This window comes from Dendrobates tinctorius, unplaced genomic scaffold (genome assembly GCF_039654945.1).
Source record: "Dendrobates tinctorius isolate UK_male_01 unplaced genomic scaffold, ASM3965494v1 ptg000551l, whole genome shotgun sequence".
Lineage (NCBI taxonomy): Eukaryota > Metazoa > Chordata > Amphibia > Anura > Dendrobatidae > Dendrobates > Dendrobates tinctorius.
Genome location: NW_027362209.1, coordinates 91,464 through 163,552, shown reverse-complemented (window position 1 = coordinate 163,552; position 72,089 = coordinate 91,464). Strand labels below are relative to the sequence as shown.

The 72,089-nt window shown below is 46.2% G+C and overlaps 1 protein-coding gene across 1 annotated transcript; it reads left to right on the top strand.

Annotated features, from left to right (window-relative positions):
• The first annotated feature begins 20,570 nt into the window (after window positions 1-20,570).
• Window positions 20,571-39,473, top strand: LOC141078393 (oocyte zinc finger protein XlCOF29-like). The gene is made up of 3 exons (XM_073565133.1): window positions 20,571-20,600; window positions 38,970-39,119; window positions 39,249-39,473. Exons 1-3 carry the CDS (start codon window positions 20,571-20,573, stop codon window positions 39,471-39,473), a joined length of 405 nt encoding a protein of 134 aa, XP_073421234.1.
• Window positions 39,474-72,089: the final 32,616 nt, after the last annotated feature.

Here is a 72,089-nt window from a genome sequence, read left to right as displayed (position 1 = left end):
GACAGCGACATCCTGACACCTTATAGGAACCTGACACATACAATGATACTGTCATCCCCCCCGATCCCTTCATAGTGTTACTGTATAATGTCCCAGCATTCCCAGCAGTGTCACCTCTCCAGTCAGCAGCTCAATCATCTTGTAGATGAGTTCTAGGATCTTCTGGTCATTGATGTCCTCATGGATCAGGGGGTGAGGCGGAGGCCCCGTGATTGGGCTCAGGGGTCTTCCCCATCCCTCAGACACAGGGTCCTGACAGCGATCACTAGAGGTCTTCTTCACCACTGTGTAATCCTGGTAATGGAGAGACACATTAATAAATCTCACTCCAGACATTTCCAGAGTCCTCACCTCTCCAGTTCTGTCCATCTGTTATTCCCATAGATAACAATGATGTAATGTGACGTCAAAACATTCTTTAACTACATAAATAGTAAGAAGCTAAAAAATGATAGTGTTGGCCCCCTTAAAAATAGTCTGGGTGAAATGGTGGATGAGGAGGAGGAAAAAGCCAATATGCTAAATGACTTTTTTTCAACAGTATTTACACAAGAAAATTCCATGACGGATAACATGACCAGGGATAAAAATTGTCCATTAAATGTCACCTGCTTAACCCAGCAAGAAGTACAGCGGCATCTAAAAATCACTAAAATTGACAAATCCCCGTGCCCGGATGGGATACACCCCCGAGTACTGCAGGAATAAAGCACAGTCATAGATAGACCATCATTTTTAATCTTTAAAGATTCCATAATAACAGGGTCTGTACCACAGGACTGGGGTATAGCAAATGTGGTGCCAATATTCAAAAAGGGGACAAAAACTGAACTTGGAAATTATAGGCCAGTAAGTTTAACCTCAACTGTGGGTAAAATCCTGGAGGGTTTTCTAAGAGATACTATACTGGAGTATCTGGAGAAGAATAACCTCATGACCCAATATCAACATGGGTTTACAAGGGACCATTCCTGTCAGACTAATCTGATAAGTTCTTATGAAGAGGTAAGTTCCGGACTGGACCAAGGGAATGCAGTTTACGTGGTGTACATGGACTTTTCAAAAGCTTTTGATACGGTGCCACACAAAAGGTTGATACATAAAATGAGAACAATGGGGATAGGGGAAAAGATGTGTAGGTGGGTTAAGAGCTGGCTCAGGGATAGGAAACAAAGGGTGGTTATTAATGGAGCACACTCGGACTGGGTCACGGTTAGCGGTGGGGTACCACAAGGGTCAGTTTTGGGCCCGCTTCTTTTTAACATATTTATTAATGACCTTGTAGGGGGCATAGAGAGTAGAATTTCAATATTTGCAGATGACACTAAACTCTGCAGGGTAATCAATACAGAGGAGGACAATTTTATATTACAGGAGGATTTATGTAAACTAGAAGCTTGGGCTGATAAATGGCAAATGAGCTTTAATGGGGATAAATGTAAGGTCATGCACTTGGGTAGAACGAACAAGATGTATAATTATGTGCTTAATTGTAAAACACTGGGCAAAACTGTCACTGAAAAAGACCTGGGTGTATGGGTGGGAGACAAACTCACATTTAGCGGCCAGTGTCAGGCAGCTGCTGCAAAGGCAAATAAAATAATGGGATGCATTAAAAGAGGCATAGATGCTCATGAGGAGAACATAATTTTACCTCTATATAAGTCACTAGTGTGACCACACTTAGAATACTGTGTACAGTTCTGGTCTCCGGTGTATAAGAAAGACATAGCTGAACTGGAATGGGTGCAGAGAAGAGCGACCAAGGTTATTAGGGAACTGGGGGTCTGCAATACCAAGACAGGTTATTACACTTGGGGTTATTTAGTTTGGAGAATCGAAGGCTTACGGGTGATCTTATTACAATGTATAAATATATGCGGGGACAATACAAAGACCTTTCTAATGATCTTTTTACTCTTAGACCTGTGACGGGGACAAGGGGCTTCCTCTACGTCTGGAGGAAAGAAGGTTTAAGCATACTCACAGACGCGGATTCTTTACTGTAAGAGCAGTGAGACTATGGAACTCTCTGCCATATGATGTTGTAATGATCGATTCCCTACTAAAATTTAAGAAGGGACTGAATGCCTTTCTTGAAAAGTATAATATTACAGGGTATATACACTAGTTTCCTTAATATTGCGTTGATCCAGGGAGCTAGTCTGATTGCCGTATGTGGAGTCGGGAAGGAATTTTTTTCCCCAATGTGGAGCTTACTGTTTGCCACATGGGTTTTTTTTTGCCTTCCTCTGTATCAACATGTTAGGGCAAGTTAGGATAGGATATGGGTTGAACTAGATGGACTTAAAGTCTCCCTTCAACCTTAATAACTATGTTACTATGTCATCAGAATCTCTCACCTCTCCAGTGAGACGGAAGAGGATCTCTAGGGTGAGGTGTAACATCCTCTCCGCCATCTTGTCTCTGTCCATATCCATCCTTGATGGGTAAATCAGGAAAATTCTCTTTTGTAGAAGATCTTCACTGAGAGGATCCGATATTGTAGAGACCTGAATGAGAAGAAGATGATCCGATGTAACATCATAAGAATCCTGTGTAATAATACACTTACTGGAGATAATACGGGAAACATATGAGGAGATTTATTATCTTACAGGGTTTAGTTTTCTCCCCTGACATCTACTAATAAAACCTATATATTTAGGCCACAGACAACAAGCAGTTTCCTCCTCGGAGTCGGCAGCTGAACACGTTCCTCATAGACTCATCTTCCATAACGCTAATTCTCGTCTCATTACCGACACTGGAATCGGCATTAGCAATACTGCAGGAGAGATTCATTACACGCGACATGAGAAATAACTCCTTCATGATGAGGACGACATCTTCATCTTCTACTGCGGCTCTAGAGACAGATGTGGCCAGAGTCGGTCACTGCCTCCATCCCCACCGGCCGTCTATATGAAGGTTTCCCGTCTTCCCCGCACTGGAATCTTCTCTCCCGTTAGATCTCAGCTCTGAGTCACACACAGAAGTTTGAGGCTTTTCTGGAAGAACAGGACAGGAGAGATCTGAGGCCGATGTCTCCATGTACAGGGTTTCCCCTCGGGATAAGAGGCTTTTCTATCCCTTTCCCCCAATTAGAGGGGACATCTGTGGATATCGGGGTCTTTACCGGCTGCAGTCCTGGGGGGATTTACTCGGTAACGTGGACGTTGGAGAAACGTCACCATCAATTCCCATCAGAGTGAAGGAACATCGCTCCTCTATTCAGCTCTATGGATCCAGGATGAAATCCACTGCGGCCCCTGCAAGAAAAGAGCGAAGTCTGGTGAGACCCCCGAGGCCGGAGATTTCTACAGCTGCTCTGTGCGCACAGGACCTGTGATCAGGGCCGGTTTTAGGCAAAGTGGGGCCCTAGGCAAAGTTTAAAATGGGGCCCCAAATGCTAACACACTGCACATCACACAGAAGCATTTCGATTGTATTTACATGCACTGAGTTCGGGCCGCTAAATGATCGTCAAAATTGAAGTTGTTCAATGCTTGTTTCCCGGCCTCTTTCCACCATCTGAGAAAGAATGATGGGAACAGAACGATCACTAAGGGTGTGTGCACACGTTGCGGTTTTTGCTGCGGTTACGCCGCAGTTTCCATGCAGTTTACAGTACAATGTAAACCTATGGAAAACCAAATCCGCCGTGCACATGCTGCGGAAAATTCCGCGCCGATTTGCTGCGGTTTATATTCCGCAGCATGTTACATCTTTTTTGCGGGACCGCAGCTGCAGTGTATGTTCCGGGACATACAAATCAATCTCTCTCTCTCTCATCCGCACTGCCAAACCGCACTAGAACCTGCATCAAATCCGCTGTACACATGCTAGGAATCCGCAGAAAAAATGCATATGTTTTACCCTGCAGTTTCTGCCAAGAGATATGGATTCTCTGCAGAAAAAGCCGCAGACTAATCCGCAACGTGTGCACACACCCTAAGGGTGGTTTCACATTAGCGTTTCAGGCCGCAGCATCGGCCTGCACACGGCCGCCGCTAAGCCCCGCCACCTGCCGCGCCTCCTCCGGTAGCTCCGCCTACGGGCGCATGACGCTGCATGCGTCCTGCGTCCCCTATCTTTAGCACTGGGGACGCAGGCCGTGCGCAGATATGCGTTTGGCGGCGCATGCGTCCTTTTGACGGTGCGCCGACCAGCGCCAAACGCAACCTGTTGCAATTTGGTGCGCTCGGCGCACCGTCAAAAGGACGCATGCACCGCCAAACACATACCTGCGCACAGCCTGCGTCCCCAGTGCTAAAGATAGGGGATGCCGGACGCATGCAGCATCATGCGCACATAGGCGGAGCTACCAGAGGAGGCGCGGCAGGTGGCGGGGCTTAGCGGCGGCCGTGTGCGTCCCCAGTGCTAAAGCGTCATGCGCCCGTAGGCGGAGCTACCGAAGGAGGTGCGGCAGAGAGCGGGGGGCTTAGCGGCCTGCAACGTTAATGTGAAACCACCCTAACAGATCACCATACAGTATCATGCTATCAGCAGGACATCTACAGTTTACACCCCATAGTCCTCCATATAATATAATCTGCCCCAAAGTCCTCCATATAGTATAATACACTCCTTATAGCTCTCCATATATTAAAATACACTGCTCAGTCCTCCATATAGTATACTACACTCCTCATAGCCCTCCATATATTAAAATACACTGCTCAGTCCTCCGTATAATACACTCCATATAGTATAATGCACCGCCATAGTCACCCATGTAGTACAAATCACTTCCCATAGCATAATGCACCCCATAGTTCTTCATATAATGTATTCCCCATAGTCCTCGATACAGCATAATGCAGCCCACATATAGTATAATGCAGCCACCCCACAGAGTATAATGCAGCCCCGCCATACAATATAATGTAACCCCCATAGAATATAATGCAGCCACTCCACAGAATATAATGTAACTCCCCATAGTATATAATGCAGTCCCACCCCCCATAAAGTATAATGCAGCCCCTCCATAGAATATATGGCAACCCCCTCATGGGATATAATGAAGCCCCTTATATAGTATAATGTAGCCCCTCCATAGAATACAATGTAGCCCTCCTCATATAATAACTATAATACAGCGTCCCCCATAGAATATAATACAGCCCACCTCCCCATAGAATATAATGTAGCCCTTCATATTATTTAACACAGCCGCATAGTATACAGCCCAGCCCACCATGGTATACAGCCCACCATGGTATACAGGCTGTATACCATGCTGGGCTGTATAATACAGCCCAGCATTGTATAATATAGCCCGCCCAGCATGGTATAATACAGCACAGCATGGTATAATACAGCCCAGCATGGTATATAGCACCCCAGAATGGAATAATACAGCTCAGTATGGTATAATACAGCCCAGCATGGTACTGTATATAGCCCCCCCCCCAGAATGGTGTAATACAGGCCAGCATGGTATAATACAGCCCAGCATGGTATATAGCACCCCAGAATGGAATAATACAGCCCAGTATGGTATAATACAGCCCAGCATGGCATATAGCCCCCCAGCATGGTATGATACAGCCCAGCACGGTATATAGCACCCCCCAGAATGGTGTAATACAGGCCAGCATGGTATAATACAGCCTAGCATGGTATATATCCCCCCACAGAATGGTATAATACAGCCCAGCATGGTATATAGCCCCCCCAAAATGGTATAATACAGCCCAGGACGGTATAATACCGCCCAGCATGGTATATAGCCCCCCCAGCATAGTATAATACAGCCCTGCATGGTATATAGCCCCCCCAGAATGGTATAATACAGCCCTGCATGGTATATAGCCCCCCAGAATGGTATAATACAGCCCAGCATGGTATAATATAGCCCAGCATTGTATATAGCCCCCCCAGCCTGGTATAATACAGCCCAGTATGGTATATAGCCCCCCCAGCATGGTATAATACAGCCGAGCATGGTATGATACAGCCGAGCATGGTATATAGTCCCCCCAGAATGGTGTAATACAGCCCAGCATGGTATATAGCCCCCCCCCAGCATGGTATGATACAGCCGAGCATGGTATATAGTCCCCCCAGAATGGTGTAATACAGCCCAGCATGGTATATAGCCCCCCCAAAATGGTATAATACAGCCCAGCACGGTATAATACAGCAAAGCATGGTATATAGCCCCCCCCAGAATGGTATAATACAGCCCAGCATGGTATATAGCCCCCAGCACGGTATAATACAGCCCAGCATTGTATATAGCCCCCCCCAGCCTGGTATAATACAGCCCAGCATGGTATATAGCCCCCCCAGCATGGTATAATACAGCCCAGCATGGTATATAGCCCCCCCAGCATGGTATAACACAGCTGAGCATGGTATATAGCCCCCCAGCATGGTATGATACAGCCGAGCATGGTATACATATAGTCCCCCCAGCATGGTATAATACAGCCCAGCATGGTATATGGCCCTCCCAGCATGGTATATAGCCCCCCAGCATGGTATATAGCGCCCCCCCAGCATGGTATATAGTCCCCCCAAAGTGGCCCCACAGTCTAGTACTCGCACTGATTTAAAAAAAACAAACAAAAAAAAACAACACTCCTCACCTTCTCCTCATGCCCGCGCTGCTGGCTGCTCCTGTCTCCTCCTGCACACAGTGAGAGCGCGATGACGTCATTGCGCCCCGGCTGTGTCAGAGGCAGAGCGGGGAATGATGGGAGAGGGAGCGTCAGCTGACGCTCTCTCCCCCATCACTGCCTCCTTCAGTGCGGCGGCGGGAGTCGGCGCTGAGGGCAGGCGGGCCCTCCTGCCTCACAGGGGCCCCATAGTGGCTGTGTGATGTGCCGCTGGCTGGGGGCCCCTGGAGGAGCGGGGGCCCTAGGCAGCTGCCTGGTCTGCCTGCCCATAACGCCGGCCCTGCCTGTGATGAGGTCACAGGAGGGGAGGAGTCAGGGATCACATGATCAGGGCCTCAGTGTCTGCAGGACTCTGCTGTGCTGGTTGTCATGGTGCTGGATGAGGGGAAGTTTCTGTGTGGGGTCAGGAGGGGTTTACAGGGTGGATGTAGCAGAGCTGTGTGTACGAGGTGTACGGAGCGGAGCCGTGTGTGTACGAGGTGTACGGAGCGGAGCCGTGTGTGTACGAGGTGTACGGAGCGGAGCCATGTGTGTACGAGGTGTACGGAGCGGAGCCCTGTGTGTACGAGGTGTACGGAGCGGAGCCGCGTGTGTACGAGTTGTACGGAGCGGAGCCGCGTGTGTACGAGGTGTACGGAGCGGAGCCGCGTGTGTACGAGGTGTACGGAGCGGAGCCGTGTGTGTACGAGGTGTACGGAGCGGAGCCGTGTGTGTGCGAGGTGTAAGGAGCGGAGCCGCGTGTGTACGAGGTGTACGGAGCGGAGCCCTGTGTGTACGAGGTGTACGGAGTGGAGCCCTGTGTGTAAGAGGTGTACGGAGCGGAGCCGTGTGTGCACGAGGTGTACGGAGTGGAGCCGTGTGTGCACGAGGTGTGCGGAGCGGAGCCGTGTGTGTACGAGGTGTACGGAGTGGAGCCGTGTGTGTACGAGGTGTACGGAGCGGAGCCGTGTGTGCACGAGGTGTACGGAGTGGAGCCGTGCGTGTATGAGGTGTACGGAGCGGAGCCGTGTGTGCACGAGGTGTACGGAGCGGAGCCGTGTGTGTACGAGGAGTACTGAGCAGAGCCATGTGTACGGAGCGGAGCCGCGTGTATACGAGGTGTACGGAGCAGAGCCGTGTGTGTACGAGGTGTTCGGAGCGGAGCCGTGTGTGTACGAGGTGTACGTAGCGGTGCCCTGTGTGTACGAGGTGTACGGAGCGGAGCCGGGTGTGTACGAGGTGTACGGAGCGGAGCCGCGTGTGTACGAGGTGTACGGAGCGGAGCCGCGTGTGTACGAGGTGTACGGAGCGGAGCCGCGTGTGTACGAGGTGTACGGAGCGGAGCCGCGTGTGTACGAGGTGTACGGAGCGGAGCCGTGTGTGTACGAGGTGTACGGAGCGGAGCCGCGTGCGTACGAGGTGCACGTAGCGGAGCCATGTGTGTACGAGGTGTACGTAGCGGTGCCCTGTGTGTACGAGGTGTACGGAGCGGAGCCGGGTGTGTACGAGGTATACGGAGCGGAGACGTGTGTGCACGAGGTGTACGGAGAGGAACCGTGTGTGTATGAGGTGTACGGAGCGGAGCCGTGTGTGCACGAGGTGTACGGAGCGGAGCCGTGTGTGTACGAGGTGTACTGAGCAGAGCCATGTGTACGAGGTGTACGGAGCGGAGCCGCGTGTGTACGAGGTGTACGGAGCGGAGCCGTGTGTGTACGAGGTGTACGGAGCGGAGCCGTGTGTGTACGAGGTGTACGTAGCGGTGCCCTGTGTGTACGAGGTGTACGGAGCGGAGCCGGGTGTGTACGAGGTGTACGGAGCCGCGTGTGTACGAGGTGTACGGAGCGGAGCCGTGTGTGTACGAGGTGTACGGAGCGGAGCCGCGTGTGTACGAGGTGTACTGACCAGAGCCGTGTGTACGAGGTGTACATAGCGGAGCCGCGTGTGTATGAGGTGTACGGAGCGGAGCCGTGTGTGTACGAGGTGTACGGAGCGGAGCCGTGTGTGTACGAGGTGTACGAAGCGGAGCCGTGTGTGCACGAGGTGTACGGAGCGGAGCCGTGTGTGTACGAGGTGTACTGAGCAGAGCCGTGTTTACGAGGTGTAAGGAGCGGAGCCGCGTGTGTACGAGGTGTACGGAGCGGAGCCGTGTGTGTACGAGGTGTATGGAGCGGTGCCCTGTGTGTACGAGGTGTACTGAGCGGAGCCGGGTGTGTACGAGGTGTACGGAGCGGAGCCGCGTGTGTACGAGGTGTACGGAGCGGAGCCGTGTGTGTACGAGGTGTACGGAGCGGAGCCGTGTGTGTACGAGGTGTACGGAGCGGAGCCGTGTGTGTACGAGGTGTACGGAGCGGAGCCGTGTGTGTACGAGGTGTACGGAGCGGAGCCGTGTGTGTACGAGGTGTACGGAGCGGAGCCGCGTGTGTACGGAGCGGAGCCGTGCGTGTACGAGGTGTACGGAGCGGTGCCGTGCGTGTACGAGGTGTACGGAGCGGTGCCGTGTGTGTACGAGGTGTACGGAGCGGAGCCGTGTGTATACGAGGTGTACGGAGCGGAGTCGTGTGTGTACGAGGTGTACGGAGCGGAGCCGTGTGTGTACGAGGTGTACGGAGCGGAGGCGTGTCTGTACGAGGTGTACGGAGCGGAGCCGTGTGTGTACGAGGTGTACGGAGCGGAGCCGTGTGTACGAGGTGTACGGAGCGGAGCCGTGTGTATACGAGGTGTACGTAGCGGTGCCCTGTGTGTACGAGGTGTACGGAGCGGAGCCGGGTGTGTACGAGGTATACGGAGCGGAGCCATGTGTGCACGAGGTGTACGGAGTGGAGCCGTGTGTGTATGAGGTGTACGGAGCAGAGCCGTGTGTGCACGAGGTGTACGGAGCGGAGCCGTGTGTGTATGAGGAGTACTGAGCAGAGCCATGTGTACGAGGTGTACGGAGCGGAGCCGCGTGTGTACGAGGTGTACGGAGCTGAGCCGTGTGTGTACGAGGTGTACGGAGCGGAGCCGTGTGTGTACGAGGTGTACGGAGCGGAGCCGCGTGTGTACGAGGTGTACGTAGCGGAGCCGCGTGTGTACGAGGTGTACGGAGCGGAGCCGTGTGTGTATGATGAGTACTGAGCAGAGCCATGTGTACGAGGTGTACGGAGCGGAGCCGCGTGTGTACGAGGTGTACGGAGCGGAGCCGCGTGTGTACGAGGTGTACGGAGCGGAGCCGTGTGTGTACGAGGTGTATGGAGCGGAGCCGCGTGTGTACGAGGTGTACGTAGCGGAGCCGCGTGTGTATGAGGTGTACGGAGCGGAGCCGTGTGTGTACGAGGTGTACGGAGCGGAGCCGTGTGTGTACGAGGTGTACGGAGCGGAGCAGTGTGTGCACGAGGTGTACGGAGCGGAGCCGTGTGTGTACGAGGTGTGCGGAGCGGAGCCGTGTGTGTCCGAGGTGTACGGAGTGGAGCCGTGTGTGTACGAGGTGTACGGAGCGGAGTCGCGTGTGTACGAGGTGTACAGAGCGGTGCCCTGTGTGTACGAGGTGTACGGAGCGGAGCCGGGTGTGTACGAGGTGTACGGAGCAGAGCCGTGTGTGTACGAGGTGTACAGAGCGGAGCCGTGTGAGTACGAGGTGTACGGAGCGGAGCCGTGTGTGTACGAGGTGTACGGAGCGGAGCCGCGTGTGTACGGAGCGGAGCCGTGCGTGTACGAGGTGTACGGAGCGGTGCCGTGCGTGTACGAGGTGTACGGAGCAGTGCCGTGTGTGTACGAGGTGTACGGAGCGGAGCCGTGTGTGTACGAGGTGTACGGAGCGGAGCCGTGTGTATACGAGGTGTACGGAGCGGAGCCGTGTGTGTACGAAGTATACGGAGCGGAGCGGTGTGTGTACGAGGTGTACAGAGCAGAGGCGTGTCTTTATGAGGTGTACGGAGTGGAGCCGTGTGTGTACGAGGTGTGCGGAGCGGAGCCGCGTGTGTGCGAGGTGTAAGGAGCGGAGCCGCGTGTGTACGAGGTGTACGGATCGGAGCCGCGTGTGTACGAGGTGTACGGAGCGGAGCCGTGTGTGTACGAAGTATACGGAGCGGAGCCGTGTGTGTACGAGGTGTACGGAGCGGAGGCGTGTCTTTATGAGGTGTACGGAGCGGAGCCGTGTGTGTACGAGGTGTACGGAGCGGAGCCGTGTGTGTACGAGGTGTACGGAGCGGAGCCGTGTGTGTACGAGGTGTACGGAGCGGAGCCATGTGTATACGAGGTGTACAGAGCGGAGCCGTGTGTACGAGGTGTACGGAGCGGAGCCGTGTGTGTACAAGGTGTACGGAGTGGAGCCGCGTGTGTACGAGGTGTACGGAGCGGAGCCGGGTGTGTACGAGGTGTACGGAGCGGAGCCCTGTGTGTACGAGGTGTACGGAGCGGATCCGCGTGTGTACGAGGTGTACGGAGCAGAGCCGCGTGTGTACGAGGTGTGCGGAGCGGAGCCGCGTGTGTGCGAGGTGTAAGGAGCGGAGCCGCGTGTGTACGAGGTGTACGGATCGGAGCCGCGTGTGTACAAGGTGTGCGGAGCGGAGCTGCGTGTGTACAAGGTGTGCGGAGTGGAGCCGCGTGTGTACGAGGTGTACGGAGCGGAGCCAGGTGTGTACGAGGTGTACGGAGCTGAGCCCTGTGTGTACGAGGTGTACGGAGCGGAGCCGCGTGTGTACGAGGTGTACGGAGTGGAGCCGTGTGTGTACGAGGTGTACGTAGCGGTGCCCTGTGTGTACGAGGTGTACGGAGCGGAGCCGGGTGTGTACGAGGTGTACGGAGCAGAGCCGTGTGTGTACAAGGTGTACGGAGCGGAGCTGTGTGTACGAGGTGTATGGAGCGGAGCCGCGTGTGTACGAGGTGTACAGAGCGGAGCCCTGTGTGTACGAGGTGTACGGAGCGGAGCCGGGTGTGTACGAGGTGTACGGAGCAGAGCCGTGTGTGTACAAGGTGTACGGAGCGGAGCTGTGTGTACGAGGTGTATGGAGCGGAGCCGCGTGTGTACGAGGTGTACGGAGCGGTGCCCTGTGTGTACGAGGTGTACGGAGCGGAGCCGGGTGTGTACGAGGTGTACGGAGCAGAGCCGTGTGTGTACGAGGTGTACGGAGCAGAGCCGTGTGAGTACGAGGTGTACGGAGCGGAGCCGCGTGTGTACGAGGTGTACGGAGCGGTGCCCTGTGTGTACGAGGTGTACGGAGCGGAGCCGGGTGTGTACGAGGTGTACGGAGCAGAGCCGTGTGTGTACGAGGTGTACAGAGCGGAGCCGTGTGAGTACGAGGTGTACAGAGCGGAGCCGTGTGTGTACGAGGTGTACGGAGCGGAGCCGCGTGTGTACGGAGCGGAGCCGTGCGTGTACGAGGTGTACGGAGCGGTGCCGTGCGTGTACGAGGTGTACGGAGCGGTGCCGTGTGTGTACGAGGTGTACGGAGCGGAGCCGTGTGTGTACGAGGTGTACGGAGCGGAGCCGTGTGTATACGAGGTGTACGGAGCGCAGCCGTGTGTGTACGAAGTATACGGAGCGGAGCGGTGTGTGTACGAGGTGTACAGAGTGGAGGCGTGTCTTTATGAGGTGTACGGAGTGGAGCCGTGTGTGTACGAGGTGTGTGGAGCGGAGCCGCGTGTGTGCGAGGTGTAAGGAGCGGAGCCGCGTGTGTACGAGGTGTACGGATCGGAGCCGCGTGTGTACGAGGTGTACGGAGCGGAGCCGTGTGTGTACGAAGTATACGGAGCGGAGCCGTGTGTGTACGAGGTGTACGGAGCGGAGGCGTGTCTTTATGAGGTGTACGGAGCGGAGCCGTGTGTGTACGAGGTGTACGGAGCGGAGCCGTGTGTGTACGAGGTGTACGGAGCGGAGCCGTGTGTGTACGAGGTGTACGGAGCGGAGCCATGTGTATACGAGGTGTACAGAGCGGAGCCGTGTGTACGAGGTGTACGGAGCGGAGCCGTGTGTGTACAAGGTGTACGGAGTGGAGCCGCGTGTGTACGAGGTGTACGGAGCGGAGCCGGGTGTGTACGAGGTGTACGGAGCGGAGCCCTGTGTGTACGAGACCTGCGGATTATCTGCGGTTTTGCCTGCGGATTCACCATCTCCACAATGGTGGAGTAGGAACCCGCTGCGGATTCCGCAGAAAGAATTGACATGTCAATTCTTTCTGCGGTTTCAAAACCGCAGCAAATCCGCGCTGATTTTTCCGCAACGTCAGCACAGCAGTTTTTTTTTACCATTCATTTGAATGGTACTGTACACTGCAGCTAAAACTGCTGCGGGTCCGCAGCGGCCAAAACCGCTGCGGAAACGCAGCAGAATCCGCAGCGTGTGCACTTAGCCTTATACTGATAACACGAGAAGTGGTGAGTTCTCCTTCAATGGAAGTCTTCAAACAGAGGCTGGACAGACATCTGACTGGGATGATTTAGCGAATCCTGCTTTGAGCAGGGGGTTGGACCAGATGGCCCAGGAGGTCCCTTCCAACTCTACGATTCTATGATTCTATGAACATAAGATGGAGTCAGACGAACCCTCCTACAAACCGTGAGAACAAAGTCATTACTACAGGACTGTGTGAGAAAGGGATTTATTCTACAAGAAATGCTGGGGCCACAAATGAGAGACTCCGGGCCTCGTGGCTGGATACTCCGGGCCCCCAGCGTGTTAGGACCAGACGGGGTCTTTGTCCCTGGAGCTTCTCTACTCGGGATAATGAGACTCTGATCTTGGTCATCTGTATGGATAATGGAAATGGAATTACAAAGCTTCTCATAGACTTTCCATGTTACACACGGACGGCTCATGTACGGCACACAGACGGCACATGTACAGCACACGGATGGCACATGAACAGCACACGGACGGCTCATGTACAGCACACGGATGGCACATGTACAGCACACGGACGGCACATGTACAGCACATGGACGGCACATGTAAAGCACACGGACGGCACATGTACAGCACACGGATGGCACATGTAAAGCACACGGACGGCACATGTACAGCACACGGATGGCACATGTACAGCACACGGACGGCACATGTACAGCACACGGATGGCACATGTACAGCACACGGACAGCACATGTAAAGCACACGGACGGCACATGTACAGCACACGGACGGCTCATGTACAGCACACGGACGGCTCATGTACAGCACACGGACGGCTCATGTACAGCACACGGACGGCTCATGTACAGCACACGGACGGCACATGTACAGCACACGGACGGCACAGGTACAGCACACGGATGGCACATGTACAGCACACGGATGGCTCATGTACAGCACACGGATGGCTCATGTACATCACACAGACGGATCATGTACAGCACACAGACGGCACATGTACAGCACACGGATGGCTCATGTACAGCACATGGACGGCTCATGTACAGCACACGGATGGCACATGTACATCACACAGACGGCACATGTACAGCACACGGACGGCTCATGTACAGCACACGGACGGCACATGTACAGCACACGGACGGCACATGTACAGCACACGGACGGCACATGTACAGCACACAGACGGCTCATGCACAGCACACGGACGGCTCATGCACGGCACACGGATGGCTCATGTACAGCACACGGACGGCCCATGTACAGCACACGGACGGCACATGTACAGCACACGGATGGCTCATGTACAGCACACGGACGGCTCATGCACGGCACACGGATGGCACATGTACATCACACAGACGGATCATGTACAGCACACAGATGGCACATGTACAGCACACGGATGGCTCATGTACAGCACACGGACGGCACATGTACTGCACACGGATGGCTCATGTACAGCACACGGACGGCACATGTACTGCACACGGATGGCTCATGTACAGCACATGGACGGCTCATGTACAGCACACGGACGGCACATGTACAGCACACAGACGGCTCATGCACAGCACACGGATGGCTCATGCACGGCACACGGATGGCACATGTACATCACACAGACGGATCATGTACAGCACACAGACGGCACATGTACAGCACACGGATGGCTCATGTACAGCACACGGACGGCTCATGCACGGCACACGGATGGCACATGTACATCACACAGACGGATCATGTACAGCACACAGACGGCACATGTACAGCACACGGATGGCTCATGTACAGCACACGGACGGCACATGTACTGCACACGGATGGCTCATGTACAGCACACGGACGGCACATGTACTGCACACGGATGGCTCATGTACAGCACATGGACGGCTCATGTACAGCACACGGACGGCACATGTACATCACACAGACGGATCATGTACAGCACACAGACGGCACATGTACAGCACACGGATGGCTCATGTACAGCACACGGACGGCTCATGCACGGCACACGGATGGCACATGTACATGTCTTGAGGAGATCATTTGCATATTCCCAGTGCCTTCTGGGATAAGTGAAGAGTCTCCGCGAGCTCAACGATCACTGGGTTTTGGCCGTTGCAGCTGAAAAGAGGAAATCGGAGAAACCAGGGGAAGAGTCTTGAGGAGATCATTTGCATATTCCCAGTGCCTTCTGGGATAAGTGAAGAGTCTCCGCGAGCTCAACGATCACTGGGTTTTGGCCGTTGCAGCTGAAAAGAGGAAATCGGAGAAACCAGGGGAAGAGTCTTGAGGAGATCATTTGCATATTCCCAGTGCCTTCTGGGATAAGTGAAGAGTCTCCGCGAGCTCAACGATCACTGGGTTTTGGCCATTGCAGCTGAAAAGAGGAAATCGGAGAAACCAGGGGAAGAGTCTTGAGGAGATCATTTGCATATTCCCAGTGCCTTCTGGGATAAGTGAAGAGTCTCCGCGAGCTCAACGATCACTGGGTTTTGACCGTTGCAGCTGAAAAGAGGAAATCGGAGAAACCAGGGGAAGAGTCTTGAGGAGATCATTTGCCTATCGGCGCGCGAATTTTGGCTCATCTTTTTAAGAAATCTCAAGATGGAAGAGGCCAGGAGCCATTTGGTGAGCTGCATTTCTTGCTACATGTTCACAGATTTACCAGTGGAAAAGCCAAACTTCACATGCCACAAATGCAAGCTTGTGACCCTGTTGGAGGAAAAGTTGCAAAATCTCGAAGAGAGGTTAGCTACGTTGAAGATCATTAAGGAAGGTGAAGAGTTCTTGGACAGAGCAGAATTATCTCTTCATGTTACAGAAAGAGAAGAAATTCGAAGTGCACCTGAAGAAACAGAGGAATGGAGACATGTGACCCAGAGAAGCAGGAGGATCAGGAGGCAGTCAGCACCCATACTGCTCAGAAACCAGTACCAGGCTCTCACGCAGGAAAACGATGAAGAAATACATCAGGATAAGACTTTGCCAACAAACAGCAACCTTGTACGCCTTCAGAGTCCTCCTGGATGGAGAAAGAAAAATGTTGTGAAGAAGAAACGGAGAGTGGTGGTCATGGGGGATTCCCTGTTGAGAGGAACAGAGGCCGCTATCTGCAGACCGGATATAACTTCAAGAGAAATGTGCTGTCTTCCAGGTGCAAAAATTAAAGATGTGTCTGACAGGATATCAGGACTCTTCAGACCTACAGATGACTACCCATTCCTGCTACTACATGTGGGGACAAATGACACCGCAAGAAACGACCTGGAAACCATCTGCAGAGACTTTGAAGACTTAGGCAAGAAAGTGAAAGAACTGGGAGCGCAGGTGGTCTTCTCTTCCATCCTCCCAGTGGATGGCCATGGAACAAGGAGGTGGAATAAGATTCTGCAGGTGAACAACTGGCTACGTCGATGGTGCCGTCAGCAACGATTTGGATTTCTGGATCACGGAGTGAACTACTTATACGATGGACTACTTGCTAGAGATGGGGTGCACCTTACGAAGACTGGAAAGCAGGTATTTGGAAGTCGCCTTGCTACACTTGTAAGGAGAGCTTTAAACTAGAACAACATGGGAAGGGAAGCAAAAGACCAGAAAAAGCCATACACCTGACAAATGCTACTGAGAACTCTGCTATTAGAAGTGGAAAGGAAGAACAAAGACGAAAGAATCTAATTAAAAAAAATATTGGAGAAAGAGAAACCAATCACAAACTAAAATGTTTCTATACTAATGCACAAAGCATGGGCAACAAACAAGGAGAATTGGAACTACTAACACAGGAAAAGAAATATGATGTCATTGGAATCACTGAAACTTGGTGGGACAATACACATGATTGGAATACAAAACTAGAAGGATACAACTTATTTTCAAGAAACAGACTTGATAAACGAGGAGGGGGTGTCGCATTGTATGTTAGAAATGCGTATATCTGCACAGAGATTGAAGCTTCAGAGACTGGGAGTTCTGTGGAAACTGTTTGGGTAAGAATACAAGGACAGAACAATGGAAAGGACACCATTGTAGGCATTTACTACAGGCCGCCTGTGCAAGCTGAAGATATGGATGAACTCTTTATGCATCAAATGGCCAAGTTCTCCAAAAAATATGACATAGTTGTCATGGGAGATTTCAACTCTCCAGACATTTGTTGGGAATCTCTCTCAGGCAAAACTAACAGGTCAAGGAAATTCTTATCCTCTCTTGCTGACAACTTTATCTTCCAAAAGGTAAAGGAGAAAACAAGGGGAACTGCTACCTTGGATCTAATCCTTATAAACAGGGAGGAAATGGTTGAGGAGGTAAAAGTGGCTGGGACCCTAGGAGGTAGCGACCATGCTATTTTAGAATTTTGGATAACTAGAGGCGGAAGACCTGTGAAGACTCAGACGTCAAGGTTAGATTTCAGAAAGGCAGATTTTAAGGGATTCAGAAAGAGAATTGGAGGGATCCAATGGCTGGATATCCTTAAAGACAAAAATGTCCAGGAAGGATGGGAAATCTTGAAAAATGAAATTCTCAAAGCACAGTTGTTAACAATTCCGAAAAGAGGGAAGAATAGGAAGCATTTAAGGAAACCAGGATGGATGAACACAGAACTTAAGCACATGCTAAAAAGGAAGCAAAAAATGTTTATAAAATGGAAAGAAGGAGGCATATCTAAAGAAGAATATAATGCTGTCTGCAGAACCTGCAAGGCACAAATCAGATTATCTAAAGCTGAAAATGAATTGAGGCTTGCAAGAGATGTCAAAAGCAATAATAAAGGATTTTGGGGATATGTCAAAAGTAAAAGAAAAGTCAAAGATGCTATAGGATTTTTACAGGATGAAAATAATGAAATGGTAAGACAGGATGTTGAGAAGGCTGAACTTTTAAATTCCTATTTTGCATCTGTTTTCTCTCAGAAAGGAAATGTAACATCAACTGTTATTCACTGTCCTATTAAGGGAATAGAAGAATCCAGGATATCTATAAACAGAAAGATAGTGAGGAAACACTTAGCTAACCTAAATGTATTCAAGTCTCCAGGTCCAGATGAATTACACCCCAGAGTACTGAAGGAGATAGCAGAAGAAATTTTTGAACCCCTCTCCATAATCTTTGAAAATTCTTGGAGAACAGGAGAAGTGCCAGAAGACTGGAGAAGAGCAAATGTTGTTCCTATCTTCAAAAAGGGGAAGAAGGTGGACCCAGGCAACTATAGGCCGGTGAGTCTGACTTCTATACCAGGAAAGATCTTTGAACAAATTATTAAACAACATGTATGTCAATACCTGGATAAGAATGAAGTGATTAAACAGAGTCAGCATGGGTTTGTAACTAATAAGTCATGTCAGACTAATTTAATTTCCTTCTATGATGGTATTACTGATTGGGTGGATCAAGGAAATGCTGTAGATATAGTATATCTTGACTTCAGCAAAGCATTTGACAAAGTCTCTCATACAATCCTTATTGAAAAAATGACCAAGTATGGAATGGACAAGGCAACTGTTAGGTGGATTCATAACTGGCTTAGTGATCGGACCCAAAGAGTGGTCGTAAATGGCTGCACATCCAGTTGGAAGAATGTCTCAAGTGGGGTACCACAGGGCTCTGTCCTGGGCCCTGTATTGTTCAACATCTTTATCAACGATTTAGATGAAGGAATTGAGGGTAAACTGATTAAATTTGCTGATGACACAAAGCTAGGAGGGATAGCTAATACTAGAGAAGAGAGAGAGAGGATTCAAAAAGATTTAAATAAACTGGAGAAGTGGGCAGCAACTAACAGAATGGTTTTTAACAGGGAGAAATGCAAAGTACTACATCTGGGCAATAAAAATGAAAAAAGCATATATAGAATGGGAGGAATAGGGCTAAGTGACAGCACATGTGAAAAAGACTTGGGTATACTAATAGATCACAGACTGAATATGAGTCAACAGTGTGATGCAGCAGCAAAAAAGGCAAATGCAATTCTAGGATGTATTAACAGAAGCATACAGTCTAGATCACGTGAAGTAATTATTTCCCTCTACTCCTCTTTGGTCAGACCTCATCTGGAATATTGTGTCCAATTTTGGGCACCACATTTTAAAAAAGACATCAACAAACTGGAGCAAGTTCAGAAAAGAGCGACCAGAATGGTGACCGGTCTGCAAACCCTGTCTTATGAGGAAAGGTTGCAGGATTTGGGAATGTTTAGTTTGCAAAAGAGAAGACTGAGAGGAGACTTAATAGCTGTCTACAAATATCTAAAGGGCTGTCACATTGTAGAAGGATCAACTTTATTCTCATTTGCACAAGGAAAGACTAGAAGCAATGGGATGAAGCTGAATGGGAGGAAACACAGATTAGATATTAGAAAAAACTTTTTGACAGTTAGAGTGATCAATGAGTGGAACAGGTTGCCACGAGAAGTGGTGAGTTCTCCTTCAATGGAAGTCTTCAAACAGAGGCTGGACAGACATCTAACTGGGATGATTTAGCGAATCCTGCTTTGAGCAGGGGGTTGGACCAGATGGCCCAGGAGGTCCCTTCCAACTCTACGATTCTATGATTCTATGATTCTATGATTCACATGATTCACACAGACGGATCATGTACAGCACACAGACGGCACATGTACAGCACACGGATGGCTCATGTACAGCACACGGACGACACATGTACAGCACATGGACGGCTCATGTACAGCACACGGACGGCACATGTACAGCACACAGACGGCTCATGCACAGCACACAGACGGCTCATGCACGGCACACGGATGGCACATGTACATCACACAGACGGATCATGTACAGCACACAGACGGCACATGTACAGCACACGGATGGCTCATGTACAGCACACGGACGGCACATGTACTGCACACGGATGGCTCATGTACAGCACACGGACGGCACATGGACGGCTCATGTACAGAACACGGATAGCTCATGTACAGCACATGGACGGCTCATGTACAGCACACGGACGGCACATGTACAGCACACGGACGGCTCATGCACGGCACACGGATGGCACATGTACATCACACAGACGGATCATGTACAGCACACAGACGGCACATGTACAGCACACGGATGGCTCATGTACAGCACACGGACGGCTCATGCACGGCACACGGATGGCACATGTACATCACACAGACGGATCATGTACAGCACACAGACGGCACATGTACAGCACACGGATGGCTCATGTACAGCACACGGACGGCACATGTACTGCACACGGATGGCTCATGTACAGCACACGGACGGCACATGTACTGCACACGGATGGCTCATGTACAGCACATGGACGGCTCATGTACAGCACACGGACGGCACATGTACAGCACACAGACGGCTCATGCACAGCACACGGACGGCTCATGCACAGCACATGTACAGCACATGGACGGCACACGGACGGCTCATGCACGGCACATGTACAGCACACGGACGGCACATGTACAGCACACGGACGGCACACGGACGGCACATGGACAGCACATGTACAGCACACGGACGGCACATGTACAGCACACAGACAGCACATGTACAGCACACGGACGGCACGTTTACATGGACTCATAGACTTGTATTGGCGCTTTGTCATCTGTGCCGATGGGGAAACACGGACATGAGAGCAGTACCGTAGGTCAAATAGGGGACACGTGGCATCTGTGAAAAACATGACAGGTCGTGTGAAGGGGCCGTACAGTCACATAATAGAAAACAGCAGAATAAAAAGTGATTAATAACAAGTCCTACATGTCCCCCAAGCTACTCTGCTAAATCCCCTCTGGCTCCGTGGCCGATGGTTCGGGGGCCCTGATGGTTATTATTCACTTTGCAGCTATAATATAAGGTGAAGCCACAAGACCCCTGCAGACCAGTGCTGAGGCTGACGGAGACCCCCGGAGCCACAAGACCACTGCATCCCAGTGCTGAGGCTTACAGAGAACCCCGGAGCCACAAGACCACTGCAGACCAGTGCTGAGACTAGCAGAGACCTCCCGCAGCCACAAGACCCCTGCAGCCCAGTGCTGAGACTGACAGAGACCCCCGGTGCCACAAGACCACTGCAGCCCAGTGCTGAGACTGACCCCCGGTGCCACAAGACACCTGCAGCCTAGTATTAATACTCCCGGAGACCCCCGGAGTCACAAGACCACTGCAGCCCAGTGTTGAGACTGGCGGACACCCCCGGTGCCACAAGACCCCTGCAGCCTAGTGCTAAGACTCACAGAGACCCCCTGGAGCCACAAGACCACTGGAGCCCATTGCTGAGACTAGCAGAGACCCCCAGAACCAAGACTCCTGCAGCCCAGTGCTGAGACTGATGGAGACTCCTGGAGCCACAAGACTACTGCAGCCCAGTGCTAAGACTGTCAGAGACCTCCAGAGCCACAAGACCCCTGCAGCCCAGTGCTGAGACTCGCAGAGAACCCCGGAGCCACAAGACCACTGAAGCCAAGTGCTGAAACTGATGGAGACCCCTGGAGACCCAAGAACATTGCAGCCCAGTGCTAAGAATGACGGAGACCCACGGAGCCATAGAACACTGTAGCCCAATGCTGAGACTGGCGGAGACCCCCGAAGTCCCAAGACCACTGGAGACCAGTGCTGAGACTGATGGAGAACCCTGGAGCCACAAGACCATTGCAGCTCAGTGCTAAACTGAAGGAGACCCCCGGAGCCACAAGACTATTGCAGCCCAGTGCTAAGTCTGGCAGAGACCCCCAGAGTCACAAGACCACTGGAGCCCAGTGTTGAGACTGACAGAGACCCCCAGAGCCACAAGACCCCTACAGCTCACTGTTGAGACTGGCGGAGAAGCCCGGAGCTTCACAACCACTGCAGCCCAATGCTAAGACTGACAGAGACACCTAAAGCCACAAGACCATTGCAGCCCAGTGCTAAGATTGACGGAGACCCCTGGAGCCACAAGACTATTGCAGCCCAGTGCTGAGACTGGCAGAGACCCCCCCGGAGCCACAAGAACACTGCAGCCCAATGCTAAGACTGACAGAGACCCCCGGAGCATCGGTGCTTGAGCAATGGGGGATTTATCAGTTCATGCTAATTATTTTTACATTCTCAGAAATCCCCTGTAGTGTCTGTTCACACTCACAATTTTTGCTGTGGATTGATCTACAGTGTTGGCAGGAAATATTCTGCTTTTTTGCAGCCTTTTCACTTACATTTTTGTGTCCCATTCATTTGAACAGGGAAAAAAACACTGCAGAAACTCTGAAAGACGACAGCAACAGATTTATACTGGCTGGTGTCCGTGTCTGGTCAGTGTCCGTGTTTGGCTGCTGTCCGTGTCTGGCTGGTGTCCGTGTTTGACTGCTGTCTGTGTCTGGCTGGTGTTTGTTTCTGGCCGGTGTACATGTCTGGCTGCTGTCCGTGTCTGGCTGCTGTCCGTGTCTGGCCACTGTCCGTGTCTGCCTGGTGTCCATGTCTGCCTGGTGTCCGTGTCTGGCCGCTCTCCGTGTCTGGCCGGTGTCCGTGTCTGCCCGGTGTCCATGTCTGGTCAGCGTCCGTGTCTGCCCAGTGTCCATGTCTGCCCAGTGTCTGTGTCTGGTTGGTGTCCGTGTCTGGATGCTGTCCATGTCTGGATGCTGTCCGTGTCTGGCCGGTGTCCGTGTCTGGCCGGCGTCCGTGTCTGGCCGGTGTCCGTGTCTGGCCGCTGCACTGGGACAGGCCGGAATAGTATAGTAGACGGCATTATTCCACACAATAGGATATTAAGCCCTGTTCACACTGCGCTTCTGCAGTGCGTCCGGGGGCTCTGCCTGAATCCCTCTAAAATAGGAATCACATAAATCCCCGTTGGGGTCACAGACGGCACTGACACCAGCAGAGGTCAAAGGAATTTGCTTTTTTTCTGTAATTGACTGATTTATTTCCTTAGGCCGGGTGCACACGATCAGGAATTGGCAGCGCTTTGGACGCAGCACATGTCCGCTGCCGGCTATTGAACGCAGGTGACTCCACATGTGATTACTGAGCCGTGTGGATTCACTGCATACAATAGATTGTAGGGTGAGATTTATCGCATCTCCACAAGATAAATAGACATGTTGTGATCTGGAAAGACGCCGCCGCATGTCCGTCTCTAAAGAAGGGAATGTAGATTGTGAGCCTCATTGGGGACAATGCCACTAATGTCTGTAAAGCGCTGTGGAATTAATAGCGCTATATAAATGAGTAAAAATATATAAACTGCGGGGGTTCTGGCCTTTCACAAAATGTCAGCAGAGCCCCGGCAGCACCGTACACCCGCAGCGGCGTGCCACACATCCGAACGACCCCTCATCCCAGCCTGCAGCAACGCTCCACTCTTGCTTCCTCTAGCAGCGACCCTGGGACCTCGCATCACCGCAGTCACCACCCCCGGTAAGTAACTTATTAAAAAAAGTTATTTTCCTTTTCCTCTCTTCAAAATTTGGGGTGCGTCTTATAATCCGGAGCGTTTTATAATCAGTAAAATACGGTAAACTACTGATCCCTATTATGGCGACACTACAATTACAGGACTATATATACAGCACATATACACAGATACACACTATACATGGACACACATTATATATACTTTATAAATATAGAAACATACACTATATGCTGTACATACAGTACACACACATACTGTGTATATAAAGTATATACACACAGAAACAGTCAGTTTATATATAGTATATACAGTATGCTCACATACAAATACACTTTAGATATTTACAGAATACAGTGCACACAAGCAGTATACAAGTATAACATACATACACATACCATATACTGTATGTACATGTATATATATTATATATAAACTCACATGCACCACAGATATGCACACACATACTAATACACATATACAGGCACACACACTATATACTGCACATGTACACGCACAGATACACATATACATGTATACTTACCAGGTTCCACTCCTGTGTCTCCATTCAATGTCAGCAAGCAGTTAATCCTGAATGCTATCTGTGTGTTTTCAACTCTGCAAGCTTCTATATGGTAACCAGCTTTTCCAGTCTCTGCTCTGAATCCACTCCTGTGTCTCCATTCAATGTCAGCAAGCAGTTAATCCTGAATGCTATCTCTGTGTTTTCAACTCTGCAAGCTTATATATGGTATATAGTTTTTTTCAACTTACTCTGCTTGTCCCCTTATGTTGTGAGGTCAAGAAACTTTTCAAAGTGCTTTATGATCCATGTAGTGCTGGACATGTGTTTATTTGACCACAACATTTTATTGGGTCCTGGTGTCTCAATTTAGTGTGATTGATTAACGAGAAGAGAGAGAGGCCAAAAAAAAAAAAAGTTCTAAGTCTTATCCTCCTATATATTCAGACATAGCTTGGGGATAGCATTTATGCACACTTTATCCAAGTACAGTTTATCAAAGTACTGGCAGTTATAACATGGCAGTTAGACAGGGCAGGAGATAGGTAAGACATTTATATACATCTACTCCCTGTACATTAGGAGTGCAACAAATATATACCATATGCATTTGTGTAATTTTAATCCTGGCCACTGCATTCACACACATCCACCGCCCTGGCATTAACTCTCTACACTCCATCCACATTGGCCCCTCGCTTCTTTCCTCTCCTATGTATAGCACTCATGCTCTTTTCACATTGTTAAATTGCACAGATCCAGTCAGTCCCATCATTCAACATCAGAGACGCTCTCACAAATCAATTAACCATCTGCTCACTCTTTCTATCCTCCTTCTCCTAGTCGCAGGAGACATTGCTCCCAACCCTGGTCCCCCATGTTATAGAGAGTCAAACCCCCCGACTGCTACACTCAGAAACCCCTCTAATCTTATTAATATTCCCTGCATGCCATCTGTCTCTCTTAATTGTGCACTTTGGAATTCTCGCTCAGTGTGTAACAAACTCTCCTTCATTCATGACTTTTTCCTTTCTAATTCTCTTAACCTCCTGGCTCTTACTGAAACCTGGATCCAGCAGTCAGACACTACCGCTGCTGCTGCTCTTTCATACGGGGGGCTTCACTTCTCTCATACCCCAAGATCAGACAGTAGAGCTGGTGGAGGCGTTGGTCTGCTCCTATCACCAAAATGTACCTTTCAGGTTATCCCTCAAGTACCCTCACTTGTCTTCCCTTCTTTTGAGGTCCATGCCGTCAGACTCTACACCCCCTTCTCCATGCGAGTGGCGGTGGTGTATCGTCCTCCCGGCCCCTCCCATCAGTTCCTGGATCATTTTGCCACTTGGCTTCCACATTTTCTCTCCTGTGACATCCCTACCCTCATCATGGGAGATTTCAACATCCCCATTGCTCTTCCCCTCTCACCATCTGCTACTCACCTTTTATCTCTAACCTCCTCGTTTGGCCTTTCGCAGCTTACTAATTCTCCAACGCATGAAGACGGAAACTCCCTCGACTTGGTCTTCTCTCGGCTTTGTGCAGTGGATGATTTTGCAAACTCCCCTCTCCCGCTCTCTGACCACAATCTTCTTTCATTCTCTATCAAGAACTGCCAGGCTGCTCAGGTCACCCCCACTGTCCAGACTTATAGAAACATACAGGCCATTAACACCCAGAAACTTATGAAGAACTTGCAGTCTTCATTGGCCCCTATCTCCTCCCTCTCATGTCCTGATTCTGCATTGAAGCATTACAATGAAACACTTCAAACTGCCCTGGATGAATTTGCACCCCCTATAAATAGAACACCACAACGCAGACGGCGACAACCCTGGCACACGGTGCAAACACGTTTCCTGCAGCGGTGCTCCAGGTGCGCCGAACGTCTGTGGAGAAAATCCAATCTACACGAAGATTTCATCCATTTTAAGTTTATGCTTAGAACATACAACACTGCCCTTCACCTCTCCAAACAAACCTATTTCAACACCCTCATCACCTCACTGTCCAATAACCCGAAACGTCTCTTTGACACTTTTCATTCTCTACTCAATCCAAGAGTACAGGCCCCAACCACGGAGCTCCGAGCTGACGATCTGGCCAATTACTTCAAAGAAAAAATTGACCAGATCCGACAGGAAATTATCTCCCAATCACCTCATACCATGCACTGTCCTCCCTCCCCCACTGCATCTAACTCACTCTCTGATTTTGAACCAGTCACAGAAGAAGAAGTAAGCAGGCTCCTTACATCTTCTCGCCCAACTACTTGCACCAGTGACCCATTTCTGTCACAGCTCCTCCAGTCCCTTTCCCCTGCTGTCACCCCTCACCTAACTAAAATATTTAACCTCTCTCTCTCTTCTGGTATTTTTCCCTCCTCATTTAAGCATGCCATCATACATCCACTACTTAAAAAACCATCCCTCGACCAAAACTGTGCCGCTAACTATAGACCTGTCTCTAATCTTCCCTTCATCTCTAAACTCCTGGAACGCCTGGTCCACTCCCGTCTTATCCGCTATCTCTCAGAAAACTCTCTTCTCGACCCTCTCCAATCCGGTTTCCGCTCTTTACACTCCACTGAAACTGCCCTCACTAAAGTCTCCAATGATCTGCTAACAGCTAAATCAAATGGTCACTACTCCATGCTAATTCTCTTGGATCTCTCTGCAGCATTCGACACTGTGGATCATCAGCTCCTCCTCACTATGCTCCGTTCCATTGGCCTCAAGGATACCGTTCTCTCCTGGTTCTCCTCCTATCTCTCCGACCGCTCCTTTACTGTATCTTTTGCCAGTTCCTCCTCCTCTCATCTTCCCCTTACTGTTGGGGTCCCCCAAGGATCGGTTCTAGGCCCCCTCCTCTTCTCCTTGTACACTGCCCCTATTGGTCAAACAATCAGTAGATTTGGTTTCCAGTACCATCTCTATGCTGATGACACCCAATTATACGCTTCTTCTCCTGACATCACGCCAGCCTTTCTAGAAAACACCGGCGATTGTCTAAACGCTGTGTCTAATATCATGTCCTCACTATATCTGAAACTGAACCTGTCAAAGACTGAACTCCTGGTGTTTCCTCCCTCTACTAATGTACCTATACCCGACATTGCCATTTCTGTGTGTGGTTCCACTATTACTCCCCAGCAACAGGACCGCTGTCTTGGGGTCATACTTGATTCCGAGCTTTCCTTTGCCCCCCACATTCGATCACTGGCTCGCTCTTGTTATCTGCACCTCAAAAACATTTCTAGAATTCGACCTTTTCTTACCTTTGACTCTGCAAAAACTCTTACTGTTTCTCTTATTCATTCTTGTCTCGACTATTGTAACTCTCTTCTAATTGGTCTCCCTCTTACCAAACTCTCCCCTCTCCAATCTGTCTTGAATGCTGCAGCCAGGATCATATTCCTCACCAATCGTTACACCGATGCCTCTACCTTGTGCCAGTCATTACACTGGCTACCCATCCACTCCAGAATTCAGTATAAACTTATTACCCTTACTCACAAAGCCCTCCATGGCTCAGCACCACCCTACATCTCCTCCCTTGTTTCAGTATACCACCCTACCCGCGCCCTCCGTTCTGCTGATGACCTGAGGTTAGCATCCTCAATAGTCAGAACCTCCCACTCCCGTCTCCAAGACTTTACACGTGCCGCGCCAATTCTTTGGAATGCACATCCCAGGTCAATACGATTAGTCCCCAATCCCCACAATTTTAAGCGTGTCCTGAAAACGCATTTATTCAGACTGGCCTATCGCCTCAACACATTAACCTAATCTATCCCTGTGTGGCAGAGCCAAAAGTTTTACCATAACCAGGTTCCCCGCATCATTCTCCCACATGCTTTATGCATCCATTAGCCCTCTGTGTCCGTACTGTCACACACCTAACATTATGGCTGGTCCATACAATCAGGGCAACTGTTACCACCCACCTTTCATGTCTACCTCTTTCCTCATAGACTGTAAGCTTGCGAGCAGGGCCCTCTTTCCTCTTGGTATTTGCTATAATCTACTGTATGTGATTATTGTTATGCTGTAATGTCTTTTGTCTGTACAAATCCCCTCTGAAATGTAAAGTGCTGCGGAATATGTCGGCGCTATAAAAATAAAATTTATTATTATTATTATTATTCTGTGGTTTCACTTGCACAGATCCATTCCCAGGACAGTGCTTTATGAGCAGCCATGATGTGGACTCAGGAGGAGATGACACAGACACACAGGGCTGCAGGCATCTTCCTGGCCATGCTTTGATCTCTGCTGTGTTGTAATCGGCCCCTTCCCACTCACTCTCAACTTCTAACCTGACTGTAGGGAGAAAGAGAGAGAGGGGCTGGAGGGGGGTTTAGGAGAGATGCTCCGGGACTACAGAGGATGCACAGCGTTATTGACTGCTGTAAACCGTCTACTATAGAGCGAAATTGGGATTTATATAATTGTAACCGGTTGTTGTATTGTTTACTGGTTTTTCTTTTTTTTATTGTTTTTCTCACAGTTTGTACAAGAAAAACAAAATGTTAGTAATTCTTTGTTTTGTTCAATAAAATTTATCTGATTGAAAAAAGAAAGGTGATAAAGTTGTTAATAGATGAAACGATAGAAAATACCAAGATCACATGAGAAGGTGCTCGTATGAATTCACAGATAAATGTGGTTGCTCATTGACAAGGAGGTTATATCCATGCATGCAAGGGACATATGTATCCAAAATAAAAGAGGCACCCGGGCCAGAAATTCATAACCCCTCTGACACAGCTGAGGCATGTTGTTGCTGTTATAGCTCGCTCTATAATATCCATGGATAATACCACGACATGCCACCTAATATTCTGGAAAGAAAAACTGACAAATATATTATGGACGCTGCTCTTCCTTCCTTACAGACCCCTGAGCAGGAGGAACTAGACAAAGCTGTCACTGAGGAAGAGATCGGAGAGGCCATTACATCATTCCCTATCGGGAAGAGCCCTGGGCCGGATGGAGGCAATAATAGATTTTATAAGATGTTTGCACCCCAGTTATTACCATTTTAGGAGAAGTGTTCAGTAATATCTCAGAAGACCCCCTCTCTGCCCCTTAATTACTTGAGGCTGACATAACATTGTTTCTGAAAGCCTGGAGAAGAACCAAATGTCGGCCCTAATTTTCATCCAATATCACTAATTACTGTAGAGGTGAAAATATTCTCTACAGTGATTACAGCCCGGCTCTCCCACTACCTGCCCTCAATTGTTACCGATCATCAGGTTGGCTTTATTAAGGACAGAGAAGCTTGTGAGAAAACATTGTTATTAATGTCACATGCGGAAACCCCGGGGATCCCAATGTGCCTTGTTTCTGCCGACACTGATGAAGCGTTGGACATAGAGCCCGGACTTTCTTGAAGATCACCCTACGACATATTGGGTTGGGCCTTTTCTTGTTATCTATCATTCTCTCCTTATACACTGACCCTAAACTGATAATTAGGGGAGACGGCCTTCTATCTGACACATTATCTATTAATAATGGGACGAGGCGAGGGCGTCCCTCATCACTTCTCCTATACACACCGGTGATTGAGCAGTTAGTGGTGGCATTACGTATAAATCCCGATATTAGTGGGTCACTATAGGCTCACAGCTCTATACACTCGCTCTATACACAGGTGACTTGTGGCTCTATGTTTCACCCCAATGATCTAATTTCCCTCTGTAATAAAGGAATTCGGAGATTTCGGCCATGGAAGGAATTTTATAGTCAACTCCTCTAAATCAGAAGCCATGAACATAACGCTGACCTGACACAACTAATTTCTAACTTTCCCTTTAAGTGGCAGAAAGACGCAATTAACCCCTTCATGCTGCGACCCATTTTCGTTTTTTTGTTTCTGTTTTTTCCTTCCCTTCTTCCCAGAGCCATAACTCTTTATCTCTCTGGCCACATAGACATATGAGGGCTTGATGTTTGCGGGGCGAGTTGTACTTTTCAATGACTCCCTTAATTTTACCACATAGTGTACTCAAAAACGAGGAAAAAATTCCAAGTGCGGTGAAATTGTGAAAAAAACAATTCTGACATTGTTTATTGTGAATTGTTTTTGTACATTTTGTGGTATAATTGACCTTGTAATATGATTCTCCTCATCACTATGATTACGGCAACACCGAACATGTCCAGTTTTTATTATTCTTTTAGTGGAGAAAAAAAAATCTGAGGTTTGGAAAGAAACATTTTTGGAGCAGTTTCTCCATTTCCCGAGCCCCGTAACATTGTTATTTTCCTCCGGTGGAGCTGTATGATGGATTATTTTCTGCAGGACGAGATAACGTTTTTATTAGTACAATTGTGATCGCTCGTTACAGCATTTTTTGTGGAATTGTGCCATCCATAAATACGTAATTTTGTCATTCTCACATTTTTCCTATTTCCGGTGTTTACTGATCGGGTTAATTGTTTTTATGTTTTTTACAGAGGGGTAAAAGACACACAGGCAGTGCTGTACAAAAACAACAGATAATGTAACAAAAAAGAACAGCGAGCACTGAAGGAGATAAAAAACTGCCAAGATCCTGTTATTAGAGAAGCCGATAAAGGCAATAATGTAGTGTTAGTAGCAATGGAGAATATAGTAAGGAGCAGAAAGACAGCGATCAGAGAGCAGCACAGAGAAGAACAAGCGCTGATCCCACAAATAACGAGAAGGAACAACTAAGATCTTCTCTGAGATTTCACATCGAGAAGGGACGATTGTCTAATATCAGAGAAACTCTTCCCTGAATTTCCACACAAGCCGCATTGGTATTATATTCCTAAAGTCCACAAAGACGCAGCGCCCCCACCAGGCCGCCCGATAGTGTGCGGGGTCGGATCAGTAACAGAATCTTTCTCTACATTTATAGACCGGTGTGTGAGACCATTACTGAGAATAGCACCTGCTCACATCAAGGACACCGGAGATTTATAGAGAATTGTGTCCGGTATAGATTGGCAGGAGGGTTATAAATTGGCTTTGATCGACGTCGGGAGCTTGTACGCACGAATTCCACAAATCACAGGACTGGAAGCAATAAAAAATCTATGGAAAAAACTGCTGAAACAGATGACTATATTGGATTCATCCTGGAAAGCCTGAATGTTATATTGTCCCATAAGGCCTTCTCTTTTGGGGGCAGCTGGTCCACCCAGATGACGGGGACAGCGATGGGGGCGACAGATGCTGCAGTCTCACTAATTTGTTCTTGCCAGACTTTGAAAATAAATATATTTATAGTGTAAACCCACCTGACACCTCCGTGCGGACCACCGGTACGTGGATGATGTGTTTCTGGTGTGGGCTGGGACAGAAAGGGGTTAATGATTTCATGAAATATTTGAACGAGGAGAATAAGGTTAATATGAGATTTATTCACAATTTGCACAGAATAACTTAGATTTCTTAGGTGTGAATATTATCTGCCATGGTCTCTCTGAATTCACCCTTATTTCTACTGGTGAAATTTTCCCAACCAAAACTCCCATGTCATGTTCCACCAGTTATGTTACACACGTGATTATATGCTCATACCAGAAATTATATGTGGGAAGGACGACCCAACCCCTCCACAAAAGGCTGAACTCACACCGTCCCAATACTCCATAGGGTTTTCTCCAACATGGGCTTTCACGTCACTGCACCATCAAACACAAGAAAGACTCCACACAACTGAGAATATTCCCCACAGAGGAGATTCCCCCACAGGGTCAGAATCGCATTGGACAACTACATCGGGAAGAAATCTTCTGGATTTATAAACTAAACCCCCTTACTCCAAATGGCCTCAGTGAGATTACAGATGTTACAGAGGCTCCTGCTGCACCAGCCTGGGATAAGTCAGATCATCGCCGGATCCCCGAACACCTCCTGTGACCCGGCTCCACCAGCGCTGCCGACCCCCCCCCCCCGGGTTTACTGAATTCAGACTGTGGGACAGACCCCCATTTGATGCATTAACTTTTGCCCTATTATCCTTCTGAAAATTTGGGGTTCGTCTTATGGTCCAGTGCGGCTTATAGTCCATACCAATGAAGGGACTGCTGGGACGGTAACGGGGTCCATCTGAGACCCCAATGCAGAAGCCACATGTCCTGAGAACTGGACCTGCTGGACCACAAATTGTCATTTCTCCAGGATACCAAATAAATAGTTGTCACGTAGACCCTGGAGAACCTGTCTGACATGCTCAGCATGCTCCTCCAGAGGACGGGAGTAACTCACTATATCATCCAGGAAAATTACCACAAATCTACCAATCAGTGAGAAAAATATAATTACTGACATTGTCACAGACTGCCGGAGCATTGGTTACCCCGAATGGCGGCATCAGGTTCGGTTTTCTTACAATGAATATTGGATTTATGTCGGGGCCCCCTGTCCCTGACAGCCGGTGTCGTTTCCCCTACAGAGGCTAATCCACAAGGGCACTGAGGTGCGAGACTCGGGTGAGTTTCTCCCAAGTGTGACCCCGGCCTCAGCCGGACTCTGGAAGGGGGGAAATAACCGAGATTTGGGCATTTTAGCTCCTGGTGTGGAGTCGATAGCACAATCATATGCCGCCATATAGTAGACGGCCGGTAACTGGTGAGAATTCCCTCATGTGTGGGGTCTATTTCCCTCCAGAGAAACCACACGTTACATTCCACACATAACACTGTGTAGAGAAAGCGGCGCGGGGTAATTGTGCCAGTAGTGAGGGGCGAATAATGGCGGGAATGTCACTGACTGAGGAGAAGGCTCCATGGAGCGTCTTCACTCCGGAGATCATGTGACCCCTGACTCCTCCCCTCCTGTGACCTCATCACAGGTCCTGTGCACAGAGCAGCCATATATGTGGAGTGCGGCTCTGCAGGTTAGTGATGGGCAGTCCGGCTCTTCTGGCTCCTTTCCCCATTTTTCTCCCTCCTGTCCCTTCACTATAAAGCCTGGGCCTCATTATACAGCTGTACAGGGGTCTAGTGAAGGCCTTTTAGCCCTTTCCTCAGTCTGTAGCTCCTGGGAACAGGCCCTCACTCCTGTCCCTTCACTATAAAGCCTGGGTCTCATTATACAGCTGTACAGGGGTCTAGTGAAGGCTTTTTAGCCCTTTCCTCAGACTGTAGCTCCTGGGCACAGGCCCTCACTCCTGTCCCTTCACTATAACGCCTGGGCCTCATTATACAGCTGTACAGGGGTCTAGTGAAGGCTTTTTAGCCCTTTCCTCAGACTGTAGCTCCTGGGAACAGGCCCTCACTCCTATCCCTTCACTATAAAGCCTGCGCCTCATTATACAGCTGTACAGGGGTCTAGTGAAGGCTTTTTAGCCCTTTCCTCAGTCTGTAGCTCCTGGGAACAGGCCCTCACTCCTGTCCCTTCACTATAAAGCCTGGGCCTCATAATACAGCTGTACAGGGGTCTAGTGAAGGCTTTTTAGCCCTTTCCTCAGACTGTAGCTCCTGGGAACAGGCCCTCACTCCTATCCCTTCACTATAAAGCCTGCGCCTCATTATACAGCTGTACAGGGGTCTAGTGAAGGCTTTTTAGCCCTTTCCTCAGACTGTAGCTCCTGGGAACAGGCCCTCACTCCTATCCCTTCACTATAAAGCCTGCGCCTCATTATACAGCTGTACAGGGGTCTAGTGAAGGCTTTTTAGCCCTTTCCTCAGTCTGTAGCTCCTGGGAACAGGCCCTCACTCCTGTCCCTTCACTATAAAGCCTGGGCCTCATTATACAGCTGTACAGGGGTCTAGTGAAGGCTTTTTAGCCCTTTCCTCAGACTGTAGCTCCTGGGAACAGGCCCTCACTCCTGTCCCTTCACTATAAAGCCTGCGCCTCATTATACAGCTGTACAGGGGTCTAGTGAAGGCTTTTTAGCCCTTTCCTCAGTCTGTAGCTCCTGGGAACAGGCCCTCACTCCTGTCCCTTCACTATAAAGCCTGGGCCTCATTATACAGCTGTACAGGGGTCTAGTGAAGGCTTTTAAGCCCTTTCCTCAGTCTGTAGCTCCTGGGAACAGGCCCTCACTACTGTCCCTTCACTATAAAGCCTGGGCCTCATTATACAGCTGTACAGGGGTCTAGTGAAGGCTTTTTAGCCCTTTCCTCAGTCTGTAGCTCCTGGGAACAGGCCCTCACTCCTGTCCCTTCACTATAAAGCCTGGGCCTCATTATACAGCTGTACAGGGGTCTAGTGAAGGCTTTTTAGCCCTTTCCTCAGACTGTAGCTCCTGGGAACAGGCCCTCACTCCTGTCCCTTCACTATAAAGCCTGCGCCTCATTATACAGCTGTACAGGGGTCTAGTGAAGGCTTTTTAGCCCTTTCCTCAGTCTGTAGCTCCTGGGAACAGGCCCTCACTCCTGTCCCTTCACTATAAAGCCTGGGCCTCATTATACAGCTGTACAGGGGTCTAGTGAAGGCTTTTTAGCCCTTTCCTCATACTGTAGCTCCTGGGCACAGGCCCTCACTCCTTCCCTTCACTATAAAGCCTGGGCCTCATTATACAGCTGTACAGGGGTCTAGTGAAGGCTTTTTAGCCCTTTCCTCAGTCTGTAGCTCCTGGGAACAGGCCCTCACTCCTGTCCCTTCACTATAAAGCCTGGGCCTCATTATACAGCTGTACAGGGGTCTAGTGAAGGCTTTTTAGCCCTTTCCTCATACTGTAGCTCCTGGGAACAGGCCCTCACTCCTGTCCCTTCACTATAAAGCCTGGGCCTCATTATACAGCTGTACAATGGTCTAGTGAAGGCTTTTAACCCCTTTCCACTGAAGGTACTGTCACACTTAGCGATGCACCAGCGATCCCGACCAGCAATATGACGCGGTCAGGATCGCTGGTGCATCGCTAAGTGGTCGCTAGTGAGCTGCCACACAGGCAGATCTCACCAGCGACATCGCTGGGGACAGGGGTCGCTACTTACCTGTCACACCAGGTGATCCTGCGTCCTCCCGCCCGCATCCACGCTCGTCACTCGTCGTGACAGCAGGAAGCGCCGCAGGAAGCAGACGACAAGAAACAGTCCAGCCTGTTCTAGCGCGATCAGCGATAACCAGCGGGGGAGCGTGTTGTAGATAAGTATCAGACACAGTGATTTCGCTAGCAATATCGCTATAACGTCACAAGTTATAGCGATATTGCTAGCGATATCTCTTAGTGTGACATGCCCTTGACTGTAGCTCCTGGGCACAGGTCCTCACTCCTGTCCCTTCACTATAAAGCCTGGGCCTCATTATACAGCTGTACAGGGGTCTAGTGAAGGCTTTTTAGCCCTTTCCTCAGACTGTAGCTCCTGGGCACAGGTCCTCACTCCTGTCCCTTCACTATAAAGCCTGGGCCTCATTATACAGCTGTACAGGGGTCTAGTGAAGGCTTTTTAGCCCTTTCCTCAGTCTGTAGCTCCTGGGATCAGGCCCTTCAGTCCCTTCGCTATAAAGCCTGGGCCTCATTATACAGCTGTACAGGGGTCTAGTGAAGGCTTTTTAGCCCTTTCCTCAGACTGTAGCTCCTGGGATCAGGCTCTCACTCCTGTCCCTTCACTATAAAGCCTGAGCCTCATTATACAGCTGTACAGGGGTCTAGTGAAGGCTTTTTAGCCCTTTCCTCAGACTGTAGCTCCTGGTCACCATGTGATCTCACCATAACCCTAACAAGCTAATTAACGTGTAAAATCTTGGTCAAAATTATCTCAGTACACAAATCTCCCAGGATGCCCAAAGTTTTGCATCGCCCCTTTTTCCTTTTTGCAATTATGAAATTGTAAAAAAGTCTATATATATATATTTTTTTTTATTATTGTTGCCTAAAATACAAAGGCCATGTGTCATCTTAGAGGTTCGGCCTTTTAGAGATCATTTCATCTTCATCTTACTACTGCTCACAATAACGGACATTTTGACCAGGGGCGCCCACACTTTTACATGCCGCTGTCAATGCTTCATCCCGCTGGTGCTCAATATTTAATAGGTTCTTGCTATTAAACTTAATGAAAAGTTTGGTGAATGTCTTTGAGCTGTTATTACTAGAGATGAGCGAATATTGTCGGAGAAGTTGTTATTGGCTAATATCGCTTACCGAATAGCTGCATCGGGACCCCGGATCCCTGGAGCGCTCCCGATAATCAGCTGCATGTGTCGCCCTCCATGCAGGTGCTGTGACTATCACACAGCGCGACACACGCAGCTGATTATCGGGAGCGCTCCAGCACACTGAGTCCTGCACACCCTGAGGCCCCTGATCATGTGACCCCTGACTCCTCCCCTCCTGTGACCTCATCACAGGTCCTGTGTGCACAGAGCAGTCATATATGTGGCAGACACTCCTGGATCTTCTGCTTTCTGGGCCAGTTCCTCCTGTGAGACCTATTAACCCTTTCGCTCCCTGTATTCTCCTTTCTCACAGGACAATATCTGAATTCGGACAGTGTGACAGGAATATAAGCAATGTGGAAGGAAAAAATGACAATTTTACTTTTTTCCTCACAAAAATGTGACTTTGCCCCAAAATTGGCAGCGTAACAAATCCTTATTTTCCCCACTGTAGTTTGTAGACTCCATATACAGATCCCTTAAGTGCGAATGGATGTTGCAGGCAGCAGATCGCTCTCCACGGCGTCTCCAGACTCTGTCACGGCTGTCACATGTGCTCAGTGTGAACCTGCTTTCATCTGTGAAAAGCACAGGGCGCCAGTGGTGAATTTGCCAATCCTGGTGTTCTGTGGCAAATGCCAAGTGTCCTGTACGGTGTTGGGCTGTGAGCACAACCCCCATCTGTGGATATCGGGACCTCAGACCATCCTAATGGAGTCAGTTTCTAAACGTTTGTGCAGACACATGTTCATTTGTGGCCTGCTGAAGATCATTTTGCAGGTCTCTGGCAGTGCTCCTCCTGTTCCTTCTTGCACAAAGGGGGAGGTAGTGGTCCTGCTGCTGGGTTGTTGCCCTCATACGGCCCCCTCCACATGTCCTGATGAACTGGCCTGTCTCCTGGTAACACCACCAGCCTCTGGACACTACACTGTCAGACACAGTAAACCTTCTTGCCACAGCTCACATTGATGTGCCATCCTGGATGAGCTGCACTACCTGAGCCACTTGTGTGGGTTGTAGAAGTCCGTCTCATGCTACCACAAGTGTGAAAACACAACCAACATTCAAAAGTGACCAAAACGTCAGCCAGAAAGCATTGGTACTGAGATGTGGTCTGTGGTCCCCACCTGCAGAACCACTCCTTTATTGAGGGTGTCTTGATAATTGCCAATAATTTCATCTGTTGTCTATTCCATTTGCATAACAGCATGTGAAATTGATTGTCAATCAGTGTTGCTTCCTAAGTGGACAGTTTGATTTCACAGAAGTTTGATTTACTTGGAGTTATATTCTGTTGTTTAAGTGTTCCCTTTATTTTTTGAACCGTGTATATAGATGGATAGATTTTTTTTTTCTTTGCATTGGAGGGTCCAATTCCAGCTATTGCTGTGGGATCTGTGATTTCTATCTACTCCACTGTGTACAGGATAATAGAGTATAATAAAGTAGTTATGGCCGTGACGTAACTAACATTGTGCAGTGACTCTGCTTTCCATATAGTGATGGATATTTCTTGTTGGTGAAACTGTGATTTTTTTCCACTTTAAGCCTTTTTTAAACCCCTCTGATCAGTGCGATCATACAACATACAAGCCTCTGATGGCTCCGGTGATGCCCTGTACTCCTGTAGTGCCGTGTATCATCACTGCCTGTCAGTGTAATACTAACGGCCCCATACACATGAGATCAGAGCTGGCTGAACGGTCATTTGGCAGACGGCGATCTCTCCCGACTCCCCCATACACACAAATATTCCAGCTTTCCTGTGGTCTGTATGAGAGAGTCGCCTCCAGACTCCTCTAGAGGAGGATTATCTACACGAAGAACAGACGGATTATCCTCTGAAATTCAGGATGCCAGATCCTTCTCTGCCCTGACATCATCTGTCGGGAGGCCCCGAAATACATTATATGGTCGGCCAAACCCCCCGAAATCAGAGCTTTCATGGAACTTTAGTCTAATGTGTATGGGGGGTTATAAGGTAACTTATTGGACGCTGTCTCTGGCCCGGCCTAATAGACCTTCATAAATTGCAGCCCAGACCCCATTATTAGGCATGTAAGTATCGGAGTAACTAGGCCGCCCCATACTATCGAGTACTTGGAGGCGGGGGGCATTCAGCCAAACTCTGTCACACCTTCTTAGATGCCATGTTTGCTTCTCACAGCAGCAAGTGGTTAAACTGTCAGGGTTTTTGTTGAAGCCTCATCTGTGCCGTCCCTGCGGTGTACATCTATGTTCTGGGGCCCAAAAAGATTAATTTCTTTTTAATAAATGTTTAATTGTTAAAAATTATAAAATGTGTCTTCTGCTTTTTGCATATTTTTTTCTTCTTACAAGAATTGTTGGAGCCAATTTTCTTTAGAAACATTTTAATATCGGCTTTTTCTGGAGTTTTTCTTGTAATATAGGAAAGCCTAAGGCCAGAAATAATCCCCATAAATCACTGTACATGGAGACTTTGGGATCAGATCATTTCTGTCCGTTGTGTTTGTGAAAACTAAAAATCTTTTCTAAAAGCCTCAAACTTCTGTGTGTGACTCAGAGCTGAGATCTAACGTGATAGAAGATTCCAGTGCGGGGAAGACGGGAAACCTTCATATAGACGGCCGGTGGGGATGGAGGCAGTGACCGACTCTGGCCAAATCTGTCTCTAGAGCCGCAGTAGAAGATGAAGATGTCGTCCTCATCATGAAGGAGTTATTTCTCATGTCGCGTGTAATGAATATCTCCTGCAGTATTGATAATGCCGATTCCAGTGTCGGTAATGAGAGGAGAATTAGCGTTATGGAAGATGAGTCTATGAGGAACGTGTTCAGCTGCCGACTCCGAGGAGGAAACTGCTTGTTGTCTGTGGCCTAAATATATAGGTTTTATTAGTAGATGTCAGGGAAGAAAACTAAACCCTGTAAGATAATAAATCTCCTCATATGTTTCCCGTATTATCTCCAGTAATTGTATTATTACACAGGATTCTTATGATGTTACATCGGATCATCTTCTTCTCATTCAGGTCTCTACAATATCGGATCCTCTCAGTGAAGATCTTCTACAGAAGAGAATTTTCCTGATTTACCCATCAAGGATGGATATGGACAGAGACAAGATGGCAGAGAGGATATTACACCTCACCCTAGAGATCCTCTTCCGTCTCACTGGAGAGGTGAGAGATTCTGATGATGTCACATTACATCATTCTTATCTATGGGAATAACAGATGGACAGAACTGGAGAGGTGAGGACTCTGGGAATGTCTGTAGTGAGATTTATTAATGTGTCGCTCCATAACCAGGATTACACAGTGGTGAAGAAGACCTCTAGTGATCGCTGTCAGGACCCTGTGTCTGAGGGATGGGGAAGACCCCTGAGCCCAATCACGGGGCCTCTACCTCACCCCCTGATCCATGAGGACATCAATGACCAGAAGATCCTAGAACTCATCTACAAGATGATTGAGCTGCTGACTGGAGAGGTGACACTGCTGGGAATGCTGGGACATTATACAGTAACACTATGAAGGGATCGGGGGATGACGGTATCATTGTATGTGTCAGGTTCCTATAAGGTGTCAGAATGTCGCTGTCTATTTCTCCATGGAGGAGTGGGAGTATTTAGAAGGACACAGAGATCTGTACAAGAACGTCATAATGGAGGTTCTCCAGCCCCTCACATCACCAGGTAATAGACAGGACTAAATACACACGGCCTATAATTATCTGTATGTAGAGAATGAATTCAGTCCCTGTATGTGTTTCCTCCAGATCTATCCAGTAAGAGGACAACACCAGAGAGATGTCCCCGTCCTCTTCCTCCACAGGACTGTAACCAAGAAGATCCCAGTGTTCCTCAGGATCATCAGGTAGATGGAGAGGTGTCAGGAGATCTCCCCTATGATGTGTAGACGGCTGTGAAGGTCTTGTGCTCAGTCTTGTTTTATCCACCAGTATTATGTGTTTTATACTTGTGTAATGAGAACGGTGGAGATGGCAGGATTAGAGCTGATCATAGATGGGACTTCTCCATCTGTCGGTGACTTTTACAATATTTGTTTCAGGGTGAAGATCTGACCCATATTAATACTACAGAGACATATGTGAGAGATGATGAGTGGTGTAAAGAGGAGATTCCCACATATGACTACCCAGGTGAGTAGTAACCACTGAATGCAGAGAAGTCACAGATTCCTCTCAGTCACCGGCTGTGGCTGCTTTATCGGTGGTGTAGTCCGGCCGTATTACCATGATCACCATTTTGCCTCTAGACCACAACATTCTCCTCCACCCAAAACTGTTCAAATGACTTTGGGCATTGAAAGCCCTTTTCTATAGACCTTACGACCTGGAGGATCCACCTACCCCCTGGGATTAATAATAAGAATCCCATGTAAAATGCTAAAATGCCTTTGGATGATACCAAAACAATTTGTTCACCCTAGGCACAAGCCACATCAGCTCCTATAAACATGGAAACACTGGAGAAAAAAGGGAGCAAAACGATGATTGCAAAAATATTAATAATTTTTATTAAATATCGTACAAAGAAGTGCTCAAAATCATGATGAGGTGCCAATATAAAGCAGATGAACACATACCCGACCATCCCCTCGTCCATCCAAGATAGAAATAATGTCCTCATATATGTATTTTAGACATCATGCCTATAAAGTGGAAGCCCAAAATATAATACCTCCCTACAAAAATCAATGGCCATATGGCCCAGATTACTTCAAGTAAATCCCCTGAGCAAAGCTCAAAAAGTAAGGAGGAGAGACATATAATGTCCTTAGGGTGCATTGAATCTGGACATAAACAAGGGCGACCACCAATGAAAGACAGAAATAAATGTCAGTTCAAAATCTTACCAGAGGATGCAGGAGGAAGAGGGGAAGCGTCTGGCAGTGACCCCGATGCGCGTTTCGCGGCGCAGAAAGGCCGCTTTATCAAGGAGATAATAACCATATCTCCACAGGACCTTCATATACCCTGTGACCCCGGTCACGTGACCGGGATCAACCAATCATCGCGGCCTCATCGGCGCATGCGCTCTGAGGTCGGCAAGCACCGCTGCACAGAACAGGCGTCATGCTGAACACAGGACACCGGTCAAAAGACAAAGGCGCCCGTGTACAACACAAAGACGCCCATCTGTCAGCAGCACAATTACCACCGCAGAGAGATGCGCACAGCCGCCCATAATTGTATCCCATATATAGGGTAAATGGAAATCCCAAAAAATCCATACCGGGAAGATGAATGATTTTTAAAGGGGTCATGGCCATTCAAAAGAATCATCACATACATACATGGATATACATCACATATAGCCCAGGCGATAAAGAGTCTCATATATTAAATACGTCAAATGCATAAAACGGATATATGGTCATGACACATACAACTATAAAGGCCACTAGATCCGATTCACATGTTTGATATAATATGCTCATAATTATATCCCATACATGGGAAGAACCCTAAGGTCCATGCAGACAATAATCCTAAGCGGGTCATGACCGTAAAAAAAGTCATCACATGTATATAAATGTACATCGTATATGACATAAACAGTGAAAAAATCTCACATACTAAGTACATAAAATACATAGAATACAATATATGGTCATGATTCCCACAACTGTAGAGACTGCTGGATGCGGTTCACATAGATATGGTACAGGGTGAGGGTCCAAGGAGATATATGGTGTCCTCAAGGTCACTAACTATAAATTATTGACATACAAGAAAAGATTAGTGAAAATAAAGAGTAAAAATTAAAAACAATATAAAAACAGCACACTGCCAGAAAAAAGGAGGGAGTGTGATATAGACCTGTGGAGGAAAAAGGACAGGAGGAATTCTCATTACCTATATATTATATGCCTATAAATATACCCAGATATCCATATGGAATATACTATAAAGAGAATAATGCAAATCATCCCATTGGGAATCCATTAACAAAAAAGAAAATAATATCCGGGACCAATTGATGCATAATTGTTAAATCCCCAAAGACTATAGGAATGGGGCCAAGCTCAAAACTTCATTGAGTCCATTAGGGGTCATGGTGTCCAGTTGAATGAACCACCTGAGTTCCATCTGTGATAAAAAATGTTTGTTGTCACCACCCCTAATCCCCATATGAAACGCATCAATCCCTCTAGTTCTCTTCTCATCAGATGGGACAAGGGAACTCCAGATTAGACAGAGAATTTACTGTGGAACTTCAAACGTGATTTACTATGCCACGTGCCCTTGTCCCAAAATATATGTGGGTCTGACAACAAGAGAACTCAGGATTCGAGTGCGCGAGCATGTGCGGGACATTGGCGCGGCCAAGACAGTGTCCGATATTGGGGATCTGAAAACCATTCCCCAACACTATAGATCATGTCATAATAGCGATGCGACCTTATTGAAGATTAGAGGGATTGATGCGCTTCATATGGTTTATGCGGCTTCATACTCTAATTACACCAGAGAGGTTTCACCACTAGTTACTCATTTATTACTGATGGAGACTGTGGAGTTTGATCATTTCAGTAGTTCCTAATCAGGCCCCATTATTAATATCTGACGTGTGTCACTTTATGTGGTGGTAAGTTTGGAATTCTTCACAAAGGATAATAGAAAACAAATGGATCTTAGAAATTGTTTTCCAGCTTCACACTGTACCCTACATACGGTTGTACACTACTGTCTGGGCACATGGCAGTGTTCAGAAGGGAAGGAGCGCCATTTAGCTATTTGAATGCAGATCGAGCTGGAATAGTTTGCAGACACAATGTATTGGGAGCAATGTTCATGGTCACCTGGCAGCTCAAAAGATGTCCCCCATGAACATGCTTGGCTCTATCTTCTCTGCTTTCCATATCCCAAGGATTGCCTTGCTCATCGCCCTTTAACACCCATACATGAATCTGGACTTACACAGGGACCCCTAGGCTTGGCCCATGGTGTTACCTGCTACTCTGTGGTGTTAGATGGCAAGAAGAATAGTCAGGTAGCTGGGTCAGAACCAGAAGGACAGAATACAGAATCAGAAGACACAAGAGTAGTCAGTAAACGGGCCACGGTCACAGCAGGAAACAAATACACAAGCCGCAAGCTGAGCACAGAGGACTGAACCAGAGGAGAACAGCGCTGTATCTGGCAGATTCCGGCCATGTGCTTTGCGCTTTAGTAGGGTGTGGTACTTTCCAATTAGCTGAAGTAGGGAGCAGATTACTCCAGCTGGACAGCAGGAACAGATCCCAGATGAGATTGGACACACCATATGCAGAAGCCCTAATATAACTAAATGACAGAAAACCAGAATAGTAGAAATCCCCATAAAGTGATTCCATTTTATAAATTAATTCACTGAGGGTTATAATCCTTAGGAGGAGTGAATATTTTGACTCCACAGCCACTTTCTGGAAATTAACACACAGTGGATGTTGGAGAGTGAAAATTACACATTTGCCATTTTCTTACCCAGCACATAGTGCCCAGATTGTTCTCCAGGAGACACACACCGCAAATTAAATGGGTTCTTCTCACTATAATATTGCTAAATACAGGGATCCTAAATGTTGTTTGCGCACACTGCAAGACTCCGAAGTGAGAGCGGATTTTGCTGGATTGGTTTATGGAAACCTTGTTGCTTTTCAGCAGCCTTTGAGCCACTAATAGTGTGGGAACCTCTGTTTTTCCATTGACAGATGATGGACCTGAGTGGGGACTTGTTTTTTGTGAGATGAGAATTGGTATTTTTTTCATCTACATAACATTGATTGGTTTCTTTATATTCGATATTTGGGAGGCAGAATGAACAAACAGTTGAACACCGCACACTACTGGTTCATCCAACAAGGTTTTCTATTAGACTGTGAACTGTCATTGTCTTGGGAAATAATTAAAGTTTTTTACATAGCTTGCCATTTTTATGGACGGTATAAGTAGAAACGTTCAAAAATATAAAAAACTCAAGGATATTTTATTTTAAAAAGTTTTTTTTTATCTTAGCAGATGTCTGTACCAGGAGATCAGAGGGACAGCTGACATCTTCAACTTTTAAATCTGATGATCTTGAGATCCTACAAGACACAACTGAAGTGATTACTGTTATTCCAGATATATTATCTATTCACAGCAAAGATCTGTCATCTGATCCTATGAAACAGGTCCCATCTTCTGATTCATTACTGACTACTAAGGAAAATCAAAGTCACAAAAGAGGCATTAAAAAACAAACTGCTCCTAAAGCAAAGAAGTCATTTTTATGTTCAGAATGTGGGAAATGTTTTAACAAGAAATCTCATTTTGTTACACATCAGAGAACACACACAAGGGAGAAGCCTTTTTCATGTTCAGAATGTGGGAAATATTTTGCATCAAAATCAAATTTTGTTATCCACCAGAGAACTCACACAGGGGAGAAGCCTTTTTCCTGTTCAGAATGTGGGAAAAATTTTGCACAGAAATCAAATTTTGTTATCCACCAGAGAACTCACACAGGGGAGAAGCCTTTTTCCTGTTCAGAATGTGGGAAATGTTTTAATAATAAATCTGATTGTGTTAAGCACCAGATAATCCACACAGGAGAGAAGCCTTTTTCGTGTTCAGAATGTGGGAAATGTTTTAATCTGAAATCGGTTCTTGATAGACACCAGAGAGCACACACAGGGGAGAAGCCTTTTTCCTGTTCAGAATGTGGGAAATGTTTTAACACTAAATCTGATTGTGTTAATCACCAGAGAATCCACACAGGAGAGAAGCCTTTCTCATGTTTAGAATGTGGGAAGTGTTTTAGACAGAATTCACATTTTCTTACCCACAAGAGAACTCACACAGGGGAGAAGCCTTTTTCATGTTCAGAATGTGGGAAATGTTTTATGAATAAATCATATTGTGTTAGGCACCAGAGAACTCACACAGGGGAGAAGCCTTTTTCCTGTTCAGAATGTGGGAAATGTTTTACCACTAAATCAGAATGTCTTAAGCACCAGAGAATCCACACAGGGGAGAAGCCTTTTTTATGTTCATAATGTTATAATGTTAGAATAGTTTTAACCAAAATTGAATCTTCTTAAATGGGTTGTCTCTTGTCATTCCTCTTGTTTGCTGACGAAAGGATAAAACTAAACCTTATTGCAAATGTAAAACTATACCCATAATTCACCCCCTGAAGGTTAGTCGGAAAGTGACTAATAGAAAAAACATATATCCCACATCTCAGTATATAGGGTGAGGTGACGTTTACACACTCACTCTCATTTCTACGGGTTTCATCGTCCTCACCAAAGGCGACTCATCAGGAGACTATTTAATATTGACCGATATTCAAGAGAGACTAAATGAGAAAAAAAAAAACTAAAATCATATATCATGTTATCCGAAACAGAAAACTAACCACATATTGGCAGATCCCAAACACCAAACTATATACTTCGGAAGCTTATAAGCCCCTCCAGTGTCAGGAATAGATAGTATGAATTTGAATTTACCAAACAGTTGCAATGAAATAAAGAGTGAAAAATTTAAAGGGGTGTGAATACTTTCCATACCCGCTGTATCAGTAAAAATAACTCCTCTTTATTAGGTTAAGTATAAAAGAATTGCACCATTTTCCGATACCCGTCACGTCTCCATTTTTCATGATCTCGGATCGGGTGAAAGACTATTTTTTGTGTGCCGAGCTGACGATTTTAATGAAGACCATTTTGGTGCAGATACGATCTTTTGGTCATCCTTTATTGCATTTTAATGCAATGTTGCGGCGACCAAAAAAAGTAATTCTGGCGTTTTGACATTCTTTCTCGTTACGCCATTTAGTGATTGGGTTAATTCTTTTTATATTGATATATTCTGAATATGGCTATAACAAATATGTGTTTGTCTGATTTTTTACTGTTTTATTTTGAAAGGGGGTGACTTGAACTTTTATATTTTTTTATATTTTTTAAAACATTTTTTTTACTTTTAGCATTGTGAAGACATACAGCATTGTATCTTAATTAACCAGACAGCTATTTTTAGCAAATGAAGAATAATAGAATGTTATCTGTATGTTGGCTTTAAATTTAAGTGTTGATTTCTGGTTGGTCAAGAAAACTGACTTTTGTTTGTGTAAGTCAGTAATATTGACTTTTATTGTGCGCTTATCCTTGATCACTGGTGATGTTTGCTGATATGCTAATTATGCATTGTGTTATGGAGCCAGTTTGTTGACTTCTAAAGCAGAGAGGGAAAAACTATGCAAATAGTTTAAATAATCAAGTAATGCTATAATAATCTCACCTCCATTCTTACCCTTTATGTAAATACTGAATGAGGGACACTTGTTAAGTGTAAAAATGGGTTACATGCCTCTGTATAAAGAGACTGAGAGAGAAACAGCCAGAGAGATTCTGCCAAGACATCCATACATCCCAAAAGGACAAGAGACAGGACAGCAGCCACAACATCATCACAAGGGACACGGATCTATCATTCTATAGGAAACATCCTAGGGGTTTTCAGCCTTGGTTGGAAGAATACAGATCTGCTCCATTGACCATCGCTGAACCATGGATATGTTCGGAGAAGCCAGATTGTGATCTTTGGATCAACTGGCCTTGTACCTTGTATGGACTCAATGGACTGTCATCTTCTTACATTTATTGTTACCTCCTCTCTGTGTGCGTGCCACAGGTGGAGTAGTCGACCCTGGAAGATGAAGCCAGGCTGTGATCCTCGGATCAACTGTCCTTGTATGGACTGTCATCTTCTTATGCTTGTCGTTACCTCCTCTCTGTGTGTGTGACACAGCTGGGGTAGTGACCCTGGAAGATCTGAAATCACAGAAGCTATTATCCCGGTGGGTCAGTGGAAGGGTGAGACTGTAATGTGCCCCATCTTGGGTACTGTGCTGGGACTGTTCTATGCGTTATCTGCCTGTTTTGTGGTACAATAAAGCATCGCCCACACTGTTTTACCCTCACCCTGTGTTGTCTGAGTAGTGTTTTGCCCATGTTAAAAGGAATCATAGAATCATAGAATCATAGAGTTGGAAGGGACCTCCTGGGCCATCTGGTCCAACCCCCTGCTCAAAGCAGGATTCGCTAAATCATCCCAGTCAGATGTCTGTCCAGCCTCTGTTTGAAGACTTCCATTGAAGGAGAACTCACAACTTCTCTTGGCAGCCTGTTCCACTCATTGATCACTCTAACTGTCAAAAAGTTTTTTCTAATATCTAATCTGTGTCTCCTCCCATTCAGTTTCATCCCATTGCTTCTAGTCTTTCCTTGTGCAAATGAGAATAACGATGATCCTTCTACAATGTGACGGCCCTTTAGATATTTGTAGACAGCAATTAAGTCTCCTCTCAGTCTTCTCTTTTGCAAACTACACATTCCCAAATCCTGCAACCTTTCCTCATAAGAAAGGGTTTGCAGACCGGTCACCATTCTGGTCGCTCTTTTCTGTACTTGCTCCAGTTTGTTGATGTCTTTTTTAAAATGTGGTGCCCAAAACTGGACACAATATTCCAGATGAGGTCTGACCAAAGAGGAGTAGAGGGAAATAATGACTTCACGTGATCTAGACTGTATGCTTCTGTTAATACATCCTAGAATTGCGCCTGCCTTTTTTGCTGCTGCATCACACTGTTGACTCATATTCAGTCTGTGATCTATTAGTATACCCAAGTCTTTTTCACATGTGCTGTTGCTTAGCCCTATTCCTCCCATTCTGTATATGCTTTTTTCATTTTTATTGCCCAGATGTAGTACTTTGCATTTTTCCCTGTTAAAAACCATTCTGTTAGTTGCTGCCCACTGCTCCAGTTTATTTATATCTTTTTGAATCCTCTCTCTCTTCTCTAGTATTAGCTATCCCTCCTAGCTTTGTGTCATCAGCAGAGCGATCAGGAGAGCGGGAGTTCGGCGAGATGATCCTTAGTTCATGTGGTTTTGGCTAGTGGGTGGCGCTCATAGCATTCCGGCAGTGACAAGCATAGAGGTCTGCTGGAGATCACTGGTTGTCATGCCAACCCGTCGGTGACCCATGATCATGTGACGGGGTCACTGTTGGGTGGATTTCCGGCGCGCTTGCTGGAAGTGCCCATTAAATGCCGCTGTCAGAGGCTGATAGGGGCAAATGGCAGCTGTTCAATACAGCTGACATGTGCCGGAAAGGATGTGAGCTCACCGCCGGAGCCCTCATCAAAGGGAGGAAGTACATTTACGCCCGATGTCGGAAAGGGGTTAAAGGGGATTGTCTTTACAGAGACAAAAGTGGTAATCAATCATGTATACGTACAAATAATTACAGAAATACACAGCTTCTAATGTTATAGTATAGAGTTACCACAAGACAATATAATTTGTGTAAACCATGTGTAGATATAAAAATTCAGGCAAATGTCAGATGTTGTAGCGCCATCTAGTGGCCGTGTGCAAAAGTGCCATCATAGAGTAACATGTATCCTAAAGGGTATGTCACACTAAGCGAGATCGCTCGCGATATCGCTTAAGCGACCTCGATTTTTTGACGCAGCAACGACATCGCTGACGATGTCGCTGCATGTGACATGTTCTGGCGACGTGGCCCCCGCTGCGATGTCGCTGATCGTGCACGAACGTTCAGGACCGTATTTTGATCGTTGGCGTCCCGCTGGTGTGCCTGAATCGTTGTGTTTGACCCCTGTTATGAACGACGAGCGATCTCGTTGGCGACTCATATGTCAGCGGCGGAGGCGGGAATAAGTTTCATTTGTAATAACGCCCCCCAGCACCGATTGGTGGCCACTACATCACCCCAGCAATAAATGAAAACGTCACAGTGCGTCCCCATCTATTGTTCCATTGCGCTTGGATTATTACACCTCATTCTGGTCCTTTGTGCGTGCTGAGTATAGTATCGTGTATAGGCTGGTTTTGGATTCTGTCGGAGTCACAACTGCGATTCATCTTTGGCATTTCTACCATCTGGTTTTCTGGATTACCTTAGCAAGGTACATATATTTGGTTTGTTTTTTTCCCATTTTTAAAATATTTTAATCTTATTACAATTTGTTATATCTAATGTTTTATCTTTTAGCAGTGCAAACCGCATCTATTGTTTGATTTTTGTGGCTTTGTCAGTAAATATTTTTGTAATATTTGATACTCTATTTTTTTTTTTTTTTTTTTAAACTTTCTAAATAACTTTTCTATTCCTTTTACCGGGCAGGTTGCACATAATGTACATGTCCACCGCGGAACGTGTGATTGTGGCAGCAGCTTTACTGATGGAGGGCGATCGACAAGAAGAGGCTCGGGTGGAAGAGAGGCGTTCCAAACGAAAGCGTCGCATGTGGACCAGAGAATGGCTTGAGCAGCGGTCCAAATTCACCCACATGCATCTAGTGAGGGAGTTACAGGAGAAAAATCCGCAGGATTTCCGCAATTATCTACGGATGTCGGAGGATTCATTTAAGCTCCTACTGGAATGTGTGAGGCCACTCATTGAACGGCAGGATACACGGATGCGTGCAGCTGTTTCGGCAGAGGAACGTTTGGCTGTCACACTGCGATTTCTGGCAACCGGACGTTCAATGAAAGACTTGCAATTTTCAGCAGCTGTTTCCCGATCACTCCTCAGCGTGTTAATCCCAGAGACATGCAACGCCATCGTCCACAGTATACGGAGCTACATGCCTTTTCCTAAATCTGCGGCTGAATGGAAAAAAATTGCATCTGATTTTGAACGTATTTGGCAGTTCCCTAACTGTGGTGGTGCCTTGGATGGCAAACATGTGCGCATCACACAACCAGCCAACAGCGGAAGTTATTTCTACAACTACAAGGGCTACTTCAGCGTGATCCTCATGGCCCTTGTGAACGCAAATTATGAATTTATAAACGTTGATGTTGGCATGAACGGGAGGGTTTCGGACGGAGGCGTTTTGGAGCACACTATTTTTGGTGAACGCTTGAAGAACTCTGAACTGCACTTGCCAACCAACATGGACACCACCGCCAATCTTAACTTTGTGTTTGTGGGCGATGAAGCCTTCCCCCTTCATGAGCATCTTGTGAAGCCATACCCACTAAAGACTCTGACGGAGGAAAGGCGTATTTTTAATTACAGGCTGTCAAGGGCACGCCGCGTTGTGGAGAATGCGTTCGGCATCATGGCCAACCGCTTCAGGGTTTTCCACACTCCAATAAACATGAAGCTGGAATCCATAGACTCCGTGGTGTTGGCCTGTTGCGTGCTGCACAATTTTTTACGACAACGCGATGCTGCAGCCTACAGTCCGCCAGGGTTCATGGACTCAGACAGCAATGGTGACGTGGTGCTCGGAGAATGGCGTGAGAATGATCCCGCTATAGCAGGACTTCGACCTGTCAATCAAGGCAGGACCAAGGACGATGCAAAGGCCAGCCGAGATAAGTACTGCCAATACTTCAACGGGCCTGGTGCTGTGAGTTGGCAGCATCAAATATAGTTATGTAAAGATTGCTTGGCTATCCTGTTTAAAAGTTTGTGCTAATAAAATAAAAAAAAAAAATACAATTTTGTGTTGTCTTTATTCAGAGGTGTGATGGGGAGGGGCAGTACTGGGGACATAACTTCGAATGAGGTGGAGGTGATGGTGAGGGGGGAGTTATGTGGGGGAGGGTAAAACAGGTGGTGTGATGGTTGTGGAGTGAGCAATGGGCAGAAGGAAAAATGAGGTTAAGCCCACACATATGCATCCAAGGTGCGATCTCAAAGAGGCTGTGAGACTATGACGCATCTGCGTTCCCGTTCGCCGTGACGTCATGACGCATGCGTGGGCGGCTTAACAGCGGCCTATAAAAAATTAATCTAAACACTATGGCTTCCAGGCGTTCTGTACCCTGGGGAGAGCCTGAGGTTCGATTCTTGATCCAGGAAATCGACGCAAGGGACTATGATTGCACCACACACGTCCGGCCCATGCTTCATAAGAAGAGGGTGTTGAAAAAAATTAAAAGAGGCCTCATGCGCAGGTTTGGGGTCGAGCGCAGTACGACGCAGATAAGAAAAAAACTAGCAGATCTGCGCTACCGCTCCAGCCAGCGCATAGCAAATATCAGGTCCGACAACCAAATTGAAGAGGGTGAGTGTTTTGGACAGAATATGAGAAAAATTTCTTTTAAGTTGTATGTTGTCTATTAACGTGTGCGTTAACGCTTCATATCTCTTATTGCACGTTCAGCATTCGCTAACTGTTGAGTTGTTAACAGTTTGCAAAATGCCATGTGGTTATGCTGGGACATAGCTATGTGTTGAAGTGAAAGTGAAAGTGAAATGAATTTTGAATACTATAACAGTTTGCAAAATGCCATGTGGTTATGCTGGGACATAGCAATGTGTTGAAGTGAAAGTGAAAGTGAAATGAATTTTGAATACTATAACAGTTTGCAAAATGCCATGTGGTTATGCTGGGACATAGCAATGTGTTGAAGTGAAAGTGAAAGTGAAATGAATTTTGAATACTATAACAGTTTGCAAAATGCCATGTGGTTATGCTGGGACATAGCAATGTGTTGAAGTGAAAGTGAAAGTGAAATGAATTTTGAATACTATAACAGTTTGCAAAATGCCATGTGGTTATGCTGGGACATAGCAATGTGTTGAAGTGAAAGTGAAAGTGAAATGAATTTTGAATACTATTTTCCTTTATTTTTACAAAATAAACATGAGCTTGCACTGTGGAGAATAACATAAATTATTGTTATTATTCAAGTGTTCTTATTCAAATAACGGTGACGATGTAGCATCTCGCAGAACAATATGCTTTTTTTTTTTGGGTTTCAATTAAAAACAGCATTTAACATGCAGATATCCATGGATTGTTTTCCATATCTGTAGAACCACCATTACCATCAAGCCCGCCATCGCAGGATGATCCAATAGCCCCAGCATCAACGATGGATCAAACAGGGTCACCACCTACCCCTTTGCCCGCTTCAAGCCCATGTCCATCATCACTCCAGGATATAGATGTGGCCTCTCCATCCGGTAAGTAAAGACATTTATTTTTAAACATGAAATAACAAAAAAAGGGGTTCTTTAACTTTTGTCTGTGGAAAGGAGGAAGTGTTGCCGTGTAAAATTTCATTTTTTTTTTTCTCATAGCCGTTGGTGCCAGTGCTTTAGGGTGGGCTATTAGCCCCTCCCCAGAAAGAACAGTTCAGACCCAATACCGTAAGGATAAAAACAAAAGCCATGTACCTTTTGTTTCTACTGTCTCTATAGTTGCCAGGTTTACATTTTACATTCTTTTCATCCACAGAAATACCAACAGCACAGGCACTGCTGGCTTCTCACCGGCGGATGAGAGCAGCTATGGCTGTCACTCTGGCAGCCATGGACGTTCACGGAGTGATGCTGGAGAGGTTCTTGGCAGGTGTACAAGAGGGTGGCAGTAGCCAGTAATTTAATTTTTTTTTTTGTTTATTTATGTTTTTTTTGTTAAACCCCCTTGTTTCTGATGTTGTAAAAGATGTTAAAAAAAAGAGTTTCTAAATATATCATAACTAAAAATTTTTATATTTTCTGATTATATACGTGGCTGGATATTACTTTTAGTAAAAGATGTTCATGTGCACAGCCATCTTTTAAGTGTTGTTAACATCAATGTTCTACTACAAAACAAAGGCAAGTAAACGACACCACAATTCATGTAAAATATTACATTTTTATTTTATAAAAAAACTTATACAATTTGAATAATTAAAAAAATTTAAAAATATATACAAAACAAAATTTTATAAAAAAAAAAAAATGGCACAACTACAATTGTAAAAAATATGGATCTTTTTCATTTACACGCTGCCTAGGCGGAGTTAAATAATAAGGTGCAGGAACATGGCCTTGGTTTGGCGGATGCTCCCTCCACATTGTAGGCTCTGGAGTCTCAGTATTCTGCGGCCAAGCGTTTTGGGGGTACTGACGTCTGTCCATGAAAGCTATTGTGTCAGTAAGTTTCCCCATTGAGGCTTCACTCAAAACTTGTAGCATAAGCCTTTCTGCATGGAGACGCTGAACTGGGTCTAGTGTTGGCAGCTTTTCATTAGCATAGAACGCAAAGCCGGTCAGGTTCTGAGGTGAAGTTAAAACTTTTTTTGCCAGTTCAATAAATTGTGGTGTCTCCGAGGTGGGGGCCTTCCTTTTGCGCCCGGAAAAAGTCAGTTGCCTCGGCACAGAGGCGGATGGTGCAGATGGGGATGGTGTCTCTGTTTCCTCCTCTTGTGTCGTAGATGTGAAGCTGTGTTGCTCTGGCGTGATTATGGGTGTAGAAATGCCTGCCTCTTCTGTGTCCTATGGGAACAGAAAATACATGTTACATCACAAGCAAAAGAAATATACCTTCACAACAGCCAAATACAGCTACAAGATGAATAAAGGGGGTTGTATCAATGGTTTTTCATTTGTCCTTCAACGGTATGTCAAAGAGGTAGGCATCTAGCGTAAAGCTAGATCAATTATCATTATGTTACGGGATAACGTCTGCTATTGTGTCAATGTTTCCTTAATTATTCATAAATTCTATTCCTAATGGCCACGTACATTACTATGAGTTGTAAAATCAAGGTACTTACATCACCGACAGGGGAGTCATGCTGGATCAATGGGTCCGGGGCCAAGATAGCTGCCATTTTTCTCGGAACTTCTTGGTCCCTTGTGAAAGAGAGAAGTTCAAAGTACCAAAGTTTCGGCACATAAACATCCTCCGACCCCGCTCCCGACTTGGTTGAATTCTCGACTTTGTTAACTTCTTTTTGGTACACTGTGCGTATGGCCTGAATCCTTTTTTTAACCGATACTTCATCCGCTGGCTCACTGGGGTAATGTTGTTTTGTAAGCTCGACAAGTTTTTGGTAGGCCTCCTTCTTTTTAAGTCGGTTACTATAATCAGCCGACTTTATTCTCCATAAGCATGGCATCGTGCGGTACATCTCTATGAAGTCCCGCAGGAATTCGTGCTTATCAGCCATCTGTAATAATGAAAGGATAATGTTAAAATGGCACAATACTAATAGTAACATTTGTTTTATTAACAAATAGGATTAATTAAAATGCATACATTACCAACAACTTATAACACACCGAGGATCATAAAATGGCGTAGATGGGCAAGGCTGAAACTAAAATGGCTGCCTGACACCCAAAAAAAAAATTTGATGGACAACAACAGTTTACACAGCTGCAGAAAAAGGCAGTGGTGGGCGCAGCAGAAAAAAACATTTGCTGCAACAAAAAATCACAAAGATAGACGACAAGTAAAAAAGCTGACAAGAGATTGACGCAGCACAAATAACAAAAAAAAAAATTTACAGTGATAGCCAACAACACAGTAATGGTGGGCGCGGCAGAAAAAAAAAAGGTCCGAGATAGATATGTGATAGCGGAGGGCGGTGGAAGGAAAACTACCAAGGCTGCTATAAAAAAACATGTAATTCAAAAATGTTAGTGACACGAAAAAATGATAAAAACAAAAAATTTGAAAAATAAGTGCCTACCTTACAAGACTGTATGGAGATCCAGATGGAATCAATGAATCGAGGGCGAACGCAGCAGCGCCACACAATGGATCTAAGGTCTTGAATCACAGAAGGCGGGCAGGACGCATTAAGGTAACCACAGCGCTCGAGAACAATGAAAGGGAGCGCTATTGCGTCGTCCTTTATTACTCTGTCGTCCAATCACAAAGCGAGAGCTCTGACAGCAACAGTCATGCCATACCGTGCCATATAGTGATGACCAATCTGGGTTGAGGGGAGTGGAAAATGATGCGCTCAATCACGCCTATCTAGGTCTGGGTCTTTAACAATACATGCTGTGTGACAGGTCCCAACGACTCCCGAGGTCGTTATACAGATCGCTGATCGCAGATGTGTCGTTTATGAGATCTTCCTGTTTGGAAGCTAACTAACGATCATATAGCGATGTTCTAACGATCTCTCCCAGGTCGTGTCGTTGTCGTGATCGCTGGTGCGATCGTTTAGTGTGACAGTACCTTAAGAGAGTGTCACTATCAAGGTGGAGATGAGATAAGTGCACCATATTTATTGCGTGTAAGATAAATCCATACATAGATATATGTAACCGGATTGTAGATCTATCACTGGATATCAGTGTATAAGGGGAATAGATCCTGTGCACTTATAGATTTTTTGGTGAAAAGAAAAAATATTCTGATACTAGAAAATCTACAATAATTTTTTCAACACAATATAGTACAGATTTTTATAATATCAAGAAAATTCTTCTGAAATATTTACCCATTCTTAATCAGGACCCAAAATTAAGGGAAATCTTGAGAAATAACAAAATTGAATTTATTGCCAAAAAAGCACCTTCTTTAAGGGATATCCTTTCCCCGAGTTATTTTTCTGAAAAATCCACCACTCCAACAACGTGGTTGGATATGAAAGGGTTTTTTCCATGTGGTGCAAGAAAGTGCAAGTGCTGTCATTTTGCGAAAAAATCGAAACTTTTTTCTTCATTTGCTTATAAAGAAACCTATGTAATGAACAATTTTATTAATTGTAGTTCTGACTATATCATATATTCAGTAGAATGCACCATTTGATCCAATACATTGGTTGTACTTCAGGACCCTTAGGCGTATTCGTAAGCATCTGAGCGATATTGAGAGCACTACGGCACTTACTATTTCTGCTGCATCTAGACATTTTGTGACAGTCCATGGAAGAAACACAGATTCATTTTCCTTTATGGGCATTGAGAAGGTTTTTCCACCTCCACGTGGCGGTAATTATAAACGCAAATTATTAAATAGGGAGAGTTTTTGGATTTTTACTTTAGGTAGTCGTACACCAGATGGCATGAATAAGAGACAGGACCTTATTACTTGTTATTGAATGTGTCTCCGTTTGGGTTTTTTTTTTTTTTTTTTTTTCAGAAAGAAGGATTAAAGGGAATCGAATAAGAAATAATAAATTTATAATTAAAATTGATGATCTATCCATCTGGTGAATGTATATTTATGCATATATATATATATATCTTTTGTTTGTTGTATTTTTGTGTCAAGATATTTATTTAGTGACATTATTATGACGTAGAATACTGGAACAATTTTTTTTCCCATATATATATATTTGTATACTTGTTAACTGATTTTTCATATGCTCTTTCCATGTATCACTATTGATTGGGGTTTTGTCATCATAGGGTTAAAGTATGGGAGGACTTACTCTTGATTTTAATTCCCCTTTTTTTTTCATCCCTTCCCCCCTCTTCCTTATATATTGGTAGCTTAATTTTCAGTTGGACAGACCATGTAGAAGGCGTTAATTCGCCGAAACGCGTAGTCTGAGAGGCTAACCCCCCTTCCCCTAATCTATTTATCTACTGTCCAGAAGTGTGGATTTATTTTATGATGGACTTTAATAATAAAAATCTTTGCTAATGCAAGAAAAAACTTTTTAAACAAAATTTTGCATCCTGGATTTTGTCCGCTGGAGTTTAAAGTTACATTTCTTCATTTGAATCTTTCGTGGCTGGCTCCTGCTCTGGTCTCCGTGCAGACTTTCTCCTGGATTGATATTGGATCTCACACACCGGGGTGTACGGGTAAGCTGGCTTTGAAAATCTGGAGTTTTTTTGTATAGATGAATAGCTTATATAATGAGAGGACACAGAGCAAAGGGTATAAATAGTGAGAGAATAAAGAGCTGACAGCGCATTACATCCCTGGAGTACAGATAGGAGATATAAAGTGCAGCCAGTGCTATATGGGATATCCCAGGAATACAGCACAGCCCATATAGTGTAAAGGAGGAGCCATCCTAACAAGAGATGGAGATTACAGGTCCTACAGGCGACATGCCGGGAGTGTACAGAGAAAGATGGCAGAGTCACCACTATTCCCTCTTACGGGCGTTTCGCCACGTCAGCTTCCTCAGAGGGTACGGAAAAGTGTTTCCAACACACCAAGGTCCGGCACTAATCCAGGCAAGGGAAGTAACTCTGGGGTAAAGTGGGGGTGTTCCTAAAGGAATTGGGGCTGTTCCCAGGTCACATCTTCCCCAGTGAAGCAGGAGGATCAGGATGAAAACCTGTTGGTAAGACCAAGATGGATAATGCTGCATAGAGCCATCTGGTAGCGATCAATCAGGTAAAGTGATAGTGAGGGGATCCAGAAACAAAACAATGCAGGTGAAAAGAGCCAAATGTGACCCCACCAAGTAACCAGTGAAAGTGCAAATGTGCAACGGGTAAGAAAAGAGAATAAACAGTGATATGGTAAAGATATAAAGAGAAAAGCAGCTTAATAACAGTGATGATAATAAAATCTATGGGAAGTGTTTGTGGTGAAGTGTATACACTCCTAGAAATGTTTCCTCTACAATATAGAGATATAAATGATCAGTATTAGGACGTGTAACAAAGAGGAATCTGTTATTATATAGAGAGAATGTAACGAGCAATAAATGACGGGAATAATCGGGAATGAAATTGTTATTAATAATATAATGAGATCCCAGCACCTGACACTTCCCGGGATATATGGGCTTATATTAGAATCCCAATTACCAACTGGAAAGATAAAAACAAAGGGAAAAGGGCGGAACAAAAAACAAGCCCCAAACACCTCATAACCCACAATGTAAGGGCAGAAAAATACCGGAAATATAAGTTTCTATTCACACTGCAATATTAGTCACCTATGATCTGTGTCTCTCCCAGAAGAGAAGTCATCACAGTGTCATTCCCCGTAATAACCGTATAGAGGAGGAAATGATGGCGGAGAGAGCGTCCATTGTTAGAATAGTGGGGAGACACAGATGGGGTCCAATGCTCCTGACTGTCCGGATGTCTAGAGGATCGTCACCATCGGAGAGTAAAGTGCAGATCGGCGATCTTGTGACCGTTGTATTATGGGGAAATAAAAAACAAATAAGACACATTGAGATCAGAGAAAACTGTTTTATGTAATAAAGAGTGTAGAGAACGAATTCCACCAAACCCCCTATAGGAAAGGTGTTAAAGAAATGGTTAATCTTAGTTCTCTAAAATTCAGAAAATAACTGAAAAACAACTTATAACCCATGACACTATTTAATTGTTATCATCTGTCTACGTGGTTAGATAATTCTGCCAGTGGTCAGTTCCAAATTCCCCTCTCATTCCCAGAATGTCAAGGCCAACTATTTATCTGGCCAAAAAGTACTAACGGATACGGTTCCACGAATTGTTAAATTGACATAAGGGAAATGCCATAAATCCCACGTACTCCCCACACCCTCAATTAAATATATCTTATAACACATAATATACTCTGACATTTCTGTTATATAACTATCGTTCTTGCCAATTATTGTGTAAGCTATCCACCATTTTGTTAATTATAACACAACGTTACGGAAGTATCCATATTTGTTCATTTCCTCTGTGATCCTATAAAAGATGCACCCATCTTAATAAAGGATGAGATTAACTTGAAAGACAAGCAACCTGTGTCTCTCTTTTTATTTCTCCACTCCTAGGATCCTAGGTAAGAGAAGCTCTAAGTGAGCTTTACCCGAGGTTGGTGACGAGAGAAATAATCCCGATGCTGACAACTTGGAGGCCCACAGCGGGATTGCATTCCCCTTTATCGATTTGGACTGAAAAAGATTGCCTTGCTTTGTCGGAGGGAGAGCAGAAAGGAGGACCCGGGTAAGTGAGCATTTTTGCTCGCATCCTTTCTTGTCTCCCTCGGACAAGGTAGGTAGGTCAGTCTGTCTGGATCTTTGAATGGGAATCCCCTCGGGTAGCAAAATTTAAATTTATTTTATATTTGTCTCTTTGCTTTAAACTATTTTGTTTTGTGTTTTTGTTTGTTGTTGCATATTTGCACTTGTTTATCTGTCTAAAAATACTAACCAGCTTAACATTCTAATATTGTGTGCTTAATTGTTGTTGCAAAGCAAAGACTGGGCAACAGACTAAAAGTGCTGCTAAAAATTTTCCTTTTCTAGATAATCTTAAATCTTAAAAAGGAGTGTGAGAGTGTGAGTTGTATGTTGTATGCAGTATGCAGAATTGAAAATTAAAAGTTATGTTGTGTTATACATGTTCCACCCTTCTCACTTTGATTGCTATTTTGGCTTTTCCTTGGTTGGTGGATTATGTTATTATGTATTTCTGTTGCTTTGCCAGTTGCTAAGTAGTAAAAGGATAAGAATTGGTTGATTTTTTGGTGTGAATCTGCAAAAATAAAATTAAAGGATTATCAAGGGAAATTTGATAAATGTCCTGTGCTCAGTGTGTTCAAAGCATAGTTATAAAGAGTTTGCAGACAGAGGCGACCCCACGTTATTGGAAGTCTGAGGAAAAGATCACTGGAGGAGTCGGCTGGTGGGCAGCCATAACGTGGCTTGGATTTGTGAGAGTGTATATATTGACTATAAATATTCATTTTAGAGTGCCTCGAGATATCCCGGTCAATTGTGGGATAGTAGAGATATTGCGAAGATTTGGAAGTGCAGGAGCCAGTTACTGCCCGGTGGCTTTGAGACACTTTGAGATGAATACTAATCTGTGAAGTGTACGTGTTACATGCCATGTGAAAATTGTTTGTGTTCGGTTACTATAGTTGAAAAAAGAGTGAAAAGATTAAGGTCTGATTGGTTTTTGGAAAGAATACATTTGACGCCAGTTGTTCCCCATCAGTACAGAAGAGCAAATAAGCTGTATAGAGTATTCTCTTGCCATGTAGTGCCACACCCACATGCACTATTGAAAAGTTGGTCATACATCTTAGAGACTAGATGGTACATGCCAAGTTGGCAAGATATAGTTTCACATGAATATTATTTTGATTTCTTTGAAACAGATTCAGGAATAGATTTGGCATGCTCAGAGTCTAGCGAGAATTCATGTTCTGATTCTGATGAATGAGGAATATGTAGGGCTTGCTTTTGGAATAATATTGTTTGTAGCGACATAGTTACCTGTTCTACAAGGTGTGTAGTAGAATCAGGACAGAACACAAAGTACAAGTTCAGCTTGTTACTTTGGAAGCAGAGATTGCTGGGTATCATAACCATCCAGTGGGATCCTGCTAAGTATAGATATCGGAGCTGAAGATAGGAGTAGCTAACCTTGACAGCTTCCGATACAGATAGTCAGAGCTGAAGATAGGAGTAGGTAACCTTGACAGCTTCTGATACAGATAGCCAGAGCTGAAGATAGGAGTAGGTAACCTTGACAGCTTCTGATACAGATAGTCAGAGCTGAAGATAGGAGTAGCTAACCTTGACAGCTTCCGATACAGATAGTCAGAGCTGAAGATAGGAGTAGCTAACCTTGACATCTTCTGATTCAGATAGCTTTTTGCTATGGGTATTAAATTTACCAGGCCAGGATGAAACATGGATCCAAGATATAAAATGAGGGATCTGGTACGCTTGGGCAAAAAGCGGTGAGAAATGCTACAAAAATTTTAGAGCGAGCAGGAATGCCAAAGAATGGGTGTTTGGATGTTGAGAGATGGAAGCAATTTAGCAGAGAACATGATAAATGGATTGAGAAACATGGTTATGAGGAGCAGGTGGCCGCACGGATGAGAACAGCTGAGCAGCATGATCCATATTTTAATACTGATAATGATGATGATGAGAGGGAGTTCACCCAGAACAGGAGAGGGAGAAATCAAATAGCGCAGGGACGAGCAGCAGCCCCTCCTTTACAGCGACAGCCTGTGTCCGCAGCTCCCTCCGCCCCTTTGAGTGAGAGTAGGGAAATCTCTCTTAGTGACTCAAATGTTACCAGTAGTTGCAGTCCTACAAGGGACAGAATCGTTAGTGAAAAAGGCATAGAATCCATGTCCACTGAGGCAGCAGTTTCCACTCCAATGGCTAGTACTGTGCCTTGTTTCTTCACCATCATTTTTGTCCCCACCAGACCTTCACATGTCAGGACTCCGTTCTGGTCAGATACCGGTGATTTACCAGACACCAGGAACCCCATTCATTCAGTATGTGGTGGAGAGAATGATTTCTCCTGCATCTCAAATGCAGATGCGGTCGAGCCCCCTTACTTTTGAGTCTTCTCCTCCTACATATTCGGTTACCAGTCAATACCCTGCGCTACCAAGGGGGTTCCCAGATAGTTTTTAGACCCCAATAAAAAGTTCTGGACAGGGGGAGCTGGAGGTCTCAAGGAGAAGTGGGGATGATTTTAATTTACAAATATCACCCAGCCCCTCCCAGAGTAGCCCCCAGGTAGAAAAGTTAAAGCTAATTAGGAAAAATAATGAGTGGAGATGTGAGGACAATCACCAACAGTAAGGATACTCAGGGTTATTCAAATAGAGCTATGAGATCCCTTACTTGGATTTGTAATAGGTGTAATAAACCGCAGGTGAAGGGAAAGGCAGAATGTGATTTTTGCAGTAGGGCTGAGAGAAATACTACAGTCAGCAGCTTCCCTGTGATAACTCAGACTACAAGCAGACCAACAGATGACGGAGATGATGAGGCAAAGATAGATACCACTACTTGGTATAAGCCATGGAGCAGATCTGAACAGTTAGCCATGGCAAACAGCTTCACTGATCCCTATAAGAATCCCTTAGGATTCCATAGAGCAGTGGAAGGGGTCGCTGATAATTATGACGCAGCTTGGAATGATCTGGAAATATTGTGTCGAATATCTGTTGGAGTGCCTTTGCTTGAGAACATAAGGGCAGTCCCTGCAGATACTAACTTGATTCACGAAGTTCCAGAGGATAAGAAAACTAGAGAATCAGGGCGACAGTTTATAGCAAGGTTACACGTAGTAGCCAAGAAGCTAACAGAAGAGTTGACTTCAGGGTTACCTGAAGTATTTCAGGAATCAGATGAGCCTATTGACAAGTTCCATGCCAGGTGTGCAGCAGTGTTCACAGACCATGACTATGACCTGAAAAATCCTAGGGAAGCTAGGTTTCTAAAAAACATGTTCATAACAGGATTAAGGGAAGACCTAAGAGCTGAAGTGATGAAAGTAAGACCTGAATGTGTATTTGCCACAGTGGAAAATTCTCTTCCCGTATTCCGGGGGATAGAAGCCCAAATTAATAATCGTAAAGTAAAAAACAGCAGAAACCAGTGCCTGTCATGGTAAATATACCTGTTATTGATCCCAGCAATGCCTTCTTCTCGGTGCCAATTGATGAGGAGAGCCAACTGCTGTTTGCTTTTACACATGCTGGCAAGCAGTACTGTTGGACACGGTTGCCTTAGGGGGGAGCTACTTCCCCCTCTGTGTTCTCTGAGGCAATGGCTGGAATCCTTCTTTCTTGGCACCCTGAAAGGGAAGATGTGCAGCTGTTATAGTACGTAGATGATTTACTTCTTTGTACCACAGATAGACAGGTGTGTCTAAAGGAAACTGCTTCATTACTGATATTTTTATATCATGAAGGATGCAAGGTGTCAAAGGACAAATTACAGGTAGCAAAGGAAAAGGTCATTTTCTTGGGACATTGCATTTCATCTCAATTAAAACACATAACACCACAAAGGAAACAGGCCATAAGCCAAGCCATTGAGCCCACTTCGGATACTAGACTGAGAACATTCTTGGGATTGATTGGTTACTGCAGAGAGTGGGTTCCTGCTGCATCACAAATGATGCAACCTCTGTTTGATGTGCTATCTGCATGCAATAAGGGGCAGCCATACCAGCTGACCCCGGAAGCCAAAGAGGGGTTCAGAGACCTAAAGGAGGCCATTGTCTCTGCACCCGCCCTTGGAATTCCAAACTATAACCTGCCTTTCCGTTTGTACTGTCATGAATCTGGGGGACATGCTAAGGGGGTGCTTACACAACAACATGGAGGGAAGCATCGCCCCTAGGATACTATTCAGCCAAACTTTACACAGTTGCACAAGGAGCACCAACATGCATCAGAGCAGTCGCAGCTTGTGCAATACTGAAGGAAAAAGTTGCAGACTTGGTGCTAGATAATCCCTTGGAAATTCTGGTACCACACTCTGTGCAGGAGCTGCTGCTCCAGGCAAGGACAAAACATTTGTCCATGAACAGGTTAACAAAGTACGAAGTGGCTCTGCTTACACCCCCAAATGTGACTATAAAAAGGTGTACAGTTCTGAACCCCGCTACTTTGTTACCAGACACTGACGATTCAGAAACAATTGAAGCTCAGCATGATTGCTTTGAGCTCATGGAGGCAGAACACAACCACTTGCCAATGTGCAAGAGACACCAATTTCCAATGCAGACTTAGAGTTGTATGTAGAATGATCACGGTTTTACCAAAATGGTGTACCTCACACAGGGTATGCCATTGTAGATCAGCCTGAGGTTGTAAAGAGTGAAGCACTGCCAGCCGAAATGTCTGCACAGGAGGCTGAGTTAAAAGCGCTCGCTCAGGCGTGTGTAATCGCTGAACATTTGACAGCAAATATCTTCACAGATAGCCGCTATGCATTTGGCATCTGCCATGTTTATGGTCCCATATGGTCCCGGTGTCGAGGGAGGTGGATCTTCATTTACTCCAGAGCCTGCAAGAACAGGCCTCTGCACCAGAAAAGGAAGAATGGCAAAGGCACGCAGGTGCGAAGGAAGAAGCTGGATTGTGGAGAGCGGACGGTAGGTATTGCTTGCCTAGGGCGCTGTTCCCTATGGTGTGCTCCCTCTGCCACGGATTAACACACCAATCCAAGGATGGAATGGTAAGCCAGGTAAAAGCAAGTTGGGTCGCACCAGGGTTCCATTATGCTGCTGCAAAATTCATACAGGGATATGTAATCTGTGCATGCCATAATGTAGGAAAAACAGTGAAGGTGCCACCAAAGTGCACCCCCAGGCCATTGTACCCTTTTCAGCGACTGCAGATTGATTTCATTCGGCTTCCAAGAGTAAGCAACTATAAGTATGTGCTGATGTGTGTGGACCTTTTCTCCAACTGGCCAGAGGCATGGCCCTGTGCTCATGCAAATGCACGCACTGTGGTTAAAATGCTACTTTGAGAAGTTGTTTGCAGATTTGGAGTACCAGAGGTAATTGAAAGTGATCGAAGTAGTCATTTCACGTCACAGGTGTGCCAAGGAATCACCCGAGCGTTAGGGATGGAACAATCATTTCACACTCCATATCATCCTCAGAGCAGTGGTAGGGTGGAAGGGTTAAATGGTACACTGAAATTGAAAATTCAAAAAGCAATGGCAGGAACAGGTAAACCATGGACTGAGTGTCTTCCCATTGCATTGTACACTGTTAGGGTAACTCCCAACAGAAAGACAAATTTGAGTCCATATGAAGTGTTGTTTGGGAGCCCTCCCAAGACAGGATTGTACTTTCCCCAGCAAATGCAGGCCTCTCATTCAAATATGACGGCCTATGTGGGCGCATTACAACAGGTATTGCAGCAAATTCATACGCGTGTTTTCAGTTCCCTTCCAGATCCGTCCTCCTTGTCAGGCTCGTATGACCTTAAGCCTGGAGACTGGGTGGTAACATGAAAGCACCTAAGGAAAAGTCTGGATCCTCGCTTTGAAGGACCCTACCAAGTCCAGCTGACCACGCCTACCTCTGTTAAGCTGGAAGGAAAGTCCACCTGGATTCACACATCTCACTGCAAGAAGTTCCACAGGAACTAAAAAGAATGGAATTTGGGAAATACTTGTGGCGCCCCCAGGAGTATGGTTGCCACACTGGCATTGCCTTCCTCCAGGGAGGGTGATGTCAGGCTTGGAAGCAATGAAGGGTCTCTCTAGCAGTTAACTAGGTCATGCAACACAGTTCCCATTCCAGGCCAGCAGAGGGAGCTCTGAACCAGAATTGGGGGAGGAGTGCTCTCTGAGGGCCAGGAAGGGAAATGAGCAGTTAGTGTGAGGAGGGCAACGAGTGTAGACATGTGGAGAGAAGCTGGAGGTTGAGCTGAGGATAAAGAGCTCCCTCCCAGTGATAGCGCATGATCTGGAGCCTGGTCTCCACGGTTGTATGGATACTGAAGGTCCTGCAACAGAAAACAGAGGAGTAGGAAGCTGTAAATGCTCTATTCCCACCTAAAACTCGGAGGCACCACAGCGACAGGTGAGCCAAGAGAGATAGAGGGCTACAGTTGTCTGACATACGAGGTAGTTCTAAAAGAAGATAATAAGGAGGAACTTCAGTGTTACACAGTGCTGCATGTACCTCAACTAAGCGCTAGGAAGGAGACTACACAACCCATCTGAGAGAGACATTCCTGAGTTGCTTCCAGGCTAGCCAGCTCCTGTGCCATCTGTAATTGGGACCCTGGACTGCATTTGCCAAGTAAAGGTAAAGAAACTGCACCCTGTTGTGTCCTTGCCTTCTTCCTACAAACTCCGGCACTGCTACATCTCTGTGCCTGACACTGCACCCTCGTCCCCAACACCTATCTACACTGCCCTGGGACCAACGGCCCTGCCTGTGGAGGGCTATAACATCACTGCTGCACCCCACCATCTGTCCCAGAGGATGTCTGCAGCGTCAGCTTAACACCTCCTTTGCCAAACGCCACAGGTGGCATCACGAATCATTCATAAACTTTATTTCCATCACTCAATCCCCTTTTACATGGGCGCCCAGGGCCACGGACCGGGTCACCGCTGCTGTGACATTTCCCTCTGAAGGACCGGCCCGGTACCGAGTATCCCACAGCCCTGGGAGGGCGACCCATACTATCCATTCTTGCTTCTTGCTGTGGTTGTATCTATTCAATGTAAAAAAGATATTGATGTCTTTGAATTATGGGATAGTGAGGTGTCAAAACTGTGGGCTAATAAATTTGTCCAGTACCATAACTATATTGCACAAGTCCGAAATTTATCTAATTGCTGGATTTGTTCACATGCCCCCATTGCTGCAAAGACTATGCCATATTTTGTAACTCCATTGACAGAGTTGTTCAGAGGAAAGTGTTGGGAAATGCGGGCCCTCAATCTGGCTGAGCAGCAGAGTCAAACTTCTGCTGCCTTGCCTATTACAGGTTGGACAAAGCAGCCGTGGTTCAAAATCAATCTTACCAGAAAACAGGAACCTGTAAGTAAGCGACCAATCAATTTGTTTGAATTTAAGGAATATGATGGAAACTGGGGAAACAAGGCTACTGATAAAAATTATATAGGAAAGGTGACAGATCAGGAGCTAAAACTTAGTTTTGTGGTAAAAACTCCTTTTTCCCTGGGAGATAAGCAAATTTGTAGTGACCAAGTGTGTTTAGAGCGATATCTACATGATACTAATTGGACAAGGAATCATTTCTTCCTTTATGGTAATACAGCACAATGTACAGCAAGAGAGGCGGTTCATGTAGATAAGGAAGCTGGAGGAGGTCAGTATGGAGATGGAGCAGCTGAGATGTCCATAAGCATTAATACAGACCCAGAATGTCAGCCATTATGATATTATAGGGCAGTCACTACAGATCTGGAGAACTCCTGGTGCCTCTACACTGCCACCACCCGGTTGGTTTCAATAGCAATAGCTTTTCTTAATGAATTTCAGTTTGAATTACCGAAGGGGGTTTATATAGTCTGTGGGAGCAATGTGTATAGGTGGATTCCTACAGGAGCTGAAGGTGCATGTACACTGGCTAGGATAGAGCCGGCCACCTGGGTATGGAATGAAAAGGACTTCCCTTATAAAAAATGTCCCTGGTCACATGATAGCAAAGCGTAGTGCACCCTCTCCCCAGCCACCCAAGCATTTAATGCACACCCCATGGTATCTTAAGACTGGGATGGTTCTCACTGGTCCTTTGGGAGTTATGTTCAGAACTATAAGAAATGCTCAGATGATAGAGGAATTAGGTGATATTTTTGATAATGTGACTGAGTATTTATTTGATGCCATTAATGTAGGATCTGCTTATATGAGACAGCTCATTGTTATAACTAACCAACACTCTATGGTGCTCGACTATCTTACAGCATCTCAAGGGGGATTCTGTCAGGTAGTGGGACCCGCCTGCTGCCACTATATAGATCCATCCGGACTGATGAGAGTCACTCATGACATAGAACAAGCTAGGCTGATAAAGGAAGGAATAGGGACGGTTAATTCCCTGGAGGACCTGCCCCTCCCTGAATGGCTCGCATGGTTAAATCCTTTGAATTTGTTTAAAGGAATAGGCGGATGGATATCAGGAATAATTCATTTCCTAATTCAAGCAGTTTTTGTGATATTGGTTATTGCAGTAATGATAAGATTATTTGTTTTACTCATAAAGAAAATTCTTGGCTCTAATTGTAAATGTTTTCCAGGTAAACGTAGTGCTAAAATTGATACTGATTCAGATATCAAGCAAACTCAAGTGATTATTATTATTATTATTATTTATATAGCACCATTGGTTCCATGGTGCTGTACATGAGAAGGGGTTACATACAAATTACAGATATCACTTACAGTAAACAAACTAACAATGACAGACTGATACAGAGGGGAGAGAGGACCCTGCCCTTTCGGGCTTACATGCTACAGGATGGTGGGGAAGGAGACAGTAGGTTGGGGGGTTGCAGCAGTTCCGGTGTTGGTTGAGATGATATCACCAGTAGTGGTGAGAGAGGAGGTAGCAGGGTCATTGTAGGCTGTAGGTTTTCTTGAAGAGGTGGGTTTTCAGGTTCCGTCAGAAGGATCCAAAAGTGGTTGATAGTCGGACTTGTTGGGGCAAAGAATTCCAGAGAATAGGGGCTATTCGGGAGAAGTCTTGGAGGCGTGTTGTGAGTTCATTTTCCCCTTCACCATTGAGGTCTGATGAACTCCCTCTTCTGGTGAAGGAAGGTAGTGAGGCTGATTACAAAGCACCTGAGCAGAATGATGATGACTGGGTGACTGGGATTGCTGACTGGATATAAGGCAGCCGACGCCCTTCTGCTTTGCGGGTGATTACTCTGAGGGATTCTTGGAGACCAGTCTGATTCCTGCTCCTCAAAAGCTAAGTTTTCTGCTCTGCTTTTTGCATTTGTGTTTTGGTTTTGTTTTGCCTTGTTTTTCTGGATTTCTGCCTTTCCCTGCTGGGTGAGCTGAATTCCTTTTTGCTCTGTCTTCAGATAATACCTGAGTACTGATATAGTCTTTTTGAAGCCTAGCATCTTCAGGGCTTTTTTCCCTACCAGTCTGTTGGCTCTTGTTTTTGAGAGGGTTTTGGCAGATTGCAGACAGCAGCTTTTCTATTCTGTCCTATTTAGTTAGCTTGGGCCCCATCATTTGCTCAGCCTATCTTTATATCTGTGTGAGTATTTTTTCATCTTGCTTCACCGTCATTATATGTTGGGGGCTGCCTATTGCTTTGGGGTCTGCTCTGGGGCAGTTTAGATTTCCCTTTCTGTCTTTAGGCTATGTAGTTCTCCGGCTGTGATCGAGGGGGTCTAGGGCACCGTAGGAATCCCCCACGGCTACTGCTAGTTGTTGTTAGGTTCAGGGGTCTGCAATCCGATAGCTGCCAACTTCTCTGGTTTTCTGGACTTAGCTAGTATTTTTGTTTTTGCCGCCTACGGTGACTCATTCATAGAATCATAGAACTCAAGGCGTTGTGTCTCTACTGCAAATATGTATATTAGGGCTTAACTCCTTAGAATCATAGAATCGTAGAGTTGGAAGGGACCTCCTGGGCCATCTGGTCCAACCCCCTGCTCAAAGCAGGATTCGCTAAATCATCCCAGTTAGATGTCTGTCCAGCCTCTGTTTGAAGACTTCCATTGAAGGAGAACTCACCACTTCTCGTGGCAGCCTGTTCCACTCATTGATCACTCTAACTGTCAAAAAGTTTTTTCTAATATCTAATCTGTGTCTCCTCCCATTCAGCTTCATCCCATTGCTTCTAGTCTTTCCTTGTGCAAATGAGAATAAAGTTGATCCTTCTACAATGTGACAGCCCTTTAGATATTTGTAGACAGCTATTAAGTCTCCTCTCAGTCTTCTCTTTTGCAAACTAAACATTCCCAAATCCTGCAACCTTTCCTCATAAGACAGGGTTTGCAGACCGGTCACCATTCTGGTCGCTCTTTTCTGAACTTGCTCCAGTTTGTTGATGTCTTTTTTAAAATGTGGTGCCCAAAATTGGACACAATATTCCAGATGAGGTCTGACCAAAGAGGAGTAGAGGGAAATAATTACTTCACGTGATCTAGACTGTATGCTTCTGTTAATACATCCTAGAATTGCATTTGCCTTTTTTGCTGCTGCATCACACTGTTGACTCATATTCAGTCTGTGATCTATTAGTATACCCAAGTCTTTTTCACATGTGCTGTCACTTAGCCCTATTCCTCCCATTCTATATATGCTTTTTTCATTTTTATTGCCCAGATGTAGTACTTTGCATTTCTCCCTGTTAAAAACCATTCTGTTAGTTGCTGCCCACTTCTCCAGTTTATTTAAATCTTTTTGAATCCTCTCTCTCTCTTCTCTAGTATTAGCTATCCCTCCTAGCTTTGTGTCATCAGCAAATTTAATCAGTTTACCCTCAATTCCTTCATCTAAATCGTTGATAAAGATGTTGAACAATACAGGGCCCAGGACAGAGCCCTGTGGTACCCCACTTGAGACATTCTTCCAACTGGATGTGCAGCCATTTACGACCACTCTTTGGGTCCGATCACTAAGCCAGTTATGAATCCACCTAACAGTTGCCTTGTCCATTCCATACTTAGTCATTTTTTCAATAAGGATTGTATGAGAGACTTTGTCAAATGCTTTGCTGAAGTCAAGATATACTATATCTACAGCATTTCCTTGATCCACCCAATCAGTAATACCATCATAGAAGGAAATTAAATTAGTCTGACATGACTTATTAGTTACAAACCCATGCTGACTCTGTTTAATCACTTCATTCTTATCCAGGTATTGACATACATGTTGTTTAATAATTTGTTCAAAGATCTTTCCTGGTATAGAAGTCAGACTCACCGGCCTATAGTTGCCTGGGTCCACCTTCTTCCCCTTTTTGAAGATAGGAACAACATTTGCTCTTCTCCAGTCTTCTGGCACTTCTCCTGTTCTCCAAGAATTTTCAAAGATTATGGAGAGGGGTTCAAAAATTTCTTCTGCTATCTCCTTCAGTACTCTGGGGTGTAATTCATCTGGACCTGGAGACTTGAATACATTTACATAACAGAGGCGGTTGGGTGAGGAGCAAATAAGTGTGGAGAGAAGGAGGTCTTGGGAGGACCGGAGATTACTTGAGGGAAGGTATCGGGAGATTAGTTCAGAGACATAGGGGGGAGACAGGTTATAGAAGGCCTTGTAGGTCAGTATTAGTAATTTGAACTGGATACGCTGAGGGAATGGGAGCAAGTGAAGAGATTTGCAGAGGGGAGAAGCGGAGGAGTAGCGAGGAGAGAGATGAATTAGTCGGGCTGCAGAGTTAAGGATGGACTGGAGAGGTGCGAGGGTGTTAGCAGGGAGACCACAGAAAAGGATGTTGCAGTAGTCGAGACGAGAGATGATGAGGGCATGCACAAGCATTTTAGTAAATTGAGGGTTGAGCAAAGGATGGATTCTGGAAATATTTTTGAGCTGGAGGCGACAGGAGGTAGAAAGAGCTTGGATGTGCGGTTTGAAGGACAGGGCAGAGTCAAAGGTTACTCCGAGGCAGCGGACTTCTGGTACTGGGGAAAGTGTGATGTCATTAATTGTTATAGCTAGGTCGGGTAAGGAAGATCTGTGAGATGGAGGAAAGATGATGAGTTCAGATTTGTCTACATTGAGTTTGAGGAAGCAAGAGGAGAAGAAGGAGGATATGGCTGATAGACACTCTGGGATTGTGGACAGCAGAGAGGTGACGTCTGGGCCAGAGAGGTAGAGTGTCATCAGCATAAAGGTGGTAGTGGAATCCGTGGGACTTTATGAGTTGCCCCAGACCAAGTGTATAGATTGAGAAGAGTAGGGGTCCTAAAACAGAGCCTTGGGGGACTCCAACAGAGAGAGGGTGGGATGAGGAGGTGGTGTGGGAGTGGGAGACGCTGAATGTGCAGTTGGAAAAGTATGAGGAAATCCAGGATAGGGCAAGGCCTTTGATGCCGAAGGAAGAGAGGATCTGTAGTAGGAGGCAGTGGTCAACTATGTCAAATGCAGAGGACAAGTCTAGAAGCAGGAGTATAGAGTATTGTCCATTTGATTTGGCTGTAAGTAGGTCGTTAGTAATTTTGGTCAGGGCTGTCTCAGTGGAGTGATGGGGCGGAAACCAGATTGTAGATTGTCAAAGAGCAAGTTAGATGATAGGTGGGAGGAAAGTTCAGCGTGGACGTGCTGTTCCAGGAGTTTGGAAGCGAATGGAAGCAATGATATTGGGCGATAGCTGGACATAGCGGTTGGGTCGAGGGTTGGCTTTTTAAGGATAGGTGTGATTGTGGCATGCTTGAAAGCAGAAGGGAAGGTACCGGACATTAGTGATAGGTTGAAGAGGTGGGTTAGGAATGGGATAAGTGTGGTTGTGAGGTTGGGGAGGAGGTGGGATGGGATGGGGTCAAGTGCAGAGGTTGTGAGGTGCGATTTGGAGAAGAGGCGATTAAGCTCCCCTTCAGTGATGTTGGAGAGTGAGGTTATGGGGTTTGGGCATTGGTCTGGTATACAAAGGGGGTTGTGGTGGTTGAGTGATGAAGACTTGCCTTGTTTGGTCAATCTTGTTTTTGAAGTGTGTGGCAAAGTCCTCGGCAGAGATGAGGGAGGTTGGAGGAGGCAGTGGTGGGCAGAGGAGGGAGTTCAAAGTTTTGAATAACTGTTTTGGGTTGTAAGATAGGGAAGATACAAGGGTTGTGCAGTAGGACTGTTTAGCAGAGGTGAGGGCAGATTTGAAATCGAGTGTTGCCTGTTTGAATGTGGTGAAGTCATCTTGCAAATTTGTTTTCTTCCAGCGCTGCTATGCAAGCCTGGACACTTGCCGGAGCTTTTTAGTGGTGTTATTGTGCCAGGTTTGTCTGTTGATACGTCGCATTCTGCCATGAACTAGAGGGGCAACCGTGTCAATAGCTGATGCGAGAGTGGCATTGTAGAAAGCAGTGGCACCGTCTGTGTCATGGAGTGAGGATATGGATGCCAGCAGTAGAATAGAGTCAGAGAGCGCGTGGGTGTCTAGGTGTGCAAGGTTTCTGCGGGGGTGTGCATGTTGCTGGACATGGGTGCCAGGTGAAGAGGACAGGGATGAGAAAGTGAGTAGATGA

What these genes read in the sequence shown, in the direction of transcription:
- LOC141078393 (XM_073565133.1), top strand. Translation starts at nt 20,571, where the DNA reads ATGGGGAAACACGGACATGAGAGCAGTACC. An exon ending in ACGGACATGAGAGCAGTACC is followed by an intron (nt 20,601 to 38,969) that starts GTAGGTCAAATA and finishes CTTCTCATTCAG; the next exon opens with GTCTCTACAATATCGGATCC. An exon ending in TCTTCCGTCTCACTGGAGAG is followed by an intron (nt 39,120 to 39,248) that starts GTGAGAGATTCT and finishes CTCCATAACCAG; the next exon opens with GATTACACAGTGGTGAAGAA.